The sequence below is a fragment of the Gossypium raimondii genome, chromosome 10, assembly GCF_025698545.1.
Source record: "Gossypium raimondii isolate GPD5lz chromosome 10, ASM2569854v1, whole genome shotgun sequence".
Taxonomy (NCBI): domain Eukaryota; kingdom Viridiplantae; phylum Streptophyta; class Magnoliopsida; order Malvales; family Malvaceae; genus Gossypium; species Gossypium raimondii.
In genome coordinates this window covers 50,050,019-50,122,107 of record NC_068574.1, presented here as the reverse complement: position 1 = coordinate 50,122,107, position 72,089 = coordinate 50,050,019, and the positions used below count along the sequence as shown (strand labels likewise).

Below are 72,089 nucleotides of genomic sequence, written 5' to 3'. Positions count from 1 at the left end.
TTCTCATGTCCGAAACATAGAACCATTATTTCATATAACGAGCATATATAAAACATCATTCATTTTCATATATTTCATATATATCATCACTTTAATCATACTCACATTTCATATCAAAATTTCATATACAAATCATTTGTACCTAAATCATATATGGCAAAAAAAAAAAACACAATTACAATTCTACATTTCTTATATGATTAATTTGTTCATAGTTCACTTGCTAATATTCACATCTCATTTTCACATAAATTATATAACGAATAATCATAATCATACTTACTTTCATTGCTCAAATTCATATTCATCACAAACATACCTGATTCGGATGTACATTCATATACTCATTTATTTCTCAGAATGCCCGTTGAACCGTTCGAAATCAAATAGGATACTTGGATAGCTAAAAAAAACTCGTACAATGCCAATGTCCCAGACGTGGTCTTACATGTAATCAATATCGATGCCACTGTCCTAGACAGGGTCTTACACGAAATCAAATATGATGTCGATGTCCCAGACATGGTTTTATACATAAATCTCAAATCGATGCCAACGTCCCAGACGTGGTCTTACACGATAACACATATCGGAATCCTATGTCATGACATATGTATCCTAACTATTCCTATGGTTCGTACGGGGCTTTTTGGACGTTGTAATTCTATCGATTCAAGCTCGTAACTAGTTCTCCAACTCTAAATTCAATTCGGCATATACACATATATTTATTAAAGATAAATTCAGCACATATAACATATATACATTCAAATTTAACAACATTTATTTACTTATGAACTTACCTCGTACGGACGCAAACGGACCGGAACGACTAATTGATAACTTCCGATTTTCCCGATCCAAATCCGATTTCCACTTTTTCCAATCTAATTAATATCAAAATTAACTTAATTATTCAACATTTCATTCAATTTTCATTCAAGAACATATAAATTGCAATTTGTATTTTAGCCCCTAACATTTCGCATTTTTCTCAATTTAGTCCTTATTTCAAAATAACATAAAATACACAAAATTTCACTAAATCCTTGTTCGGCCGAATTCTACCCATACTACTAGCAGCCCATATTTTTAGTTTAGTCACACATTTAACCTTGAATTTTACACTTTTCTCAATTTAATCCTTAATACACATTTTTATCAAAAATCACTTAATTAAACATAATAATCTATCAACAAAAGTTTATATTTCATCATCAAACCACAAAAACATCAAGCTAACATCAATGGCAAATTTCAAAATCATCACCAATTCACAAAATTGAAGCATGGGCTTTAAAGAACACAAAGCAACGATCTCAAAAACGTAAAAATTATCAAAAATCGAACAAAGAACTAACCTTAATCAAAATTCAAAATGGCCGAACCCTTAGCTTGTTCTTTCCTTTTTCTTTTCTTTTACATTCGGTTAGTAGAAACAAGAAAAATGATAATGAATTTTTAACTTATGTTTGTTTGTTTTTATTATAATAACTTTATAATATATTATTTATTATTATAACCTTTATAATTATTATAAAAACTATATAATATATACATAATGCCGTCCATTCATTAATTCAATGGAAAAATTGCAACATGAAACCTTCATATTAAAAGAACAACCACTATTTGGCCCTTTTAAAAATAACCACTAAATTTTTATTTTATGCGATTAAGCCCTATTCTCAAATTAAGCACTCAAATAATAAAATTAATTCACGAAACTTTCACACATATAAATTCACACATAATAAACACAGAAAAAAATATTAAAATATTTTTCAGACTCGGATGTGTGGTCCCGAAACCACTGTTCCGATTTGGGTCAAAATCGAGCTGTTACAACCAACTTGTGATGTCTTTCAATTTAATCCTCTAATTATTTCAAATTTTTGGGTTTATTAGAATTTCGGGTGTTACAAAGGACATGTTTAGGTTCATATACTAATATAAGTTGTATTTTCGTATTAAAATCTAACCATGTAATACCTCTTAGTATTAGTTAATCATTAGATAACTAGTGAGACAATATTTGCTTCCATTTTGCTTTGCATGCAAAAACCATTGAAGATAACATACAAAGGGTATTCATGTAATTGATGAATATTTTTATTAAATCATTTTTTCAAAAAAAATACAAGTGTACATAGTTGAAAATACTAAACTTAAGGCATCGGATCCAAGACCAAGGAGATAAGGTTAACATGAAAAAAGACGATGAAGATTGAATATCGATTAGATGATCAGAAAGCTTAGGTTATTCTAAAAGAGTGGCTCTTTTAGAGATAGAATAAATCTATATTTATACCTATTACAATTTATAATTAATTTACTTGTCAATTTTGATTTTATTAGTTTTTTTTTGTTCAAAGGTTAGGCAATAAAGTGGTTCGAAGGCTAGCTCAATAATTTTATTAGGTCTTCAACTTAAAAATAACTGTTGGTTTGATTTTGATCATTCAAATGTTATTCATAAGAATGTAATTGTGAATTATTTGAATGTGCCTTAATAAAATCGAGGTATTATAAAAAAATTTGTATCCTATATGATGGTAACTGTGTCTGCTTGTTGCATTTCATGTTTGGGCAGTAATAGAACAAGCTAGTTTGAAGTATTCAAGTTTGTGTGCTGGCATATTTGACATATTTAATTAACATGGCCTATCTCTAAAATATTATTAAGCAACAAATTAAAGGGAACTTTGTGCTACACTATCAAATGGTTAGGGAATTCAAAATCTTTAAATGCAATTTTCATTGGAGTTAACTTGGAATAACTTAAAGTTATCTCTGTGTGTGAAATTTGTTAAGGAAGCATGGACAATTTTGCTAAATCATAATGAAGGAAATAATGTCGTGTGCATGTCAAAACTTTAGATTTTGACAACCAGGTTCAAAAATTTAGAAATGCAAGAAAATGATTTTATTTATGAATTTTATGTAAGATTATGTGAGGTTTCTAATGAGGCTTTTTATCTTGGTGAACGTTTTTCTAAGTGAAATTGGTACGCAAAGTGCTGGGGTTTTTTCCAGAATGATTTGCTATAAAAGCCATGGCAATAGAAGAGGAAAAAGATATTACCACCCTCAAGCTGGATAAGTTAATAGGTTCACTTCAAATCTTTAAGTTGAATTTTGAGGAAGAAAAACATGACAAAATGAAACCTAAAAAAAACATTGTGTTCAATGTTCAAAATTTGATCTGAACAAAGAAATAGACAGTGGAGGCTATTGATGAAATCAAATAGCAAATAGCTTTGTTCATGAAGGCCATGAAGAAAAGTTTCAAAAGGGAATTAAATCAGATGTTGGAAGCCATAGAAAGAAAGCTAGCATGAAGGAGGAGAATTCACAACCAAATAAGAAGGTTGTTCAATGCTATGAATGCAAGAGATTCGGTCCCATTCAATTAGAATATGCAAATACTAAGAAGAAGGAGAAGCCACTCTCAATCACTTGGAATGATGAAGAAAGTTCAGATGTAGATGAATATCTAAATGTTAGATTTGATGCCCTAAGTGTAGTTTATTCGTTTTATGTATTTGTATTTTTCAAAAAAATTAGTTTAATAAAAATATTCATTAAATACATTAATCCTCTTTGTATATTGTCTTCAATGTTTTTTCATGCAAAACAAAATCAAAGAAAATATTGGCTCACTAGTTATGTAACATATAACTAATACTAACGGTATTACGTGGTCGGATCTTAATACGGAAAGACAACTTGTATTAGTAGATGAACCTAAACATATCATTAGTTTAATCTAAAATGAGAAAACCAATTGAAAGACAAATGTGCCATCTATCAAGTCCAATTGGGAAAATTTTTTGTCTTGAGCATTAGAGCGGATGACTTCTAGAAGATAGAGACATAGATGTGGCTGACTAGACTGACAGTACATCGGATAGGACCCAAGTAGAATAGATCTTAAATGCATGTATGGATTTATTCACTTGTGATGTTTATAGTGTGACATACCTTAATCTTGAGTGGATGAAAAACTATGTATGCGTGACTCGTATATTTTGATGTAAGTAAAAGCCTGAGTTCAAATAGATAATGAATAGAAAGCTAATGTGTTAGGTATACGACTTCTGCAATATGTAGCATCATTCATAATAGTGGTATTCATATCCAAATTAATGGGTAAATTAAATCCTCTCATCAACATTACATAATAGATGAAAAGTAAACATGGTCACGAGTCATTTGTCTTTGTGATAAATGACTTGATTACTATTTGATAGTAATTAACTTTTCATGAATAAAGATGTAACGGTTACCATGAGATAAAATATTATCTTATTGAGAGAATGAATTTATTCCAAAGAGATTAAGGATATCTTATAAGAGTAAAACTGTAACACCCCTTACCTGTATTCGACACCGGAATAGGGTATGAGGCATTACCAGAACACATACACTTATAAACATGTTAAACCGAGTTATAAAATTTCATTCAAAATTAAACTCTTCAAATTTTTAATATGCTTTTATAAATCTTCAAGTTATAACCACAAAACACTATATTTGTAACAAAAAGGGCTTCTGAGACCCAATACATACTCATAAAATTCAATACTTCATTTCCATTTCATTTAATTCACGATTCTCATGTTCACGATTCAATTCAATTTCTCAATCCAATATACATTTCAATACAACAACAATTCATTTAATTCAAATCATATCATTTGCAATTTCCATTGAATTTACGTACAGTTCAATTTAATTAAGTACAATACTAATACATATTTATCGTTTAACTTAACGCCCCATTTTTGTGTCATTTTACACTTCAAGCATGAACTTAGTATTTCATTTCCTTTCCACTCACGTTTTCTATGCATATCACACACGATATAAACATTACACTTAACCATAGTCGCAAGCTAGTCTTTTTTTTTTGAAGACTAACCACATGATAAACCATTTTAATAAAGATTACAAACTTTAAATCTTACCAACCTTTTATGATCACAAGAATATTTCCATCTAGGCATTTACCATTTCAATGCATAATTTTATCAATTTAATGTGGCGTTATCCAGCCACAACTTGGTCAAAGCGTAAGCATACACACCAAATATGCTAGCCAAATAAACATATAGTATAAGCATTATAAGCATGGATAAGCACCACATTTATTTATGTATCAAACTTACCAACATGAGCTAATTCATAAACCATTTCCGACATTGCTACATACCAAATCATATACCAAATATACCACATACACATACTATGAAACTTTATTTTCTCACATGAACTTTAACCATAACTAATAATGCACAATTATAAACAACATTTCTTTTCAATCGTTTATCAATTATAATCGAGCATATGACTAATTATACACAAATCATTCATATGTTCTTCCAATTTTCCTCCTCCTCCTATCTATTCCACATCCTTAATGTACATAACACTTTTAGAAACAACATTTTCTATAGTTTCACTATTCACTTACATGTATACTTAAAATTTTCTCTCCAAGTCAGAGTCACTAAATTATTTTTACCCAAAGCTACAGAGCTCCAAATTAAGAACCGTTAATTTTCCCCGAAAGTAGATTCACATATCTTCTTACCATAAAACTTTCAGAATTTTTGGTATATCCAAATAGTACATTTTATTCTTTAAAGTTTCACTTGTTTCACTGCTCGATAGTTCTGCCTCTCTTCACTAAAAATTAAATATCTCATTGTACAAAATTCAGATATTGTTTCCATTTGTTTCTATTGAAAATAGATTTACTGAGGATTCTAAACATATAAACTTTATCCCATACTTATTTTTTTACAATTTTTGAAAAATTTCCAAATTCAAAACAGGGGATTCCGAACTCATTCTGATTCTGTCTAACTAAACTTCAAATATCTCAAAATATATAACTATTTTGCTTACTCTGTTTCTTTTATGTGAAAATAGACTCATTTAGCTTAAATTTAATATATTATTCAGCCTTTAATTCAATTTTCACCATTTTGATGATTTTTCTAAGTCACACAACTGTTGTTGTCTAAATTGTTTTGTTGCTAAATGTACTCTTTCATAATTTCACTTTTTTACTTTCAATCACAATTCAAATCAAAATTCACTTTTCCATTTCTAAGTTGATATTCAATTCAATTCCACACCTATATTCATTATTCAATTACACTTAGTCATTTTCCCGATAAACACTTTGGAATAATAACAGATACTCGGTGGATTCAGCACATAGCAACCACCTTATTAATCAATGATGTCCGGTGGAATCAGCACATAGCAACCACCTTACTAATCAATGATGTTCGGTTCACATAGTAGCCTGCACATAGTAGCCTGCACATAGTAACCTGCACATAGTACTACACATGTAACCATTACCATCCGATACACGTAGTAGCGTGCACATAGTACTACACACGTGATCGAAACTATCCGGTACGCATAGTAGCTTGCTCATAGTACTACACATGCGACCTATCATTCCTGTACACGTAGTAGAATACACATAGTACTACACATGTGAACATCACTTTCACTTTTACATAGTTGCCTACACACAGTTCGTGCCACACATGTGATCATTTCTGTCACTTCATTCGTATCCCTTTTTATTCCAAAGGTTCATTCAGGATTTTTTTACTTTTTCTCACTTTTCTTTTTATCGATCAATTTCAATTTCTCGTCTTTCCTTATTTATAACAATACATTTAACTTATATAACATTCACACTATTCATTCCAGTCTAAAAATCATACTTTGGTAAAATTATGTTTTTCCCTTAAAGTTTCACAAAATTACAATTTTTGCCCTTAAGCTCGTAAAATAATTTTTATTCAATTTCCTTGCATTTTAGGCCTAGCTGAACCATTTTCATAGCTATAGAAGTTCAAAATACTCACTTATCCACACACTTGTGACATATTTTACAACTTTTACAAATTAATCCTTTTAGGCATTTTCATCGAAAATCACTTAGTAAAAAACGTTCATCACACCCCAAACATTCATGGGTAAATTTTTAAACATAAACCCTAGTTCATAATAATGGTAGAAATAGTTAGATCTTGTTACGAGGATTTCAAAAACGTAAAAGTCATTAAAAATGGGACTAGAACGGAATTACAATCAAGATTGGAAGCTTGAAAACCATAACCATGGCTTCCCCCTTGCTAAATTTAGCCTTATGTAGAAGATGGACAAAAATTGACTTTTAATTTTTTTAATTCATTTTATAACTAAATTACCAAAATACCCTTAATGAAAAACGTTGGAAACATGCCTAACCATGCCCATTTTTGTCCACTAACTTAACCAATGATCTAATTACCATATAAAGACCTCCAATTTAAAATTTCATTACAACTGGACACCTCTAACATATAGAACTCAACTTTTACGCTTTTTACAATTTAGTCTTTTTGACTAAATTGAGTGCCCAAACATCAAAATTTTCAAACGAAATTTTCACGAAATCATTTTGTGAAATTGTAGACCATAAATATATAATGAAAATAAAATTTTTTTCTCGTCAAATTTGTGGTCCCGAAACCACTATTCTGACTAGCCCCAAATTCGAGCTTTTATAACTCTCCCCCTTTAGGGATTTTCGTCCTCGAAAATCTTACCAGATAGTAGATTAATGATTTGCTTCCACACAGTACATTTCAAATTCACACATGATTTTGGATTTTCATATGTTTAATAGATAATTACATAGATTCATAAGAAAATCAGGATAGCGATATTTCAACATCTGAAGCTACACAAAGTATCGGAAAATTAGAATCCATATAGAATGATATTCATTCTGATGATAAAAAAATGTCTAGAAAGATCAATTTCACTCATAATTAATGGAATCCAAAAGTAACAGAAGCAATATAATATTCACGTTTATTCAATAGAACAATAACCAGTAGAAACAAAATATTAACCTCACTCAGACTTTACCGTTGATTTTCATATTAACACAATGGAATAAATACCAGAAAAAGACATGACAATGTCAAACATAACCCAAACAAACCAATAATTCTTTCATCTATTAATATGTTTAGCTAATGTTTTCATACGATAAGAATTCTTTTTGAAACTGAACAGTCACATATACTTCTGAGGATAAGAATTCTTTTTGAAACTAAACTCAATTGTCTAATTCTGTCATCAGAATTTTCACATTATCTCTTTACTAACAGAAATCGACCAGAAAAACTTCTGGTTAATTCTTTCTTTAAATAACATACCTGAATAAATCATTTAATCGGATTTAACTTCTTTTGTGACAGTAACTATCCAATATTTCTCTTTTTATATTGCCTTCATTTGCTAATTCATTCACTTTTCCAACCACATTATTAATCTTCCGTACACTAACTTCTGTAACACTACACTCGTAAGCTTATTCAACTAAAATCTTACAAATTTCATTGTAACATTTGACTGATATGGGGGTGAATGTAGTAAAGCCTCAAATTTATCTTACACATAAATGCGCATAATACATACTATCACAAATAGCCAATTCATTACTAATTTCACATTCTCAAAGCATTTAATAAACATTTGCTTTTAATCACTTTTGTTCCTAACACATAATTCATATGCCAACTCAAATCACTAATTCACAATCGAAATTTCTATATAGCATCATATTCCAAATATCATAACTCATGTGCTCATATAATTATAACATTTATCAATAACAAAATGTTATACTCTTTGATCCATACCTTTACGAGTTTCAACTCATGATCAATACATTTTCACTCAAACATTTAAGTGTTTACTTCTATACTATCGAATTAACTCGGTTGAAAAACATATATGTTTCATCAAGATAATTTTCGTCATAAAACAATACCGATAAGAGAGTGATGGTGAGGTCATAAAATCTCTAACTTACTCTCATAAATACATATATATATATATGACTTTGCATTCATCATCAATGTAATACCATCATAACCATGTAGTTAATTCCAAGCAAATTAACAGATCTATTTATTATGAATATTTTCTGTCACCCATAATTTCACACAATGAATTTACTTACTCGAGCTCAATATTAATATCTAATTAAATTCCAATACTTAGCTTCCATTTTACTTACCGACATTTATTCAATTAGAGAACGTCTTACAGAATTGAGTACTTCGTTTTCTCTATGCCATAGTATAACCATGCTCTTGCACATATTTACATATTGATGCCATAACCCAGCTATGGTCTTACACAGTAGCACATATCACACCGATGCCATATCCCGGATATGGTCTTATATGGAAATCACATATCACATATTGTCATGGTCCAACCACGGTCTTTTTCGTCAATTCATCATATATCACTGAACGAAAGTACTCATTCCTACGTTCTACTCAATTTAATCTTCTAATTCAGTTTTCATACTATTATAATATTCATGATTCAATAATAAAGACATAAAAAAAACATCATATTACCTCTAATTTAACAATTAAACATAAGATTCTATCATATGAACGTACCGATTTCACTTATTCAAGTAAATGTACATAAACACACATTCCATCTATTTAAGTAAATTCGCTTACCATATTCACTTAATCAAATATGTTGAGCACATAGCATCATATGATCACCAACATACTTGGATTAGCTTATCACAACATAAACTTTCATTTCGTTTTTTTTTTCAACTTATGATCATCTCTTTTCATACATGAAAACAGACATATCACGAATTTCTATTCTTACCTCTCCAAATTCCAACATAACATGAGCATATTTTATTTATCTAAATATCATTTTCAGCATTATTGAAAATAGCTCTGTTGAAAATCATCTCTGTCTTAACAAAACAATTTCCTTAGAGCTCGGAGATATCACACCATCACAAGTCATAACATGGCATGTATAGCTGGACTTACATAAGCTACATTCGGAGCGAGAACCGACTAAACCGTAGCTCTGATACCACTAAATGTAACACCCCTTACCAGTATTCGACACCAGAATAGGGTACTAGGCATTACCAGAACACATACACTTATAAACATGTTAAACCGAGTTATAAAATTTCATTCAAATTTAAACTCTTGAAATTTTTAATATGCCTTTATAAATCTTCACGTTATAACTTCAAAACACTATATTTGTAACAAAAAGGGCTTCTCAGACCCAATACATACTCATACAATTCATTACTTCATTTTCATTTCATTTAATTCACGATTCTCATGTTCACGATTCAATTCAATTTCTCAATCCAATATACGTTTCAATACCACAATAATTCATTTAATTCAAATCATATCATTTGCAATTTCCATTTAATTCACGTACAGTTCAATTTCATTAAGTTCAATACTAAAACATAGTTATCGTTTAACTTAACGTCCCCTTTTTTGCGTCATTTTACACTTTAAGCATGAACTTAGCATTTCATTTCCTTTCCACTCACGTTTCCTATGCATATCTCACAAGATATAAACATTACACTCAACCATAGCCGCAAGCTAGTCTTTTTTTTGAAGACTAACCACATGATAAACCATTTTAATAAAGATTACAAACTTTAAACCTTACCACCCTTTTATGATCACAAGAATATTTCCATCTAGGCATTTACCATCTCAATGCATAATTTTATCAATTTAATATGGCGTAATCCAGCCACAACTTGGTCAAAGCCTAAGCATACACACCAAATATGCTAGCCAAATAAACATATAGTATAAGCATTATAAGCATGGATAAGCACCACATTTATTTATGTATCAAACTTACCAACATGAGCTAATTCATAAACCATTTCTGACATTGCTACATACCAAATCATATACCAAATATACCACATACACATACTATGAAACTTTATTTTCTCACATGAACTTTAACCATAACTAATAATACATAATTATAAACATCATTTCTTTTCAATCGTTTATCTATTATAATCGAGCATATGACCAATTATACACAAATCATTCATATGTTTCTCTAATTTTCCTCCTCCTCCTCTCCATTCCACATCCTTAATGTACATAACACTCTTAGAAATAACATTTTCTATAGTTTTACTATTCACTTACATGTATACTTAAAATTGTCTCTCCAAGTCAGAGTCACTAAATTATTTTTACCTGGAGCTATAGAGCTCCAAATTAAGAACCGTTAATTTTCCCCGAAAGTAGATTCACATATCTTCTTACCATAAAATTTTTAGAATTTTTAGTTTATCCAAATAGTACATTTTATTCTTTAAAATTTCCCTTGTTTCACTGCTCGATAGTTCTAACCTCTCTTCACTAAAAATTAATTATCTCATTGTACAGATTTCGGATATTGTTTCCGTTTGTTTCTATTGAAATAGATTCATTGAGGATTCTAAACATATAAATTTTATCCCATACTTATTTTTTTTTACAATTTTTGACAAATTTCCAAATTCAGAGCAGGGGATTCCGAACTCATTCTGACTCTATCTAACTAAACTTCAAATATCTCAAAATATATAACTCTTTTGCTTGCTCTGTTTCTTTTATGTGAAAATAGACTCATTCAGCTTTAATTTAATATATTATTCAGCCTTTAATTCAATTTCCACCATTTTTGGTGATTTTTCTAAGTCACACAACTGTTGTTGTCTAAACTGTTTTGTTGATAAATGTACTCTTTCATAATTTCACTTTTTCACTTTCAATCACAATTCAATTCAAAATTCACTTTTTCATTTCTAATTCGATATTCAATTCAATTACACACCTATATTCATTATTCAATTACACTTAGTCAATTTCTCGATAAACACTTTAGAATAATAACAGATACTCGGTTGATTCAGCACATAGCAACCACCTTATTAATCAATGATGTCCGGTGGAATTAGCATATAGCAACCACCTTACTAATCAATGATGTTCGGTTCACGTAGTAGCCTGCACATAGTAACCTGCACATAGTACTACACATGTGACCATTACCATCCGATACACGTAGTAGCGTGCGCATAGTACTACACACGTGATCGAAACTATCCGGTACGCATAGTAGCTTGCACATAGTACTACACATGCGACCTATCATTCTGGTACACGTAGTAACCTGCACATAGTACTACACACATGACCATCACTTTCACATTTACATAATTGCCTACACACAGCCCGTGCCACATGTGATCATTTCTGTCACTTCATTCGTATCCCTTTTTATTCCAAAGGTTCATTCGGGAATTTTTCACTTTTTCTCACTTTTCTTTTTATCGATCAATTTCAATTTCTTGTCTTTCTTGATTTATAACAATACATTTAACTTATATAACATTCACACTATTCATTCCAATCCAAGAATCATACTTTGGTAAAATTATGTTTTTGCCCCTAAAGTTTCACAAAATTACAATTTTTCCCTTAGGCTCGTAAAATAATTTTTATTCAATTTCCTTGCATTTTAGGCCTAGCTAAACCATTTTCATAACTATAGCAGTTCACAATACTCACTTATTCACACACTTGTGAAATATTTTATAACTTTTACAAATTAATCCTTTTAGGCATTTTCATCGAAAATCACTTAATAAAAGACGTTCATCACACCTCAAACATTCATATTCTTCCATAAAACATCAAAATACATGCATATAATTCATGGGTAAATTTTTTAACACAAACCCTAGTTCATAATAATCGTAGAAATAGTCAGATCTTGTTACGAGGATTTCAAAAACGTAAAAATCATTAAAAATGGGAGTAGAACGGACTTACAATTGAGCTTGGAAGCTTGAAAACCATAACCATGGCTTCCCCCTTGCTAAATTCGGCCTTATGGAGAAGATGGACAAAAATTGACTTTTAATTTTTTTTAAATTCATTTAATAACTAAATTACCGAAATGCTCTTAATGAAAAACTTTGGAAACATGCCTAACCATGCCCATTTTTATCCACTAACTTAACCAATGGTCTAATTACGATATAAAGACCTCCAATTTAAAATTTCATAACAACTGGACACCTCTAACATATAGAACTCAACTTTTGCACTTTTTACAATTTAGTTCTTTTGGCTAAATTGAGTGCCCAAACGTCAAAATTTTCGAACGAAATTTTCACGAAATCATTTTGTGAAATCGTAGACCATAAAAATATAATGAAAATAAAAATTTTTCTCGTCAAATTTGTGGTCCCAAAACTACTATTCCGACTAGCCCCAAATTCGGGCAGTTACAAAAATACTTATGACAAGGTCATTAGATGAAAACTTATTAAGTAGCTTTCTTAATGGTATGTAATTAGGGAGTGCTTAGTCACGATACTATAGTGGAATGACTTCGTGACTAAATATATTTATAAATGATAGGCGAAAAGCTGGAACTTGATTATTAAGTATTTGAGCCCTAATTATATATGTCCAATCGGTCGCTTCGCAAGCTCGTTGAAACCAAAAATCAATTTCATGTAAAATCAAATGAACAAAAATGAATGGAAATGATGAAGTTAGGGAAATGGGTTGCATTCACAAGTGAATACATTTTCTCACTAATTAAAAAAATGAATTGAGAATTAATTTAAGAATTTTGAATTATTATTTAATTAATTATAAATAAATAATTGAAGTTCGGAAATGGAATTAAATTAATTAGTCATTATGAATTCGTTGAATATGAAAATTAAATATATTTCCTCAGATTCTTTTACGGTAAAGTTTTCATGACTTTAACATAATTAGAATTGGGTTGAGAAAATTATTTAATTGAAAAATTAATTTAGTTAATTTGATTAATTAAATTAAATAATATTTATTTTGGAAATAAAAATAATTATTGGGTTGGATTAAATTATAAAGTGTTGGGTCAAAAGTCTAGGACGCACATATAATTGGACCCAATACAAGAGAAGCCCAAAACACTTCATATTACATGTGAGGGGTGGGAACCCTAGTGTTATTATCTAGGGTGTGCACCCCTATCTCCTAGTTAGGCTAAGAAAGTGTTTTCTATTAAATAAACATTATTTTTCTATTCTTATTCAACCAGGATTTTCTTATTTCTTCCTATACATAGAGCCCATTGGTAAAGCGATTAACACACACAAAAATTTTATATATTTTTATTCTACTAGAATATAGTTGGAAATTTTTTTCTAAGAAAAAGTTCTATTTTCAGAGAATTACAATTTCTATTGGTGTCTATATTAAGAGAATTACTTTTCTGCTGAAAGTATTTAAATTGATTCTTGTTCTATGTTTGGTTCCTGTTGCTCGAGCCCACACTCGACACAAGTACGAGGATAGAAGAGAAGATCATTTGGTTGAAATCCAGGAACAATACAATTCCATCTCGGACAAAGCACAATTATTTTTTGGGAAAAGGTTAATTGCTATAAATTCCCAAGCTTGGTTTCTCTCGAACTGTTGAACCATTTCCTACATTGCATGGATCTAATCAGCATCCTTTAAGGCTTCTTCAACCTTAGGCTCAATTTAAGATGTATAATAGGCCAAATTAATCATATACCTATTGTTAGGCCTTGACTTCCCTCTAGTTCAAACATCGCTTTGAAGGACACCTACAACATACTCCACAGTATGATTCTTTCTAACTCTTGCTTAAGATTGAACAACTTTATTGGAATTAAAAGAATCATTAGCATCATCAACATCTATGACTTCACGGATTTCTAAATCAGGTTTCTTAATCACCTTTTTCGTGCAAGAAACAGTGGGCACAATTTCAGACACTGTTTGTGTCACACATTCCTCCTTATCATCAACAACCTTTTGAATTGTTTCATATTGCACCACAATGTTAATTTACTCTATGATCTTTTTTAGACGTTTCTTTTGGACCCTATAAGCATTGTTTTTGCATGAGTACCCAATGAGGACTCTTTCTCACTCTTTGTATTGAAATTTCCTCAGTATTCCCTGTCTCTGAGAATATAGCACACATTGCCAAATATATGAAAATATTTAACATTAGGTTTTTTACCACTGTATAATTCATATGGAGTTGTGTTGGAAAAAATCTGGTTCGAAAATGAGTTTCTTACATAGCGAAAAATAAAAATTTTGAAAATTTATCCGGTTTTTTATGTTTATAACAATAAACCTCTACCGAAATCATATATGTGTTTTCAACTAGATGAATATTTGTCATTTATGACTTTCAACCAAATGACATTCTCTACTATTCTTGTACACGAATTGCTTTGAGTGTGGGATCGAATGATTTGAATCAAATACATAATTAGAAATAGTTTTATTTACTTTCAGTGTGAAAGCAAAATCTCTCTCAATAGAAACCGGTGGAATTGTTATTTCGGAAAATAGAATTTATACATAGAGAATAAACTCTCACTATTTTTTTGGAAGAATAAGAATATCTCAAAGTTGTGTTTTCAGCCCTACCAATGACATCTATTTATAGGGAGAAGAGGTGAAACCCTTGTTAAATTGTAAAAGTCTATTTCAATAGAAAAATGAACTCCTAGTCTAACTAGGAGTAGGTGGGGCAATAGCCCTAGTTAAACAAACTAGGGTTTGCCATCTCTCTTTTTAAACATGAGGGGATCTTCGGCCTCTCCCATATCGGGTCCAATTGTAAGTAATTCTTGGATTTTTAACCCAACACTTTATAATTAGATCCAACCCAATATTTGTTTTTCTATTTCTCAAAATAAATATCATAAATTAATTTAAATAAATTAATTTTCCCAATTAACTAATTTTCTCAACCCAATTCTAATTCTATTAAAATCGGGACGATTTTACCGTAAAAGAATTTATGAGAAAATATATTTAATATTTCTATATTCAATGGATTCACTGTGACCAAATAATTCATTTCCATTTTCAAGTTTCATTTAATTCAAAAACCATAAATTAATTTTCAAGTTATTTTCATTTACAGAAAACCACATTCATTTCCAAATGTTTCTCATTTCTCTAACTTTACAATTTCCATCCATTTTTGTTCATTTGATTGAACATGCAATTCATTTATGGTTTCAACAAGCTAGCGGAGGAATCGATTGGACATATGCGAGTAGGGCTAAAATGATTTACAATTAAGTTCCAACTTTTCTCCTATTAATTATAAATTCATTTAGCCACGAATTCATTCCACTATAGTATCATGACCGAGCTCTCTCCAACGACATACCATTACGAAAGCAAATCGATCAATGTTCGTCCAATGAACTTGTCATAAATGTGTTAACCTCATAGGATATCCTTAATCTATTTGAGATAAATTCATTCTCCTAATATGATCCTATTTTATCTCATGGTAACTATTACATCTTTCTTTATGAAAAGTTAGTTACTATCAAATAGTAATCAAGTCATTCATCACAAAGATGAACAACATGTGGCCATGTTGACTTTTCATCATCCATGTAATGCCAATGAGAGGATATCATTTCCCCATATCTTATGCTATGAATTCCAATGTTGTGAATGACGCTACATATTGTAGAAGTCGTATACCTAACGCACCAACTTTCGATTCCTTATTTATTTGAACTTACCTTTTACTTACATCAAAGTATACGAGTAACACATACATAGTATGTCATCCACTTAAGATTAAGGTATGCCACACTTTGAATATCACAAGTGAATAAATTAATAAAAAAATTTACGATCTATTCTTCTTGGGTCCAGTTCGATGTACTGTCAGTCCAGTCAATCACATCTACGTCTCTATCTTTGGGAAGTCATCCGCTTAGATGCCTAAGACAAAGTATCTCCCCAATTGGACTCGATAAATGATATATTAGTCATTCAATCAGTTTGCTCATTTTCAATTAGACTAAGGATATGTTTAGGTTCGTATACTAACACAAGTTATCTTTTCGTATTACGAATTGACCATGTAATACCGCTTAGTATTAATTTAAACATTAGATAATCAATGAGCCAATATTTTCTTATATTTTGCTTTGCATGCAAAAACCATATGAGGAAATTATATAAAGTATATTAATGTAATCCATGAATTATTTTATTAACCAATTTGTTCAAAAAAATTTAGAAGTGTACATAGATGAAAATACTACACTTAGGGCACCAGATCTAACAAGTTGTGCAAGTCTTTGGTCTTAAGTGAACCCTATTAATGACTTAAGTAGTAGTGAACTGCTTTAACCCAAAAATATATGACCTTGTTGTTTAACATTACTTGAGCCATCTCTTGAATGATCATGTTATTCCTTTCAATCACTCTATTCTGCTAAGGAATCTTGGCAATAGAGAATTCATGGGAAATGCCCTTCTCATCAAAAAACTCAATAAGCTCTTGGTTTTCAAATTCCTTTCAATGATCACTTCTAATCCTAACAACGACTTCAATGGTTCTTTCTTTCTCGATCACGAGCCCTTGGAAGAGTTTCTTAAATTCTCTGAGAGTTTCTGATTTCTCCTTCAAGAATCTTACCTGGGTGTAACTAAAGAAGTCATCCATACATACCAGCACATACATGTTACCTCCAATATTCTCATTTTGCATTGGTCTAATAAAACATATGTGAAATAGTTGAAGTAGAGCTGTGGTTTGAATCTATACTAATAGTTTATGGAACTCCCTATGTTGCTTCTCTTTGAGACAATCTCCACAGACTATAGGTATAATTCCTCCTAGTTTTGACAAGCCTTGAATTGCACCATATTGAACCAGTCTTTGCAATCAATGATAGTGAATGTGTCTTAACTTCTCATGCCATAGTTCTAGATCAGACAGTCTTGCCTTGTTGCACCTCGATGGAAGGACTTTATAACAATTGTCAAAAGTATTGGAACCCTTCAAGATTTATTCATTCTGCCTTGAAGTTACCACACGCTTATCTTTTGTGAAGTTCACAAGCATTCCCTGATCACAAAGCTGAATAATTTTGACTAGGTTAGGTTTTAGGCTATCAATATATATTACATTATTTAGATTAATCATCCTATCAACTGCAAGTGTCCATTTGCCATAGGTCTTCCCCTTTTTCCCATTGCAAAAAATAACATTGCCCTCATAGCCTTGATGAGAGGTTACCGGTCATATGGTGCGAACAACCACTGTTAAAGTACCATATATCATCAATTGAAGCTTTGAGTGAGTGATGTGCAACAAACAAACACTGTTGATCTTTTCTTCTCCACACAAGCCTATGCTTCGTTCAAAAAGTGCCCGAAGTAGTTGGCACAACTTGTGGCACTGTTTTATTCCATTGAAGATCTTTGAGCATATTGAAGCAACGAATCCTGATATGGTCTGAAACACAACAGTAATGACAAATGATTCTTTTTCTAGTAGATGGAGCTGATTTCTTCTAGATTTTAGGGCTTTCTTAAGCTTTTACCTGTTTAGAGCATTCTTGAATATAGTGGTTTACCTTTGTCTATGTAGCCCAGTTCTCTTCTCTTTTGATCCCTTTTTCCAATTTCTATAATCACATTCAACTTGCTAGTGTTGCAATTGAATTTCTCAAGAGTTTGCCTTACATTTTTTAGTTCTTCTTCAAGGTTTTCAACCCTTTTTTATTGCTCATCAAGCTCCATTATCATTACATTTACTTGTCCTTTAAGCATGGAAACTTATTTTTTCAGAAAATTATTCTTAGTTGAAAGCTTTGAGTTAACTTCGCTAAGAAGATTCCATTTTTCCAACATGAGATTGTATCCTTTCAGTAATTGATAACTCTTGAAAAGAGTTATATTTCATACCTTTAGACCTAGTTAAATGTTTGTACTTAGGTACACTTAGTGGCATTTTAGGAAATTTTATTAGTATTTTTATCATTTGCATTAGGAGCTTGGACTATTTTTATATGCAAAATACTTTTAATTGTATGTGGAAGACTTGTGTTTTGGTGGTTTGTCAGGTGTAGGATATAGAGAAAGAAATAAATGAGTGAAGGTTTGCTGGGGTAAAAGGTTGGACAGTTTGCCATCTTGTATGCCATGGCAATTTAGGAAGATGACCGAGTCAACATTCAGCGCATACTAGTTTTAGTCCAAATATACTTGCACAAAAAAATAGCCTAAAAAAAAGAGAACATATAGTGAACTATTAGAGCTATTCTAGGAAGAAAAAGCTTATAAAAAAAGCCAAAGGAGGAAGCCCTAAGTGTGAAGATCTGGAGGCAACAATTGAGGGTAGCGGCTGAGTAGAGACGAAAAGGGGAGACCGAAGGCAGTCCCTTTCAGCCATCACAGGACATTGTGCTACTGTATTGCAGATTGATTTGGCGATAGTCATCTTCTTAAGTTCTTCCATTATTTCTTATTTTGTTCTCCATGAATTAATTTGATCAAAACAATATTGGGTGTTATTTCAAACTTGAATTTTAATCGCCGACCCATGAGCTAAATCTCATAGGGTTGGGATTACATGATGAAAACTTTTATTTTCTTTAATAGTTGAAGCATATATTTGACTTAATTTACTATTTCATTCAATTGTTTTATTTCCCAAGTGTGTGCGTATATTCTTTAGATATAGATGAATGTGTAGTATACCCATAAAACAAAATCTGAATTTGGAAAGGTTGGATTAGTTGGACCGTAATTGAATGATATGAGTAAGTACTTGAAAAATACTTGTAGTAGACTCTAGAAATAGAGCACGTTCATATGGAATGAAGACAAAACAATGCAGGGTACAGTGCTAAGGCCCATAGACATAGGCCAGGTAACTTGATACCTTGCTTTCAAAAAAAGCAGGTCACTTTATGTCTCTTCTGAGTAGTAGATTAAGTATGATTTTGCTGAGGCATTACTGAAAGTAAGGGCAAATTCTTAGTAATCCCAACCTTTCAAATCAACATCTTAGACCTTCAAACCGTTGTCGCAGCATCTTTGCCATAGCAGTCTTAGTTATTTATTTATTCTATCGCATTTTATTCACGTAATTTATTCTCGTAATTGCCATTGCATTCTTACTCTTACTTTGCCTTAGCATTTTCCAATATTAAATCAGCATACATTTCGCACTCATCTTTATTATTTTAATTTATCACTACGTACTTAACTCGGTTTTGCCATAACATTAATCATTATCATAACTTCACTATTTCTATACCTAACTCGATCACTGTGGAGACGATCTCACTTATCACTTTATTACTTGATTCGACGTGTATACTTGCACAATTTGCTTAGCATATCCACACGTGACAGTAATTTCTTATGTGCCTCTTCTTTATTGCACTCCATCGATTCACAATCAGAAACATCTAATTCATTTACCTTCGTTGTGAAAGCAACAAAATTGCTCACCTGTTCATCATCAGACTCAACTAGTTTCCTCATCACTCCAAGACACACAGAAAGGCATTTCCTTTTTTTAGGGTATTAGCACATTTCGTTTGGATATACCCAAACCCATGTCACCATGACATTAAATTTCCTATTTCTTCTCCTTAACAAGTTTCCTTGACTCAAATTTGTCTTTGAATTTTCCCTTCTAGATAGCCTTGAATGACTTAGATCATTTACTCCTTCCAAACTGCTTATTTTCTATCTTGTTAAACCCTTGAGTAACAAAGCCAACTATTCTTGCATCTCCTTGATAATAGTGTTTTGTTCAATGACCGCAATTTCTACTACTGAAGAGGCAATGTTCTTATCATATTTCAACTTGCCCTTCTTAGCCTCTTCTAAGTTAATTTCAAAGATTTGAAGAGATCCAATTAACTCATCTATCCTATAACATTGATATCCCTGGCCTTCTTAATTACAGTTACTTTTATGTTGAACCTCTCATGTAGTGATCTAAGCACTTTTCTCACTAGTTTAGAATTTTAGTACTCATTCCCTAATACGAAATTCTCATTGGCCAAGTCACAGAGTTTTGCATAAAACTCTCCAATGGTATATGTTTCTTACATCCTCAGAGTCTCAAATTTTGTTATCAACATTTGAAGCTTGGATTGTTTCACTGTATTAGTCACTTTATGAATTTTCTCTAGCATTTCCCAAGCTCATTGGCTTCAGTACACTTAGAAATTCTCCTAAACTCTTATGCATCTACCCCACAAAAAATAACATAAAGTGCTTGAAAGTTGGCATTAGTAGTCCTTTCTTCTTCAGTGGTCCAAGTTAACACTAGATTTTTTTACTTATTCAACTCTAGTGAAGGGATGGGTCCATCCAATTCAAACAACTCTCCATGCTTATTCATAAGTTGACTTAATGAAAGCTTTCATCTTAGTTTTCCAATAAGCATAATTTGCTCCATCGAGCATAGGGGGACTTGAGACTGAAGATCCTTCCATTACAAAGTAAGAAAATCAACCAGGATAATCACTATTTGTGTTAAATGAGAGACTCTGATACTAATTGTAGAAATGATGGGGGTTACTTGTTTAGCAAACTAAAACTGTGGCTAAAATGGTGCTTGGAACTATGATCATAGTTTCAACCACAAAATCAAAAGTGTAAAAAAAGTAAAGATGAACACTGAGATTATTTATGCAGTTTAGCCTTAGTCTACATCTACGGGGCTTTGCCTAGTGCAATGATGCACTATCTTTCTTATAGTACAATGAACGGTTTAAATCCTAACACTGATCTAACTCTCACTAATTTAGCGACTGCACCATTGTACAAAGACTAAATCACTCTCACACAAAGCTTCCCCCTGAAAAGCTTAGCTTTGCAACTCAAGAGACTATTTTAACACCCTAAAATAGAGCTTAAGAGTTTTAGGGGTTTTTATGAATTTTGGCCTAAATGAGCTCAGAATTTCGTAAGGTTGATACTTGATAGTGTTTTCGACTATGACATCTTAACTGTCAAATCAATTTTTGAAAAAGTGTTTTAGAAGCCCTTAATTTTGAAAAAGGATTGTTTTGTAACAAAGTCAAAATAGTAGGCATTCATATTACAGTTTTACCATTTTGTAAAATTGAACCTATTTTTCCCCATCAACATGTTTTTCAAGTCTGTTTCTTTTCCCTTTCAAACTTGTGTCGCCCCTTATTATATCCTTAGCTATTTCATTGATTCTTGATTCCTAAACCATAATACATTGATTTTCTATCATTCCTAAGTCATATATCACCATAAATCTCCAAGAAAAACACCCAAAACTCTATAGATTTCATCATATTCTTTAAACGTGAGGTTTTTGGATTTACGTTGAAACTCATTCATTCTTTCAACAAAGGTAATTATTCATGTATTCATGGGTTGTTAATGTTATTTATACTCTAGAATTGAATTATTAGCCCTCAAATCGTATGTTTAAATAAAAGTTGAAAATCGAGCCATTAATGGTAGATTTTGGGATTTTGCATAAAAACTTGGTTTCAAAGTGTTTTTCAACTCGTTTTAGCATGATTAGAAGGTTTTTAAACTTATCTTAAAGTTTTGTTAATTATTTCTCATGTTTTAATGAATTTTGTGAAAATTACCTAAAAGATGTCGAAAAATGTCGATACCATGAATTGCATAGATTTGTCTAGTTTGAAGGTTGCGGATTAGGCGTAGATGACTAAGTAAATGAACGAAACTGATTTTAAACAAAAAGGTTGCGTATAGATTAAGATATTAGTATATAAAGTTTGTTGTGTTAATAGCTTAAGTCACATGAGAACTTAGCTCAAAGCTTGTGTTTAGTTGGTTTGAGTGGATTCTTAGTTGATATTTGACTATGGTTATTGCATGATTTATGTGTGTAAAGTTTTGGATTCGTTAGAGCTTGTTACGAGCTAGGGAAGCATTAGTTGAGCTTTCGGTTTTCAACTAAAGTATAAAGTGGTGAGTGTATGGAATTGCTACTTGTAAACATGAGTCATGTGTTGTTGGGAATTTAGATGTAGCCTAAACCCCCTGCTCTAAATTCTGAGTGTAAGTTTTCTTGGACCATACTTTTCTTGTGGTATATAGTTATATAATATGAATGATATGTGATATGTGGATATGGTGCTTATTTTGTAAAGTGCAATTATATACATGTAATAAATGTGTAATATACATGTTATATGACAATGCCAATTTTTGCAGAAGATGCTAATATGCAGTTTTAGTGCATGGTTAGTCGATAAGTAATATGTGATGCTTTTCAGATATTTTGGCCTTTTGATCTTGGAACCATTGGATATAGTTGGCATGCCATAGGATTGCGAGTATTCACTTATATGTATAGAGGTTTTGGGCGTTGAGGCCTTGGGACATGTTTGGAGGGATAAAGGAATGTGAGCTAAACTCCATTCAACGGGACATGTGACGGGAAATAAGAAGAGTGCTATCTATACGCTTCACTTTTGGGACATGTTTGACTCTACGAGTCTATGTGGTGTAGGGAGATCTGTGTATCCAATGTGTGATGATAGAGCTCACTACATGTTTCATAATCCAAGTGTCATCTTATCGTATTTTATATAATTGTGTGGTATATGTTCTATGCTTGAATGAATATGTATATGTGTTATGAGAATGACCTTTTTAGACTATGCATGACTTAATACTATTTGATGGTAGACTTAAGGATGTGGTACTTATGAGTAAATGATTGGTTGTGTTGCATAATGACATGTTTACGTTGTAGAAATTCTTACATTCACTGAGCTTGTTAAAGCTCACCCCCTCATTTCAACCTATGTAGATTAGTGACATCATGGTGTGGGCAGTGTGGTTTCCAAGGGAGTGATTGAAGGAAGTCTAGTTATTCTTCGTAAGTGCTTCATTATTTTTATTTGTTTTTGCGAAAACGTGCAATGTGGTAGGATAGTTATAGTTACGTTGATTTCTAAACAATTGAGTTGGTTTCTAAGGATATTATGTTATTACTACTGCTTAGGATTGTAGACGTTGAAGCTGGCATGTTGATAGTTGTTCGGACTCATTTTTGGTATTTTGTACTATTGCTTATGTTGTACGATTGGTTATTAAACTTAGTAGTTGATGCATGTTGATTAGGAACTATTGGAGATGAATTTTTTGCTCCACTATACTACATTTTTAGCTCCAGTAGCAGAGGTATTGATATTGGGCTTGAAAAATTGATACCTATGTGAATTAAAACGTACAGGAAACAAAATAGAGATTTGGTTTCGATACGTTTGCTCGAGTATCGATACTCGGAGAAGAAATATTGATACTTGATTCGGTGGTACCGCTAATTTCCGGCAGTGGGGTTTTCATCGTGAAACAGTATGCTCATTTGGTATATTTTTCCAAGTGGTATTGATCTCACTCAAGGGAAATATCGATACCTGGATATCAGTATCGATACCTACGGACACTTTTATGGAATTTTGCTAATTAGCCCCTAAGCGTAGTTTTGACTGAAAGTATGATTGTTTAAAGAATGATTTGCATGCAATAATGATATTTAATTATTTGGACGACTTAAAACTTATTCGGTTAATAAAAGATGATGGTGTTGATTGCATCTAGTTTCCTATTCACTGTACATAAGACGAGACGGTGGTGTGGCATCCCGTACTCGGGCTTGGCGACCAGGCCCAGTATAGGGTGTTACAAGTCTCTTGATTGCTTAAAAAAATAATGCTCACAATCATGTTCCTAACTCAAACAAATTTGTGCTCTATCAAACGCTAAATCACTCGGTTAGTTACTTAACCTAGGCAAAACTTAAGTTTATATACTACTTAAAATTTCTTTGCATAATAGCTTTAATCTAATCACTTTTCTATAGAGTAAGCCTAAAAGTTAGCATAAGATAAAACTCTCATAAGAGTCCCGGTGTAATTCGAAGTCTTCAATTGTAGAAAGTGACTTCACTAAAATAAATAGTCCAATGCTTTTCTTTTTCTAAAATCTACCAACTCTTTAAAAGGGCAAGTATGACAATGAAACAATGTCTGAACACTATTTCAACCTCAGAAACAACCACAGAGTGAACCTTGCCTTCAAATGTGTCAACAAAAAGTCTTCTATGACTTTATTTAATATTAGGTTTAGTTAAGGTAATATGTTTTTTGAGTGGTGTTCTTAAGATGCAATTGTTTGTTGTTTTGAAATTTCGGTCACTTGTGGCAAGAAAGTAGATTTCTAATATATTTTTAGCAATGATTTGTAGTCAGTTTTACTAAGGTATTGATGATTTCTTTTAGGCTATTGATTGGAGTTGTTAATTAGGGGCTTTGATTTTGTCTTTATGGTATGTGGTTTGGTGTTTAAATTTTGAGATTTCTAATTTTCGATGTTAGTACCGGACTGAGTTTTTGCTGATGACCTTTGAATTTCAGGATTTAGTTTGGGTCATTAGAATTTGACAATGTAGCCTTGAAGGAGAAGATTAATGGCTGGCAGATAAAACTAGAAAAGAATGTAGTTTTGATGGGTGTTAGTAATGCCTCTCTTGAAGGTAATAAGTGATGCAAATTTTGATGCCAGTAATTATTGATAACTATATATTGTATTTGTTTCACTTAATTCACTATACTGCATTCCTGTTTTTTCAATGTGAGTATATCTCTACCAATTATTGAGCATGGTTCTACCCTTTCGCTTCATCTTAATTTACATTTTTGCTATTAACAATTCAAGGTTAAGGTCTTAAAATAGATGGTGACAGAATTGATGAATATGAGTTGACAATTTGTTTTTCTTTTTGGAAAGTGCAATTTTAATCATCCATGGATAGACAATAAAAGGAGCAGGGACCACAGCATGCATGAAAATGTTGTAAAAAAGTTTTTGCATTTATTATCTATATATATCTTAAGTTGGATTCCCCTGTTTACAAACTTAGTTAACTCACTGGAAAAAATTAATCCATCAAGACGAGGCCACAATCATGATCCCATAAATGGGCAATTAATGGGATAAGGAAATTAATAGTATAAATTAACCCATAAAGGAGCATATGCTCTTGTTCAATGTGTTAGTATTGTGTTTCTTGTTCGATGTCGGCCTTGATCTTGGTAATCATTGATTTGCTCTTATCTCTTGCTTAGCTTATCAAAGATTTTTAAGGCTTCATCAATAAGTTCAGGGAAGCCAATAGACTAGCAAACACACTTGCAAAAGTTGTCGTACAAAGCTCCGGAAATTTTCAAATATATGAACGGAACTCGAACAGAAAATGAAGAAATAGGGCAACGCTTCAAAGCGTATATTAAGCTACTATATTTAAGGTTATATTCGCCCCCACTTATATTCTGTGTGCAAAAAAGTTTCAAGCAAATTAACCTCGAGGATACAATGAACCCGATGACTATTTGTTTTTTGCATTGACGAGAATAGTCCACTAAGCATTGAGCAATTTATAACAAGAAACTCAATTTCTACAAAGAATTTATGCAATAATTCTTTATAAAACAGTCTAATAATTTTAGAAAATGAGGAATGATAGAAAGAACTTTAGAACTTCTTGGTAAGATTTTCAAATGAAATCTCATTACTATTTATAGGAATTTTCATATTTCTTCGTAGAGACATACTTCAATAGGTGTCTTTTCCGAATAATATCTTTAAAAGACATATAATTATTCATTTAATATAATAACTATTCAAATAATATTGTTTGAATAGTTATAATTTTGTTAAAGATTAAATGATATGAGTCTTAATTAATAATTAAAAGAATTAATTTTAATTAATTACACTCATTTATTTATAATTATTGAATCACTATAAATATTTGAAAATATTCCATGGTAATTATTATCTTTGGAATTTGCTTGTTCTTTTAGGGTATGACTTAAAGTAACGGGAATTAATGTTTTTAATTGGCTTATTGTCCATCTTTTTCGTGGTACTAACGTTGTAAATTTTAATAGTATAAATTAGTGTATGCCTTTTTGTTTGGTGTACTTTTGTTACGTTTGGTATAGTTCATTTTTATATAGGCTCTGGTGTGTAATGCCAAGTCATGCCAAGTACCAGTACTAAAAGTGATCATGGATCGAGTAGGGTCGTAGTAAAATTTTAGGTCTATTTATAGGTCCGGGTTCGGTCTAAAAATGAGTTTAAATTTTTGTCCAAGTCCAGTTCGAATAAAAAATTAAAACTCGAGCTTAATTTAGCCCGGCCAAGCTCGTCCGTATTAAAATTTTTTATATTTTTATATAAAAATAAATTTTAAAAAAATATAATACATATAATAAACTAAAAATTTTAAAATAAATGTTTCTCAACAAATTGAAAATAAATAAATAAAAAGACTTTATACTTAAATAATACTAAGATAAGTGCAACTTAACAAGCACATGCCTCTAACAATAGTAGCAAAATTAAAAATAAAATAATAGTTATATAATACCCAAACAATAATAACAAAATAGTAGCAATAAAATAGTGAAATGACAGCAAAATAGTGACAAAACAGCAGTAGTATTTTTCTTCTTTTGCAAATTCAGGTCGAGCGGAGCCCGGGCAAAAAAATCTTACATGAGGCCCGAATCATTTTCTAAACAAGATTTTTTTTTTCAAACCCATTTTTCGAGCTTATATTTTTGCTCAAACACTCCAACTTTTTAGACAGAACTTCGAGCCAAAACCCTTCTACTTTTCAAGAGGAACTTCGAGCCGAGTCGGGTGAAATGTATCATGATCAGGTCGAACCAGTGCATGTCAACTGTTAAGGCCTTGTGATCCTTCGAAATTATGTGGTTATTCTCACAACAATTAACTGTTAAATATTTATTAAAACTAATACATGTTATACTATGTATGAGTTCTATTAAAAACTAATACTTGCTATGTATGAGTTCTATTAGAAAAGATTATGGAAAAGAGCATTTTTGAATTAATGTTAGTTTTCTAGATTAAAATATGAATTTTTTAAATTTAATATTGTGTTTGTTTTAGTGAAACTAATTTTCAAAAATGATTTCGGAAAATTTATCGAACAACGAAAATATTTTACAAGAATTATCTAAACACCGAAAAATAATAATTTTTTTCTAAAAATCGATTTATTTTTCAAAAATCATTTTTTGTTGTTTTCAGTGAAACAGCTGGTGACCCAACTATTTGAATTTTTAATCATTAGCTGTAAATGGTTAATTGAAAAATGACATGTTAATTTTTAAAATTGGCATAATGATAACTTTAATCTTCAAACATTTAACCCACTATTGAAAGGAAAATGAAAGTACCTTTGAAATCATCAAATTTCAGAGTTAAAGCTACAATAAGTTTAATCAGGTTCAGGGAGTGGATAAGTTGATTGACTAGGGGACCCGAAAATTCAAACAGTGCCATGAAAATGGACTTGCATTATCGATCACTAGATCTGACATCAAACAACGAGTTTTGTTGGTAAATAGGAGCTATAATAGTGCTGCCACCTCATCTCTTTACAATGTTGTCCGTGCATTTGGCTTAAAAAAATGAAAAATAACAAGAAAATAATAAAATGACCCAAAAGTTATAAGATAGCCAATTCAATTCCTAACCTAATTTTAATTCTAACAACTTTAAAAAAGTTTTAAGTTTACCCAAGCTAACAAAAAAATGAGTTAATTGGCATTGAAAGATATTAAGTTCTCAACTATTTGAAGTATAAGAAAAGCAATGTATTTGAAAGTTATCTAGTTTAATAAAATATATTTTTTATAAAATATTTTGTTTTATTTCTAATTTACACATTGTGTTTTGAATTATATTTTCATATAAAATATAGGATAGAATTAGATAATATGTAAACATTAAGAGCTAAATTTTTAAAATTAAGACTAAATTGAGACAATATGTAAATATTTATGCCAATTTTAATAGTTGTCATGCTATCTTTCTATAAATCATTTAATGGTTGGTGACAAAAAAAACACAGTCAAATAGTTGAGTGACCATTTTGTAATTTTTTATAGTTGGGCGACCAAAATAGAAACTTAATAATAGTTGGGTGACTAAAAATGGAATTTTCCCTCAAAAAATGAGTAATTTGGCTATTTGCCACGTCAAATTACAGTAAAGGTTCCTCCATTGCCAATTCAGTAGGGTTTAAGGTTTTGGCCTCCCTTGGAGAGATTACCAACACAAGAGAAGATCGTCTGGTAAGCATTTCTACATCTACCAAACCCTAGCATTTTCCTCCTAGTTATTTCAATGCTTCATACCTTGAATCGTAAACTTTTCCCTAGAAATCTCTGCTTCATTCTCAAACTAAACCCTAACTCTTTCACTGGTTCTTCAACGGACCTGAATTCTAGCAGAAATGCACTCACTAAGTGCTCCAATAGCTTTAGTTTCTTTAACTCTTCAATGGGTATCAATCAAATTTCCCCCTTCCATACTCTTTATAAAAACCCCAATTTTATTGGAAACCCTAGAATTGTAAGAAGTTACTGTTCTGGTGAGTGGACTGAGGATATAGAGTACTTAGATGAGTCGGGGAGTGTTATATACTCTGGTAAAGGTATCCGGTCAGTCGAGCCGGGGCTTGACGATCATGTTATGGTGGGTGGGTTAAAGAAACCATTTTTGAATGCCTCTGCAGTTGCTAAGATTGTTGAGGTTGTTAAGAGGTGGAAATGGGGACCAGAATTAGAGACCCAATTGGATAAACTACAGTTTATGCCTAATATGACTCATATAATTCAGGCCTTGAAGGTTATCAAAGATAGCGATGCATCATTGAGTTTGTTTAGATGGGCTAAGCGACAATCTTGGTATGCCCCGAGTGATGAGTGTTATGACATGTTGTTTGATGGGTTAAATCAAAGTAGAGACTTTGATGCGATTCAATCATTGTTTGAGGAGTTGGTCCAAGAGTCGAGTGGTAACGTGGTTTCATTATTTAGTGCATACAATCGGGTGATTCAGTTTTTGGCTAAAGCTGAGAAATTGGAGGTATCGTTTTGTTGTTTCAAGAAGGCTCAGGATTATGGTTTTAAAATTGACACTCAAACGTACAATGACCTTATGATGTTGTTTTTGAATAAAAGTTTGCCTTACAAGGCATTTGAGATATATGAGAGCATGCAAGCGGCAGGATGTTTGTTGGATGGGTCTACATATGAGTTGATGATACCTAGCTTGGCAAAATCAGGCCGGCTTGATGCAGCTTCTAAGCTCTTTCAAGAGATGAAAGAAAGGAAGTTTCAGCCAGGCTTTAGTATCTTTGCATCACTTGTTGATTCAATGGGGAAAGCTGGGAGACTGGATACATCAATGAAAATCTACATGGAAATGCTGGGCTCTGGGCTTCGGCCATCTGCTACTATGTTTGTTTCATTGATCGACTCCTACGCAAAGGCTGGGAAGCTAGATACTGCACTTCGGCTTTGGGAGGAAATGAAGGCAGCTGGTTTTAGGCCGAATTTTGGCTTATACACGATGATCATTGAGTCCCATGCAAAATCAGGAAAGCTTGATCTTGCAACATCAATATTTAAAGAAATGGAGAAAGCTGGGTTTCTGCCCACTCCGTCGACGTACTCATGTCTCTTAGAAATGCATGCAGCCTCTGGACAGGTAGATTCTGCGATGAAGCTCTATAACTCAATGATAAATGCAGGTTTAAGGCCCGGATTGAGCACGTATACAGCTCTTTTGACCCTCTTGGCTAATAAGAAACTTGTGGATGTCGCAGCAAAAATCTTACTTGAAATGAAGTCCATGGGATATTCTATTGATGTTAGTGCTAGTGATGTTCTAATGGTTTATGTTAAAGATGGTTCCATTGAGCTCGCCTTGAGGTGGTTAAGTTTCATGGGTTCATCGGGGATTAGAACAAATAATTTCATAGTTAGGCAGTTATTTGAATCATGCATGAAGAATGGTTTATATGAGTCAGCAAAGCCTCTCCTTGAAAACTATGTGAACTCTGCTGCGAAGGTGGATCTGATTCTTTACACATCAATTCTTGCCTATTTGGTACGATGCCAGGAGGAACACAATGAGAGACATTTGATGGCAATTCTTGGTGCAACAAAACACAAAGCTCATGCCTTTATGTGTGGACTACTTACTGGCCCAGAACAGAGAAAACAGCCAGTTTTATCGTTTGTGAGGGAGTTTTTTCAAGGTATTGATTACGAGTTGGAAGAAGGGGCTGCGAGGTACTTTGTCAATGTTCTCCTAAACTATCTTGTTCTGATGGGGCAGATAAACAGAGCTCGCTGTGTTTGGAAGGTTGCCTACGAGAATAAGCTTTTCCCGAAGGCAATAGTTTTCGATCAGCATATTGCTTGGTCACTTGACGTTAGAAATTTGTCGGTGGGAGCTGCTCTTATAGCTGTTGTGCACACCCTCCATAGATTTAGGAAAAGAATGTTGTATTATGGAGTGGTACCGAGGCGTATCAAATTGGTTACAGGACCCACTCTGAAGATCGTGGTTGCACAGATGCTGAGCTCTGTAGAATCCCCATTTGAAGTTAGTAAGGTGGTTTTAAGGGCCACCGGAGACTCTGTTATGGAGTGGTTCAAAAAACCGATTGTTCAGCAGTTTCTTTTGAATGAGATTCCATCAAGAGCTGACATCCTCATGCACAAGCTGAATATACTGTTTCCCAGTTCTGCACCTGAAATTAGGTCATTGACCCCACCTAAGCCACTCATTGCAGGGAAGGGAATTTAACCTTGTATGTAATGATAGTTGGGATTGAATAGAGGCTACCTAACCGTGAAGCATGATTGTATCTTAATCTTAGTGGTTTTCTTTCATCCACAAAACTTCCCCCGCCCCCCTCCCCCCCTAAAATTTTCAAATTATGTTTCACAGTGGACATATTGTGTAAAGAGGAATAAGAGATGTTTATGGTCTCTGTTTATTGCTTGACATCCTCAATCACACAAGTGGTTTTCTTTTATGTCCCCACCTTATAATTTTCTTATAGACCCCAATTCTTGTTCTTGAACTTTCTATCAAAAGCTGCAGTCTCAAAATATGATCAGATCAGAAAGTTTGAAAAAAATAATCTTTTATTCAAGACTGTTGACATGAAGTGTTACACAAGGAACGCTAAAAATGGTCGTACTTATGTCGAACTTTCGTTCTACAACTACTTTGTTGTACCTCTTTTTGGAGTCCGGGAAGTCAAATACTGATCCATTCACCATCCGATGTCCGATAGCTGAAGGTGAATCAGGTTGCCTGTTTTCCAACTCTTGATATGGGTTTCTATCACCCTGCTTGCAGCGATGATGAGACCTGTTAGGAACAGTATGTAGGCTCCATTAAGGGGGGGTTATATTCGTCCTCCAGATTCCTACACCAGTTCCTGATGATACTGTGTGAATTTCGCATCCAAAATTTCCAGAATCTATTTGTATGGGTGAATTTCCACCAACTTCGGCTGAGATATTAACCTAAACCAAAATCAACCAGGGAGAATTTGAAACTAAACCTTTTTGGTTTGACGTGCTGGTAATAAAAACTCCTGGATGATATGTTGCACGTTTGAGACAGTAACTTCCCGGGAGACCTCACCTTCATTCTCCACATAGAGTAACAATTGCTTTGAATCTACATACAGGGAAATGCCAAATTTTCTTTTGATGTTTTCCACTATGAAATTTGCATATACAGAAAAAGAAATGTTCCTCACGACTTCATTGAGCGAAGCAGAAGAAATTTCAATCCCATTGGCAAATTCATCAGTTATGATTGATTTCATATCAAGCTTTGCTTTGGGTTAATTATTTGCTTTGGTCAAATTATAGAGTAAAGAATTTAAAATTAAATTATACTCCAAGTCTTTATATATTTCGTACATTTGGAATTTAATTCTACTTTTATTTTTAGGATTTTGGTCACTCTACTTTTTTAATTTAAAAATTCAAATCTAGTTGTTACCACGGTTAAAATTCTTTTGTTAATTTCACTAATATAACAATTAAAATACTGATGCGGATTTTTATTATTATTAAAACGACCGCTCGAACTTATCATGAATGATTTTTAAAACTTAAAATAGTGTTTTTAAGATGAATTGACATTAACATTTTAATCAAAAGTACTAATAATATTAACTATTTAGACTAAATAATGACATTTAAAAGTAAAAGACCATATTATATCAAAAATTAAAATATATGACTTAAATATCAAATTTCAATATTATATAGAGGTCAAAACTAAAATTTGTAATAGAGAAAAAGAAAAGCAAGGCAAACTTAAAACAAATAAAAAGTTAAGTGCGTTGGGACATTCAAATTATATAGGGCATTGTGGATGTGATTGACATGTGTCAATTTTAAAAATTTTATAATGTGTTTGGATGAAGAATATGAAGAAAGATTTTCATTTCTATATTACTTGAGTAAACACAAAAGAGAATTTTAAAATTTTAAGAATTTTGAAAAGAAATCTTGAGTAACTCAAATTCCACACAAAGACGTGGTTTTATGACTTTTATTTAATTTGAATACATATTTTATGTTATTAAAATATTTTATATTTTTATAAATCTAATATATCTATATTTCATATTTTTATATTATTTATTTTAATATCATTATTTAACCAAACAAAATAATTAGAAATACTAACATTATAAAACCTCTAGAAATTTAAAAATCTCGTATCCAAACTTGCATTCAAATTATATATATTAGATTTTATCATATTCACGATGTGGGTGAATAAAAATATTTTATATTAAAAAATAGATTTATAAAAATATATTAACAAATGACTATTAGTGGAGTGGCAAGGGTTCTTTATATGAATTTGGTTGTATTGACCCGTGACACCAATTTAGTCAGCCAGTTTATATCTATACTATTAATAAAATCCTTGACCAAGTAGGTATCACGAGTTAATCGACATCAACTGGATTAGGAAATTATAAAATAACTCTCCATATTTAAATGTGTTATATTATTTGAGGGTACTTAATCTTTTTAATTTAAAATAAAATAAAATAAAATAAAAACCTATGGTGGGATTTCAACCATGTCAAATTACATTAGTAAAAATTTTAAATTTACGACTCAACAAAAGTTTTACTTTAATTTATTTATGAACACTTTATTACCTCCATGAATTGTATATCTATATTCATAATATTGTTAATCGAGTTAGAGTCACAAGTTAACTCGACACTAACTCACATCATGATAAAGAATTGTAGTGTATTTAGTATTGTTAATTTGATGTATTTATATGTTTAAATTTCGTTTTACTTATAATTTAATCTAATTTTTATTTTAATATCATACATATTTAATAATTTTAAACTATACGTTTCATTATTTGTTGAAGGTTACCTTTAAATACATATATTTTAAAATATATAATTTTCAGGTGTGATAAATTGTATAATATTTATAGGGTGAAAAACTCAATAATGGTAAAATTCATTGCTTCCAGTTCATTGGTCCTAAATGCATGGTAACTTGGAGAATTATCTTTGGGAATATAGTTTCTTTAAATGTAGATAAAAACAGTACTATAATTTTGAGATAAAATCAGTTTTTTTTGGGTCTAAGTTTTGAATAAACCGGTTGAAGAAAGATCGACGCATGCCGTTAAGCTCTGATTATGACAAATTAATAATTGAAGCCAACATCCGCCCTTACTAGGTCCAGGCGCAGATGACAGAGACAGAGACAGAGACAGAGAAGTCTAAAGAGTAACAAAATATTATTCACAAAAAAATAGAAATTAAAGGAATTAAAAGAAATTATTATACCAGCGGCTTCATGAAAGATTGTAAGAAAATAAAAGAAGAAATAAATGATGGAAACAATTATCTTTGAATCCATTTTCCTTTTCTTCTTCGATCTTCTATGTCCTAAACTATTGGTGTAACACCCTAAACCTAGCCTAGACGTTAAGGTCAGATTATAGAGATTACAACGCTCGTAAAAACATAGTCAATTAACTTACTCAAAGAAAAAAAACTTAATTTTAATTCCATAGTAAAGTTATTTAATTATCGAAAACACAAGTTCTCAAGATTGCGTTTAAGGACTGAAACGAAAATCTTGTTTTATTAATTTTATAAAAATAATCCCCAAGGTTTAACCAATTGAATTGTAAAAAGTCGTAATTAATTTCAAAACCTTGTAGCAGAAAAATACTTTTAAAATTCTTACCTCTTAAAATCATAAGATGCATTAGTTATGTTGTCTTGGGTGCGTTTACAAGTTTTAAATAAAACGTCCACGAAAACAAATACCAAAACTAAGAATTTAACGTTCCAAAACAAATTAAAATCCGAAAGACCATAATGTCCGAAATTTAAAAAAAAAAACAAAAACAAATCAACTTATACCAAATTGTGTGAACCGGGCTTTGAAGTTGTCGCCAAGTCCTAAGTAGGAAGTACACCTAAAACGAATTAAACAAACAAGTGAGCTAGAAGCCCCTGCGTGTGACCCGACCCACAATCAGATATACATAAATAATGGACACGTTTTCAGTTATAGATTTGACATATACTCACATACAGAATCGGATATGTACAAACCCAAATATGCCCGGGCCCAAACCAATAAACGGGCCCAAAGCATTAAACAAGCCCAATACAGCAAAAAAAACAAAAAGCAAAAAAACCTAGCCCTAAGCAGCAAGCCACCAGCAACAGCCCCCAACGCCTTCAGCAAGCGTCCAAGCGCCGCACGTCTCGGGCTGATCTCTCCTCCACGCACGCGTTTCTCTCCACGAACACCTGCAAAAACACGGACTCAAAGAGTCCCGGAGAGAAGAAACAGCAAAACAATAGCATTTAGATTTGATTATTTTTCGATTTCGGGCTATAAAAGGCCATTTATATTGTGTAAATAGGGGGTTTTTTGGAGTGTAAAAACAGACGAAAATAAAGAGAAATACTGAGATTTCAAAGATTTTTTTTCGAAGGTGAATCGTGTTTTTATTTTTTATTTTTCTTATTTATTTTTCATTTAAAATATAAAGAAAAGAAGGAAAGACTTACCCATACGCCGAACCCGCCGAGTCATGGCCATCTCCGTCGCAATCGGAGCCTTGGCGCAAAGGGGAGCGGCGGTGCTCAAAGGGTTGAGGGAACCCTAAAAAAATCCTACAGAAAAAGAAAGAGTCTGAAACTTTCTTTTAGTTTTAATTTTGTTTCTTTTAAAATTTAAAAGCAAAGACGAAATGGTGCTGTTTGGGGAAGGGGAGCCCGCGCGTCAGACCTTAAATGGTCTATTTTCGCATTCGGTCCCCCTAGTCTTGCGGTGTGTTTAAATTAAGCTTCTGATTTCTTTTAAATTTTTCCGCAAGTTTTATTTCTGTTTCAATTTGGCCCATGTTGCTGGGCAGCGTTTTGAGAGACGGGAATAATTTCCCTTTTGGTCCTCCATTGTCGCTTGCGCATTCGAGTTGGTTTTATTTTTATTTATTTCGAATTTGCCTCCATTTTTCTGTCTTTTGTTCAATCTGGATCATTTCTTTTTAAGCTATTTTATTTTTAAATGTTATTATCGTGATTATGCTCTACCATTATTATTATTTTTTGTATATATATATTTTTGTTATTATTATTAACATTATTATTGCCGTAATTATTATTATTATTTCTATATTTAGATACGCATCTTTTATATAGTATACATATACATATTTTTTATATTATATATTTAAACTTTATAAACGCATGCATATATTTTTGTTGTACGTTGTTATATTGTTTTTCATTTTATATACTTTATATTTTATGGATATACATATATATTTCTTTTATTCTGTAAATATATACATATGCATTTTTTTCTTTTATTTTATTTTGAATACATGTTTTCTGTTTGATTTATTGGATATATTTCATTCCTTCTATTTGCATGTATACTTGTATATATGTTAGATATATGTGTACATATGTTTGCAGCTTTCTTGTTATATTGCATTTGTATATATATTTGCAAATATTTATTCGTGTATGTGGTAAATTAAAGTATCAGATCATATTGTATATTAACTTTAACATACCCTTTTGAAAATATATTTTGGTTTTAATTATTCATCAAAGTTATTTTCTAGATTTAAAGGTTTTTTTTTTGAATAAAAGCATTATTTGAGGTTTGGGATTTTCGAGGGAAATTAAGCCCTAACGTATTGAGTTCTGATTTTCTTTGTCAATCTTAAATGATCGAGAATATTCTTTATTCAAAATGCATGAGCATAAAAATCATTTTTGAGAATTTAACTTGTTGTGCCCTAACGTATTGGGTGTGGCCTGTTACTTTCTCAAAATGAAGATTTTCACATAAAATAAAATTGATATTCAAAGTTCGGGGATTATGAGGAATTGTACCCTAACGTATTGAGACTCGATTTCTTTACATGACTTGAACAATTGATTATCCTTTTTTAAATTTCATCATTTGAGTTGATTTAAAAATCTTTTTAACCTTCGACACTAAGGCATTAAATGATCAATTTGGTACCGATTTTGGGCGTTACGAGGGTGCTAACTCTTCCTCGTGCGTAACTGACTCCCGGACTCGTTTTCTCAAAATTCGTAGACCAAAATAATTTTTAAGGTGGGCTGGTCACACCTTAATAAAGGATCGGTGGCGACTCCAGTTTTATTTTTAAAAGTCGACAACCAAATTTTTTGTTTTCAAAAAACGGTTTCGACAGGATATATATATTTATAATCATATACAAGTGCGACACCGGTATCGAAGTAGATTCTTACTCATAATATACACATATGCGAATAACATATCAAAATGTCATAACAAATCCACAAGCATATATCGTTTCGGACGATCATAAATTTCAAAAATTATATATATATCGGATCATAATGTCATATCAAAACAGAACAAATTCTACCCCTATCCGCTACACATCAACTCCGTCCAACCAATCACACCAAATAGGACTACAAGAATTCATCCATCCAATCACATCGGGTCATGGTGGCATGTCACTCATAATGACGCAATTAAGCTGCCGAATAAATATTGCGGTTTAATCGCCAAAATTGCAGTAATATTGCCAAAAAACACTTCCTCCATCATATCAAAACTCACCCCAATGCAAATACAAATTCATATTAACTTACGTACATAGCACATAGGTGGTATGTCATGCATACCAAAACACATATTTTACAGAACACAACACAAAACTTATACAGATCGTATCATATCTTAGTTCTTATATTAACACTTATTCCATATAAAGATGTCATGCGTAATCAAACACATAATTACGTTTTCAGAGTTACTAGAACACAGATCGTACTTACATTTTTCACGTACCTTAACCACATCACGTACTGCCACATATTGACAACTGTCACATTTTGGGTCTTATTTAAGCCAAACAGACCCCATGAAAGATATAATTACACATTTCTAGGTCAAATGGGCCTAAGTGAAAATTTTTCAAAAAATGGCACCCATACGGCCTACCTAACCACCCCGTGTGGTCACATACGTCTGTGTGCCTCACACGGCCTACCCAAGTTTCTCATGTAATCGCACACACCCGTGTGCTCCACACGGCCGACCACTCGGTCGTGTGACAAATGACAGTCTCAAAACAACCTCAGTTTTCTCGAGTTTTTCAAGTTCTAAATGATGTTTCGGGTTAAAATCACACACCTGATGATAATTTTGATAAACCACGCAAATATCGCACTCTGAATCCTACAATCATTCATCAAACCTCACTAATTAATCATCAAAACTCATCCAAAAAATAACTTCCATAAATCAAACGTCCAGCCCCTAATACGAAATTCAAACACTTACTTCTCTGAAACAACATTGAAATCGTATCTACTCCGCTGAAAGGTTACGTTGAAATCGTATCTGCTCTGCTGAAGGGTTCTAGCTTTTGTACCCTTCGCCTTATCAAAATCACAAACACACTTAACACAACGTGAAATGAAAACTAAACACCAACACCTCAAATCTTATTCAAGAACAAATTAAAGCTAAAATAACAGAAAAATAGCTTGATAAACTTACACCACGCTTTGAATTACGATCGAAGAGAGAATCTTACACATGTACAAAGAAGAAAATTGAAATGACAGCAAGCAAAGCCAATGGAAATGAAGAAAAGAAATAAAATAAAAGAAAGAAGAAAAATAGAGAAGAGGGGAAAAAAGAACATGAGAGTGGGAGAGACAATTTGGTATAATTTCTTAACCACCCACATCCTAGTAAGTCCCTACAAATAATCACTCACGATTTCCTTATAGTTCAAAACAAAAACAATTTCCGCTTGCCCACACAAGGACTCGAACACAAGGCCAAAAAAAAAAAAAAGAACTAACAATTAGGTTACCATCAAACCAATAAATTCATTCTTATTAATAAATGCACTCAAATATTTCTTGAACCAAATACCAAAAACTAGGGATTTAGACAAATTTGGCAAAAATACAAACAAAAGGATTCAAACCCAAAACCTTCCTCACACAAGCACAACCCCTAACCACTTAATCAGAACAAATTACTTAGCATAAATGCAAAATCTTAACTCAAGAATCATAATGTGACCCCTCTAGATTTCACTACCAATTTCTTCCAACCCAATTTTCGGAATATGACAACTGGGCTTTGGTATATATAAAAATGATAACTAATAATAAGTCTCCAATTACAAGAATATTCATTTTTTTTGTTTGGAGGGATGTTCAAAGCTTTTCTAAGTTTGTGAGTTCGTCCTTGTCGTTGAAATCTCCACCGACTAGATGTCGTCATTGACTTTTGTCTTTTTCCATAACTCAAAGTCAAATTTATTAGTATACGTGGCAGAATATTAGAATTTTTTTTTATTTTAGGTAAACTACACCATTAATCACTAAATTATGAGTACGTTTTTGTTTTGGTCACTTAATTAAAAAAATTACAAATTTACTACTAAACTATTCAAAAAATTTCATTGAAGTCAAGTGTAGGGTTGCACCTGTATAGGAGGCATAGGAGGTACTCAAGTGTAGGGTACAACAAAATTAAATTAAATCTATAATATATAATAGGAAAATATGAATTTAGTAAAACTTTTGAATTGATAAAAATATCTTTATTTCTCAAAGGAGACACTTTTGAATATTGTCCTCATAATCAAAACTGATTAGTCAATTAAATCTATTGAATTGAAAATCGATAGCCCAATTGATAACATATAATCGAAAATAACCATTTTGAATCGGTAAAAATTGAGAACTATGGAAAACCTAATTTTTTAAAACTATTCAACGAAAAAAATTGAATGATTTCATTATGTTTTAATTCATTTTATCTTTAAATTTTGGTAACTATATATTTCTTAATTTTTCTAATTTTAATATTTTTTGAAATTTTTATGCATTTTTAAATTATCATTTTTTTAATTCTTTAAAATGTTTGAACAAAAAAGAGAGAGAGAGAGAATAGAGGAAAAAAGAAAGAGAATTGAAATAGTTAAGGTTCAAAACTTTAGTTTTCTAACAAGAAAAGCTAGTATCAAGAATACTGATAAAACTCTATCATTTAACCTTTATACATCACTTAGTCCAGGTTGTCCAACTAGATTAATAGTACAAAATTCTCTTTGATTATCTTTCTTTGGTTCACCGTGATACCACCAATCGTCCTCATGTTGGTTATCGGGTTCATACTTGTTATGCTTGTAGGCTTGGTAGAGTTTACTGTCAAAGGTAGTGCTTTATCGCAGAAGCAGGTTGATGACAAAAATAGGGTAACCCTTTTTAATCTTATTGATACACCTTAAGAGTATACGTAATATTTATACAACAGTAATAACATAGGAATATGAAAAATATATAATAATTCTTTAATATATGCGTAAAAGATATACAATAATATACAATATATTCCTAAAAGATAACATCACATAATAATATCCTAACACTCCCCTCAAGTTGGAACATGCAGATCATAAATGTCCAACTTGCTAAGAAGGTATTCAAATTACGATTTACCAAGTGCTTTTGTAAAAATGTCAACCAACTAAACGGGGGTCGAAACACAAGAAGGTGCAATCAACCCATCTTGGATTGCATCCCTAATTCACCAAGTACGCTTGTGAAATACATGATTTTGTGCAATATACAATGCAGATTGACTATTACAAAATAAAGGAATAGTTTTAGGATGATAAACACCTAAGGTTAATAGCAAGGCCTTCAGCTACTTGAGCTCACAAGTGACGGAAGTCATAGACCTATACTTAGCCTCAACAAAAGAGCAAGAAACAATATGTTATTTCTTAGTTTTCCAAGAAATAAGAGATTGTCCCAGAAAGATAGGTCAACCAATAAGCGATCGTCGAGTTAACAAACAAGCGGCCCAATTCAAATCACACCACTCTTTTAAGGACAAATCACTATCATATCTCAATAGAATCCCTGGGCCAGGAGAGCCTTCGAAGTACTAGACAATATGCAAAGCCGCGTTCCAATGCTCCTGTCTTGACTCATGCATAAACAAAGATAAAACATGAGTTGAGTATGCTAAATTAAGTCTGGTCACAGGCAAATAAACCAAACAGCTTATTAACCATTTGTACGACTTAGGATCAGTCAAAATCACCCTTATAGCATTCACAAATATATGATTTTGCTTTATTGGTGATCCTGCGGACTTTGCTCCCAAAAGACTCGTCTCTGAAATAATATCAAGTGTGTATTTCCTTTGACAAAGAAATATACCCAAAGAAATACGAGCTACCTCTATCCCCAAAAAATATTTCAAAGCACCAAGATCATGGAAGCAAGAACTAAGATACTCCTTAAAAGTTTTCAAAGCAGCGAAATCGTTCCTAGAAATAAGCAAATTATCAACATAAGTTAGCACATTAATGTGTACGCTAAGGTTACACATGTGGAAATCGATCTCCACGCTAGGGTTTCGCAAGTTAATTTTGTTCCACAGCAAATCAAGTGGTTAATGTTCCTACAAAGTCGGTCACTACAAAGCAATTTGTTTCCTTTCGCAATGCTTGAATGCTCTTCAAGTGCTACCATTAGCTGATGTGTCTAATAATCGACAAAGAGTAAAAAAGCCAAGAGAATATTAGAGTATTAAGCAGCTCAACTCAGTTGTTAACTAACAGATCAATTACGTCTGATAGGGTTGTTTTAAGTCTGTTAAGGTTATCTTCTGTTATACTGTTATCAACCACCACTACTGTGTATATAAGCCGTGCAAGTTTCTGATCAATATAAGTTTTTCAAATCATTATTCTTCTTGTATACTTGTTACCTTTCTAGCTGTTAATCAATTTTGATAGCTTGCAGCTATAGTTTCACACTACGCACCTAGATACAACCGTTGCCCCGGCATGTACAATGAAGAGGTTTTCTATACACGGGAGGTAGATTCAATCTGAAGGAGACGCACCTTCGAGTGATAAGTCTGAGTGCCCAAAAAGGATAATACCTTTAACATAAGCGCCAACAAAGACACAACCATATCCCAATCCATAGGACGACACAAGGTAGACATCTTGGAACCCGATCTTTACAGAAACCTTCTAGCTTCACAAGTTTGCCGTTTATAAAGTTGCAGACGGTAAAATTTTACAACAAAAGAAAAGAGAACAGAGAACACAGCTGAGTTTCTGAACATTTAAAATTGCCAATCCTAGGAATGCTTCACTCATAAACTTCTAATTCATGCTGAATACATTTGAAAAAGAAAAAGAAAAAAACAATTTGAAATCAATCCCAAAACTGCAAAAATGCATTAAAATATACAAAGCAGATGAGATTTAAAATGTTTGCAAATTTCTATCATTCCTGACTTTATGAATAAAATTTCAAGCGCTTAATCTACAAGTCGGCAGAGATTATTAGATCCTTACTTCAATGCCTTCCTTCAACAAGTGTCCTTTTACAGACTGAATGGGAACCTAAAACCCAAAGAATCAAAGCATTGTAATCACAGTTCAAATTAATGGAACCTTACATGGTGCTGTATAAGAAGGAAATAAATATTTTTCTTTGTACCGTAAAGCTGGGAAAACTGAAATTCTATATTGAATACTCACCTCCTTCCGATGAAAAATGCCAGCAGCTAGAGCTGCTGACGCATTTGTTTTAGTGAATACCTCCGAGAAGTGCTTGACAGCACCAGCACCACTGCTTGCAATCACAGGGATGCTAACAGCATCTGATATCAAATTTATTAAATCTATATCAAATCCTTTTCCTTGACCTGCAAGAATCAGCAAGTAGGGATTAAACACAAAAAAAGAGGAGCAGGATTTAGGAATAAACCAAATATTCTTGTAGGTTAAACAATATAATCACAATTATATAATATCCATCTTCAGTCATTTTGATGACCGTGTGCTTGATAACATTCAACAGCCATATAACTTTGATGACCATCTGTGTAGCAGAAAAAAACTGGCTTACTCTGGATAGGTATTCTCAGTAACACTTAACCATCACTATATATTTAAAAACAAAAAAAAAACAAAAACCAAAAAAACTCTTTATGTAATTTTCAAAGCAATCATCTGAAATGGGAAAGCCATGCTTAAACAAATACTTATAAGGGTGAATTGTTTGACAGGAAAGTTATTTATACCATCACAATCAATGCAGTTCAATAGTATTTCTCCTGCTCTCAGTTCTTCAACTGCTTTTGCAAGCTCGTAAGCTCCAATTGGTCGACCTTCCCGTCCGCCATTAACCTTAAGAACAGAAAGCCATTAAAGATATGCACAAGAAAAAGACTTAAGGATATAAGTGGCAAACAATGATCATTTAACCCTGTATATGTAATATTTATGAATGCATTAAGCTGCTAAACAGGCCCTAAGAATATGACAGAATTCATATTGCTATTGTTAAAATGCAAAACATATCTTTTTTTCTTATGAGAGTGATCTTCCCATGCTAGTTCCTAAACAGTTGTCATTTATTTGCATGTTTCCAATTAGGTACATTTAGTTAATTGCAATCCATTCTCGCTTAATCATCCCAATGCTCTCTTGATTGCTTGTTGAGGATCCGTGTTAGCATGTCGAAGTCCTTAGGGTTAGCATAGTGAGATAATGAAGATTTCATTTTTGTAATTTGGATTTTATGTCGGTGACCATGAACATGCACTTGAATTATAGACTAGTGTCATTTTAGTAACATCTATCTTGATATTGATCAACTATGCTCCGTTCTTCAATTTACAAATACATTTTTCTAGTATTTTGTCCTGCTTAAGATTTTATTTTACTCCCATTCCAACAGCTGAAGGTTCCAATGGGGTTTTACAGGACTGGTGCCAGCTGTGATTTCAAAGTTCTGCAAAGCACCTCCCATTTGAGACTGTTAGTTTACCATTGTCTACATCTATCTCCTCACATGTTTTCCTTCTATATCAATGGGTTCGAATGTTACTTACATGCTACTGTTCCTTATAACATTTCAATATTTAGTTTGCACCTTCAAGCTAATTTTCTTTCTGATTTCTCAGTTTTTCTTTAGTTATGTTTGCACATTTAATTTTTATTTAATTTTCAAGAGTTCATATGATCATCACAAAATTATGGTCAAGTGCCTCCCTTGTTTCTCTTATTCTTCTTTTCTCCTGACTATTTGCTCTTCATACTCATGGTCAAGTGCCGAACCAGATGCCTATCTCATGCATTTTCTTTCTTCCTTTTTTCCCCTCTAAAACTAGGTTTTGTTGACTCTCTTTCCCTCCTCTTTATACCAACAGACTTGTTTTAGATATTCTTTAAAAAAAACTTAAGTGATGATAGCCCATTGATGTGCATGAATGGGTATTGACTGCATTTAGGTCCTAGGCCTTAAGTGTGCATTTTGAGCTGTTGTGATTAATATTTGTAGCATGGAATTAAGTGTTTGATGGGTTTTAGTTCTATATAAGATATTTGCTTGCATTGTATAAGATCTAATTCCATGATGCGCTTAAGGCAGATCACTAGTTTTAAAAGGTTTATCTGGATAAATGCTTTATGAATGATCATGCAAAAGGCAGAGAGCAATGAAGCTTACCGTACACTGATACCAAGCATACACTTCTCCATTCGGACCTGACACCAGATAGGCATATCCATTAAAAGTCCTTGTAAAATCTAAAAACTATAGATTTCTCAAAACAGTCGTTAGAAATTTTTATCTTCCATTCACAGAGTAGAATTTTCCAAGGACTCATTGTAAATTTCATATGAATGGTAATACAAACGAGTAAAATCTTCTTTACCTGGTTTTGTGACCCGTATAGTCTTCAATTTAACATCATTAGGACTTTTAACGTACACTCAACGAGGATCAATGCTTACAACTACTGCCTGTCAAATAAGCATTCAATCAATTCACTATAAATTCATTTACTGCAAAATAAAGGTACACACTATGAGGATCAATGCTTACAATGAAAGAAAAGCCATCAACTTCCATCGGTATCTCCTAACTTGCATGTTACTAAACTAAAATACAAAGCAACAGAAGAACAATTTTATTATACAGGCCCAACCAAATTAAATCTTTCATATATCCATCCTCCATTTGTATGCTGCTTTTTTTCTTTAACATTTATTTTTCCTAGAAAAAAATCTATTTCTGTATACAGGGTAAAATTAAATATCAGGCAAGCAGCAGTAAAAGCTACACAATCAGCTAGAGCCTGAAGTAAGCATACAGTATAGTGAAGTGTTAGCGGTTGACACAGATAGCAAATAAGACTGACTTTCAGAGGTTAAGCTAGGAGTTTAAGGTCGTTCCTTAGTTGAAGCAGCTGACATTGGCAGATCATTGAGATGGTAGTTAGTCTGAAGTTGTTATCAGAAGGTTGTTAAGAAGTTGATAAGTTCGGTTTTCAATTCAGCATTATAAATAACCTCTAGCATTTTAAAGAAGATATGATTCTCTTGATTTTCTGATTCAATAGGTTTAGAAGAGAATTGAGTTATTTCAAACTCTTTCATTCTTTGATTTCTTTTCAGCTTCATTGTTTTCTTTTACTTTCTTGGGAAAATAGAACGCTCACAATAAGACCAACAAATATACACGGATGCATATTAGTACAGGTCAACACATCAAAAACAAGAATAAGGATCACCTGATTCCCATAAACTCTAGAAATTTGTTCTAAGCTGCTCTTTCCTGTCTTTACCTAAAAGAAACATTTACAGGACTATTAGTGGTAGAGATACATATGCATGTGTAACATCTTAACTCCGATAAGCTACAAGTCCTAAAGAGGTGAAGCTGCGAGCCTTGGTTTTTAAATATTCTTCTGCTGCATAAACTGCATCGGTTCCAATGGAAATTTTATCAGCCCCAGACCTAAAATACTCTGAAGCAACTTCCAAACTAGAATAATACCTGAAAGATATACAAATAGTAAATTCCTAGACAAAATTGTGTTGGTTAATTACACATAGATCACTTAAAACTGCAGTATCAGAGAATGTCTAATAAATCACTTGAATAGAAATCAAGTCTTAATCTTAAGATGTGTGAAAACTAGATCACAGTATAAAATAGATGCACACCTGCCATTTGCATCTGTAAAATCTCGTATACCACCACCAACTGTTAGTGGGACAAAAACATTTTGTGAAGCGTGTCTTAATACCTGCAAAGCACAAAAACTAATATAAATATAGATATACAAACACAGAAACCATTAAAGAATGAATTAAAAAAAAATACTATGTCAAATCACAGTTAATCTATCAAAAAGAAATGCCAAGAACCTGCAACATTGGTAAATCGCCTAATGGGAAGTCTCGGAAGCCAGTAATGTTCAAAAAACTAACCTGAAATTTAAAGTAAGAAAGAAATAAAAAAATTCAAGGTATAAAAAGAAACTCTGGAGAAGCTAAATGATTGCCAATATTGCAGTATAAACATAAAACACCTCAAAGGTATAAGCATACCTCATCAGCCCCATCTTTGTAATACTGTCCAGAAAGCTCTACTGGCTTGCCAAGGTTTCTCACCTATAAAAGTTACTGATGAGTTAAAACAGCATCTAGATCTAAGGGCACATCCCACTTTTTTCATGTTTGATAAGTAACATGCATTGATATGCAAAACAAAATTTTGATTGAGGCATCTAAAACTAAAAATCAAATAGATCAGGAAATTATAGCAATGAATGACCTCCTCGGGCTTACCTCATTCTCTTTTGTTTGCTCTCTTACATCATATTGGTCGCCTTTGGTTACAACAAGATCCCCTTTATCATTTGTCCTAAAATCAAGACAAGCAATAACCTGAGTGGAAGAAATACCAGTCGGCATAGAGCCAAATGATACACAAAATCAAGCAGAAAACTTCAATAGTAATTAAGAGATATTTAATTAAAATTGGAAGAACAGTTGGTGCATAGAAAATAAAATCAAGAATAATATAAAATGTAATTCTAGCTTTAGAAACTCTTACCCTCTTAGCAAGTTTTGAAGCCTTCCCTTGAGTAGGTCTCTGTAATTAAGTGAATCAATCAGACCGCTAGATGGATGAACATAAGAGTTGATAAAAGTTGCCAGATGAATTAAAACCAAGGGTACAAAGACTACCTTTGTCCCCCGCGAGTTTGGATGTAAGAACCTTCTCAATACAGAAAGACCAACATCTGAAACAATTTTATTAATTTATTAATTGTTAATAAACTGGTTATTTATTATGCCAGACATTTGTTCTGAAAATAAAAAAACAATTTGTAAAGAAAATTGTCCAATAATCAAATTGACCAAGTAAGTACATTGTAAAGGATATGAACTAATTACATAAGGAAGGAAAAACATGTCAGAAATCCCCCTCTGGCTTACCTCATTCTCTTTTAATGATAACACAGTAAACCAGAAGATGAATGTAAAACATTGTTCAACTGACATTTACAAGTGAAATTATTTCAATACCACAAGGAAGAAACTTGTATATTTTGAATTTTGGAATATGCAAAGAACAAAAGATAACAACTGAAGGCACAAAATATCTTGCCTCCACTCTTCTCTGGATGGAACTGCACTCCATGCACATTTCCCCTTCTGATAGATGCGATAAAATCATAACCATAATTGCATGTAGATGAAACCCATTCCTTGTTATCATCTGACTAACAAACATCTGATCATATAGGTTACCAAACTGCACAAAACATGCTTATTGAAAGCTTTTTCAACATGCACATTCAAGGGTGAGAAACAAATTAAGAGGTTGACAAGGAAGAGCATACTGGAATGGCTCGATAAGAGTGAACAAAGTAGTCATGACGATCTCCAATTTCATCCAAAATTTCAGAGTCTTTTGCAATTTGCAAAGCATTCCAGCCTATATGGTGCACTCTAAAACCATTAGAAGAGTTAAACCGCCCAACCACACCAGGTATCAAACCAAGACCCTTGACTGAAACAAATAGAAACCGTGAAGTCAAGTTGAAAAGTTAAGAGCTAGAAAAGAAAAGAAAACATCAAAATTTTTATCTATTTGCAAAATGAAGATTAATTGGTATCTCCTTTTTCTATTCTTGATTCCTTCTTCCCATGCTTCACCTCTTGTTTAAGCTATCGATAAATATTTAGTTATAAAATAACATAAAATAAAATTTAAAATGCCAAAGAAAGATGTTTATTAAACCACATAATATGACATAAGATACAGTGAGGAAGATAGTCATTAGTCATGAACAACTCTACTCATATCACAGTTTACAAGCATAGAAACTTTATCAAGTCATGATCATAATATATAATATGTCTATCAAAGATTTACAATAATAAAAAAAGGACAGGTTTTTAGAAATTGACCTGGTCCATTCTCTTCACTGTACTCAAAAAGTAGTTGAAGTCCAAGACAAATGCCTAGAAATGGGCGGTCATTTCTTATATAGGTACATAGTGCTTCATCCATCCTGAAGAATATGATAAATGAAAGACAAATTTAACTAAGTTAGAATTCTAAGCCAAAGAGAAGAGATATTTAGTTATTATTAAAAGTCTGTAGGGAGAAAAAATTCAAGCCAATTACAAAGTTGCATACTGTTCGAACTTCTATTTAAATTTTATTTAGTGTTGCTAAATAAACTAATTGAAGATTTTTCAAGCCATTTGGCCAATCAAGATAAAGATGCGTGGTTTGGCCAATCAAATCAAAAGCTCAAGGATCATCCAATCAGATTTCATCCACGAGTCATTTATTTATCTCCAATTACATTAAAATAATTTAGAAATAGAATTAAAAAAATCAAACCTAAGGTCCTAAGCTTCAATACATTGCACAATCATATGAACAAGAAGAAAGTTATGCAAGAAACTCTCTAATAATAATTCTTCCAAGTCCAAAATCCATCTAGGCGCATTGAAGAACATTTAATACTTCTAAGTTCAAATGGAAAAAGAAAGGTGCTCTAAATAATTATTTTCATAAAAAAGTCAGTAGAAATCATACCCTGTCTTGACCAATACATCCATGGCTGAAGCGAAGGCCCCAACACCAGGAAAGATAAGGCGACCTGCATTCAAAATGTCTTTTGGAGTTCGCACCTACATTATAATTACAAAGGAAGAATACATTTATAACTTTCCATGCATCCTTTTATGAAAAGCAACTAAAAAAAGAATGATATAAACTATCATCATCTTCTTAGAGCTAAAATGGCTTACATCCTCTATCTTGAACCCAAGGTAGCGAATCGCATTCCTTAAGCTCCGAACATTTCCAGCTCCATAATCAAGCAACGTCACAACTGAACCTAAAAAAGACAACAAAATGATTTGAAAAACATAATAAAAAATTAACAAATATTTGTTATATTCTTTTATCTTCCACCAAGTGAACCAGATTTATTAAAAGTACCAGAACTAGAAGCAGATGAAGCACGGGTAACAAGGTTTTGGCGAGATATTTTTCCGACTCTTTTGGCTACGGGTTATGATAGAAGATGGTGACAGAGAAGAAAAGAGCAAAGATTTTGTTGCGAAGCTTGTAAAGGAAGCGAATGCCACCCCCTCCATTGCAGAACAGTTCCGTTTACCCAAGCAAGTGAAAAAGAAGAATCCTTAATGAAACAATTTCAACTCAGTTTAACAACAAAAGCTCAGCAAAGTTTCTTCATGCTATTTATGGAAGAATTAAAGTAAGTTCAAGTAAGATAAGAAAGACCAAGTAAAACAAACTTCTATACCCACTTAAAAAAGTATATCTTTCCCCCATTTAAGATAAGTGACATCAATTACTTACATTTCGTAGAAAATGAGTGAATAGGAAGAGAAACAGTCAAATTAAGCTCATCTAAATCTAACTTCGTTCCCCACTATAATCAAACTAAAATGCAATGAAATTAAGTAATTAGATCCTGAACAATCACCCTTTAGAAGGATAATTCATCAAAGAACATAGAAGCATTGAAATGAAGTTTAAACCGTCGAATCATGATTCATGTGAATCCCGCATTAGCTATGAGCCTGAAGAAAAGTGTAAAATGCATTCATAATCCTAAAGAATATATAAGAGACCCCGACCGAACCTTCAAGAGCAAGTTACGATGGCCGAAGCCGCCGGCAGTGGTGGTGGCGGTGGCGGTGGCGGCGGCTCTGATGGAGACTACCTCAAAAATAGCGGGTAGTACGAAAAATTATGCGTTCGAGTATTTCAGTTGTTTCTTAGATCCGAAAGCGACATCGTTTAATGGGTTATGCGGATGAAAAATCAGAGTTTATCTAAACGTCTTCGTTTCGTGGAATAGTAAGGGGTAGAGTGTGGAATTATGATTGTGTATGTGAGGTTTTGGGTTTTGTTAATTTTTGGTTTTATTCCTATCCCTGATTATTTGACTTAAATCTTATTTCAGTGCAAGTTATGATAGAATGAATCTATTGGTTCAGTGATAAGACTTTAACTTACCTATTGGTTTTGTGTTTGAATCTCGTGTTACGTGAGTATGGAATATTTTTGCTCCATATTTTTGTTGGTTGTTAAGTTTAATTGGATGTTCGGGTTGAAAGCCAATTGCATTGTGTAGGCTGATGAAAAAAAATGACCCTAACGTCGGTGTCACAAATTTCACCGTTGCAATAAACAACAACATTAACTCGCCTAGTCATTTTCAACCCAAAAAAATCTATTTCACAAGTTTGAAACCAAAACATTATGCAAAAAACTAAAGTACTGATTATCCATTAACAATAACAATGAAACTTACTTGATATAATGTGTTTTTGGGTTGATTTGTGAAATTCAATTCTTTCATGTAAATATGGTTATCCTTATGCAAATCTCCTTCTACGAACAAACTTATCGTATTTCAAGTTCGAACGTCTCTAGCAGAATGGTCACTTACTTTATACCAAATACTACCCCGAATATCGGACATAACTGGACATCAATACAACACATTTAAAAATAAAAAATGCGTGTTCATAGAAGCATTTTCAAAATAAAAACAACAAACATGCTTCTCGATGTTTGAAAATATCTCGGGAATCTCGGGATATCTAAAAAAAGGACCAAGATTCTTAAGGTTCAGTGAAATTTTTCAGGTGAATTTAAAATGGGAAAGTGAAAGCGCTTTGCTTAAGGCGCACTTTCAGTGTTGTGGCAGAAAGATGCACTAAATGCATGCTCAGTTGGACGCATTTTCGGCTGACTCTCCCATTTTTAACTCACTTGAAAAGTTTTACTAAACCCTGAGAATCTGTCTTTTTTTAGATATCTCGGGATTCTTGAGATATTTTGAGACATCCATAAGCATGATTTAAATTTCCCTCATTTACTCGTTGCCATCTACTTCCCTTTATAAAGGAGGGTTTTGCTCCTCCTAGTGCATCAACTCTCTCAGCCACCTACCCTCAGTCCTAAAAACTTCTCTACACCATTGTTTATATTTTACTTTCAATTTTTTTAACTTTTTCAACTGAAAGATTTATTTTTGCTTAGGGGAGCTAGTGTGCTAGTTTTAAGGTGTGTTTGAATTCACAATGATGCGGTGGTGCTCTGAGTTTGCAGTGCTTATATAGTCATTGGTTATAGCCTAACTACGGGTCTTACTTGACGGATGTTAATGTGTGGTCACGGATTGGAGTATGACTCAGGATACCACATGACGGTTGTACAAGCCCAATTTAATCCGGGCCCACTACCCAAAATTTCAGGCCCAATTACAAACTCAACTAACCCAATTACCCAAACCCATTTCCAGCAGACCCAAAACCCAATACAACACAACCCAAACAAACCCAAAACCTAAACGGCCCAGAATGGCCCAACACAAAAAAAATCAGAAAACCCTAACCCTAGGTGCGTGGCACCTAGGGCCTTCTGACCCTTCTGTCTACCTGCTCTGCCACCGCGCCGCATGCCACCAACTGCTCTGCCAGTACCTGCAACAAACATCAACAAGCAACAGCAAATAGGGATAGCAAAAAGAGATTTTTATTTGTATTATTATTTCGGCTATATAAGGCCGATTGAAAAATCAAAATTGGTTTTTTTTTTTAGTTTTTGGTTTTTCTTCTTTTTTTTTTTTGAATACAAAAAGAAAACTTAACAAGATTACTAGCAATAAATAAAACAAGCAGTGAATCAAGCATATTTCTAAGGTGATTGTTGCCATTTATTACTATTTTTTTTCTTCTCCTTTTTTTCTTTTTATTTCGAAACTAAAGTAAATAAAAAAGAGAAGCATTTTTACCTTTTTGATGACGTCGGAGTGCTCGGGGTGGTCGAGAGACGATTCGGAAAAAAGGGACACCGCTAACAATAGCCGGATGGCCGTGGCCAAGACGATGGCTATTGACCTGGACCTCTTCTGCGCTCGGAGGGAAAATGGGGGAGTTGAGAGAGTTTTGAGGGTTTTTTTTTTTTGGGAAAAAGGAAGAAATAAAATTTTGTAAAAATTTTTGGAATTTATAGGGGTATGAAACGGCGCCGTTTTGGCTTGGCATCAAAACACCCAAAACGACGTCGTTTTGACGTGGATCGGACCGACCCGACCCGACACAATGAAGGTCCGCGTGTTGTCGTGATTTTGTCTATTTTCTCTTTTAGTCCTTCTTTTTTTTAGTGATTATTCAATTAAGTGTATTTATTGCTTTCAATCATACCCTACAAGTTGTTTTGTTTTCAATTTGACCCTTATCTAAACGGCGTCGCTTTGGGGAAAGGAAAAATTACTGCTTCGATCCCTCCACGCTACGCGTGCTTTCAAAATGGTCTTTCTCTTCTATTTTATTTGGATTTTGCCCCGAATATTTGTCATTTGTTTCAAATTAGTCCTTTTTGCTATGTTTTCGTTATTAAACTAATTAACTTTAATAATGTTATCCTTATCTTTACTATTTTTATATACATAAGTACATTTCTAATAGTATATATGTACATATATGTTTTTTTTAATTTTTATATATATATACATACGTATTTATATAAATTTCTTACATTTTGTAAGTTACATACATGCCCATATATATCTATATATATTTTCTATTCTTTATGAACATATACTTCTTCTTTATTTTTATTTCTTTGAAACTTTATAATTGGTATATACGTATACATATATTTTTAATATATTCATAAACATATATATATATATTATCATTATTTACTTATTTATTTATATATATTTTACTATTTTCAAATTTTGTTATATATACATTAGATTTTTATTTTTATGTTGATAATTTTATTTATTTTCATTATTGTTGTTATTGTCTTATTTGTTGTTTATTTATTACGTGTTCATTATTACTCAAATGCATCGTAATCCTATTTGTTTATTACTTATCATTTCCTGCATGCTACTGATTTGTCATTTTTACTTATCTTTGTTGCTATTGCTCGTATTATTTTTATTTACATTATCATATTTATTATTTCATTATGCATATTAACACCATATTTCAAAAAGAAAAATTTTCAAAGTAAGGCAATGTTTTGCGTTTGGAAATTCGGGAAAACGTGCCCTAATGTGCTGGGTTTTGATTTTTCTCATTCGACCAAATAGCCAAATATCCTTTTAATAATTTCAAAGTAAGGCAATGTTTTGCGTTTGGAAATTCGGGAAAACGTGCCCTAATGTGCTGGGTTTCGGTTTTTCTCATTCGACCAAATAGCCAAATATCCTTTTAATAAATTCAAAGTAAGGCAATGTTTTACGTTTGGAAATTAGAGAAAACGTGTCCTAATGTGCAGGGTTTCGATTTTTCTTGTTCGACCAAATAGCTAAATATCCTTTTAAAATTTTCAAAATAAGGCAATGTTTTGCGTTTGGAAATTCAAGAAAACGTGCCCTAATGTGCTGGGTTTCGATTTTTCTCGTTGGATCAAATAGCCAAATATCCTCTTATATCTTAATCCATGTCATTTGAGTTTTTTAAAGATCGTACTTTAAATCTCTTTAAAGTTTTCAATATTCGACATTAAGACATTAACTAATCAAGTAGGTACCAATTTTTGGGCGTTGCGAGGGTGCTAATCCTTCATCGTACGTAACCGAATCCCGAACCCATTTTTTTGAATTTCGTGGACCAAAATTGTTGTTTTAATAAAATTAAATTGTTTATTAAAAACAACCACTTTTCATGGTGATTCGATCGCACCTTATCAAAAAGGATTGGTGGCGACTCCCGTTATTTTCGTTTTCGTCTTAAAATCCAAGTCGACCCCGTTTTAACAAAAAATAGTGTCAACAGCTTGGCGACTCCACTGAGGACTAAAATAAGTGAGTCAAGCCACGTGTTGATTACTTTTTGTCTTTTTGTCGAAAATTGAAAACTTGGTTTAAATGTACGATCCTTTCATTGCATTTCATCGGTCTTCATTACAATTTTCACCATTGTAGGTTATGATTGCTTTGTTAGTTTAAGTTTTGGTATCTTTTTGCATTGCATTGCATGACCGATGGGTCACACCCTTTTAAGTGGGAGTGAGAAGTTACTCCTTCGTGAGGTTTTCACCTCCGTGCAGGACAGTGGATCACTTTCAGGATACATCCGTACCTATGTCTTCGTGAGATTTTCATCTTCGTGCAGCCATAGGGAAATGTATTCCCCTGAACCGAACTCGGTCCGTATGAGCCTATAATGGGTGAGGATCGAGGAATCTGCTGGTTTGGGTACCTTTGCTTTAGAACCAAACCATATATAGTGAACCTTAGGAACCCACCCTAGGTAGAATTACTTCAAACTCATAGTAGATGCCCAAATAGGTGCTTTATTATTTCTTGCTTGTATTGGATTTTATTTCGATACAAACTTGTTGTTTGTTTTGACTGCATGACATTTCGACTACATGGTATTTTATTATAAAAGGCGTTGATTCATATTCGGTTACTAGATAGAAAAGCCAATCATGAAAAGTGAATTTCTTGATAAAGTGGAAGATAATACGGTTATCCGAATATGGTCAGAAAAAATACAACTCGAGAAAGGCGATAGTCTGACGATGGGGTACACATCAGAATTATGGGATTACACTAGTATCAACGTAACTCAAAATAATCTTCAGGAGTTGAAAGAAATTTGGGCTCAATGGGATGATGAAGTCAAACAGTTGTTTTACTGTAATTATGGCGATTTACCCTACTTGCTCGACATCAAGGTGGATGAACATTTATTTCGAGCTCTGGCTCAATTTTGGAATTCTGCTTATAGATGCTTCACTTTTGGGGAGGTAGACATGGTGCCTACTGTAGAGGAGTATACAGCTTTACTTCGTTGTCCGAGAATCCAAGTGGATAAAGTTTATTCTAGAGCTGCCAATGCTATGACTTTTACAAAGAAGTTAACAAAAATCACCAGAATGAGTGAGCAATGGGTCACGACACGAATCAAACAAAAGGGAGAAAATAGATGTATCCCTTGGAAAAGTTTGCGAGATCAGATTTTGGCACACCCTGATACGAAGAAGAAGGTCGATGTTTTTGCTTTGAGTATCTACGGGCTGGTTGTTTTTCCTAAAGCGTTAGGGCATATAGATGAAGCAGTTACGGATTTGTTCGATCAACTTGAAAGGAGGGTCACACCCGTTCCGACAATTTTGGCTGAAATGTTCAGATCTTTAAGTGCATGTCGAAGAACGGGAGAGGGAAGATTTATTGGTTGTGCACAGCTCCTGTTAGCTTGGTTCCACAGCCGCTTTTGAAAGGTGGATAAGATTTCTTATCAAGTTTTCTCAGAAAATTATTCTCCTTTGAAGGAATTAGCTGCAACGCCGAGACGCAATGACATTACAGAAGAAAGATGGATGACGATCCTTCAAAATCTCCAAGATGAAAATGTTGAATGAAGAGCTCCTTGGATGGTGCACGACGAGATTTTGTATCGATGTGGGGACTTTGACTGGGTCCCCTTACTTGGAATTTTGGGAGCTGTCGGATATACCCCTTTGCTCGTGTTAAGATAATATAGGTCAAGACAGTTCATACTGGCAACGCAAGGGCTGGCCGAGTGTGAGTTTTCTTATAAGGGTAATAATTACAGGGGAAAGGTTCGAGAGATGTCTAACGCTTGGAAGCAAATTCACCAGGTGAAAAGAATTACTGTAGGAGCAACGACAACTCCCGAATATCATGGGTGGCAGAGTAAGAGGATTAATGATAACATCCCTAGGCCAAGAGAATAATGTGTTCGATCTATAGAGGAGCATTTACGAGTAGTTCCATCAGAATTAGAGATCATCAAACAAGACTTCGAAAAAAAGAAGTTTGGAGTTGGGAAAGAAGATAGAGCAGCTAGAAGAGGAAAAGATGCGTTTGGGACTAGATGTTGATATCCACAAGTTGGAAGCTGAAAAGTTAAAGAAAGGGAAGAACAAGGCTGAAGAGGATTTAGATAGTCTAAAAATGGATTATAAAAAGCTGCGTTTGTCATTGAGGACAGTGGGTTTGGGAAAAATATTGGAGCAATGGCGACAGGAGATCAAGGAAGAAAAAACCAAAGCTGATCAGTGGGAAAAAAAATTTCAAGACGCCCGAGCTCGAGAGATCACTTTGGAGAAAAGTTTGTTAGAATGCCAAAATGAAGAAGCAAGATTAAAAGCGCATGTAGCGGAGTTAGAAAGGTCACTTCACTTGTGCCATAGTCGTAACTCTATGATCAAGCTAAGAGCAAGTTTGAGTAAAATCAAAGAGTTGAAGGAAAAGATATGAGAGCTTGAAGATGGATTGCAAAATTCTGAATTACGAGTAGAGCTTCTTGAAAGACGTAATGAACAGTTCAAAGAGCAGCTCCATCATTTTCAAAGTCAAATTAGAGATAGAGATTACATTATGGGTGAAGCTGTGACTCAAGTGCGGGAAGTGGCTGATCATTTGCAAACCTTAGCGGTTCAGGCCGATGTATTGAGTTTGAAATATGAATCGGAATCAAATCGGGGTCAAGAGTTAGCTTGGCTCCTTAGGAGAGTTAAGGCTTTGAGCATAAAGGCAAAGTCGTATATGTAATCCACTTTATGTAAAATAAATTTGTTTTCTAGTCGAGTTTTTCTAATGAAATTGAAGTAGAATCAATGCCTCTTTTTACATCCATTCATTTGCATTGCATTTTATCATATGCATTAAAAAAGAGAGCCCTAATTAATTAAAAATTATGACAGTTACCTTAGAAACCAACAAAGATCTGCCAATTAGATATCACTATGGTACCTGTCGCAAAATAAAAATAATGGATCAGAGATTAGAGAGATTGGAACAGTTGCAAAAGGAGATGCAAGATCAAATGCAAGAAAAACTAGCAAAAATGCAGCAAGACATGGAAGAATCCCAAAGAGATTTATTGAGTCATTTAAAGCAGTTAATGGCTGGGGGGCATGATAAGGGGAAGAACCCTATGGTAAATTCTGGAGATGATCACGAAGACTCTGTCTATCCTCCGGGTTTCGCCCCAACTAATATGCAGACGCAACAAGGGGTACATCCACAAAGGGCACCTATCACCATTAGATCCCAATACCAAGTCGGTGCCCCGGCATTAATGAACTTTCAAACAGGCTCGGGTTCTAATCCCAGGGACAATCCTACCAATCTCGTGGTTCTTGATCTCGATGACATAGCAGAAATGAAGAAAGCAAGAGTGGATCTGTCAAAACAACTAGAAGACCGGTGTAAATGGCTAGAGGAAAAGTTTCAAGCCATGGAAAATTTTGATTACCATCGAGGAATGGACACTAAAGATTTGAGCTTGGTACCCGATTTGGTCCTCCCTCCCAAATTTAAAATGTCGGAGTTTGAGAAGTATAACAGGACAAGTTGTCCCGAAGCTCATATCACTATGTTCTGCCGAAGAATGATGGGATACATCAACAATGATCAATTGTTGATTCACTACTTCTAAGACAGTTTGATCGAGTTAACGGCTAGATGGTACAACCAATTGAGTCGGGCCAACATCCACTCATGGAAGGATTTGGCACAGGTCTTTATGAAGCAGTACAGACACGTGATGGATACAACACCCGATCAAATTGTGTTGCAAAACATGGAAAAGAAGCCTAGTGAGAGCTTCAGACAGTACGCCTAGAGATGGAGAGAAGTGGCAACACAAGTTCAACCACCACTTCTGGAGAAAGAGACAACCATGCTTTTTATCAATACTTTGAAGGCTCTATTTCTCAATCACATGTTGGATAGTGCCACTAAAAGATTTTCAGACATAGTGATGTCTGGAGAAATGATAGAGAATGCCATAAGATGCGGCAAGATAGAAGCGGGAGAAAGTACTAAAAGGTCAGCGCCAAGAAAGAAAGAGCACGAGATAAACAATGCAAGTATGTTTAACAAAGGCTATTCTAAACTGATCACGGTGGGACAAGCAAGAGCAGTAACCGCTAATCATCAAGGTTCTTCAAAGCAGGAAACCAATCCAAGGCCAAATATAGAGAGACCTCAATTCACACCCATCCCAATGACGTATAGAGAGCTGTACCAGAACTTATTTGATACATATATGGTATCTTCATACTACTTGAAACCTATGCAACCTCCATACCCTAAATGGTACGATGCGAATGCCCAATGCGAGTATCACTCAGGGACTAAGGGGCACTCGATTGAAAACTGCACTGCATTCAAGAAGTTAGTTGAAAAATTTATCAATATGGGGATCGTAAAATTTGACGACCCATCAGGACCAAATGTAGCAGGAAATCTGTTACCCAATCATAATGATAAAGGGGTAAACGCGATAATTGAGAATGGAGGAAGGAGAGTCAAAGCTAACGTAGCAGAGATAAAGACCCCCCTTGGATGGGTTTGGAAATGAATGATAGAAAGAGGTCTCATCAAGAAAGATTCAATGAAAAGACCTGAAGGAACAAGGAAGTTTTGTGAGTTCCACGCGGAAGAAGGCCACGACATCCAAAAATGCATCGAGTTCAGAACCTTGGTGCAAAACTTAATGGATAACAAAGAGTTGGAGTTTTATGAAGAGATCAAGGGACTAGAAGAGGGAGAAGTTTATGCCTCAGAGGAAGGATTTGTGGGGAAAGCCCAAAGGGTTAATCACCCAATAGTGATTATTTCAAAGCTAATGAGCACAGAATCTGGAATACAAATAGCTCCAAGGGTCATAATCCAAAAACTTGTATCCTTTCCCTACAAGGATAGCAAAAAGGTTCCTTAGAATTACGACTGCAACGTGACGATCCCAGGAGAAGAGAGCTTGGTAAATGCTTCAGAAGAAGATGTAGGATTCTATACACGAAGTGGAAGACGCTATGATCCGGCAAATGTAAGAGTGGAATCTAAAAAAGGAAAAGCCTTAACAGTTGAGCGGGGAAAAGTAAAAACGGACAGAATTAAATCGCATGTTAATCAGCCGGTAACTAAAAATGAGGCTAGAGAATTTTTAAAATTCTTAAAGCATAGTGAGTACAGCGTGGTGGAACAACTACATAAGTAACGGGCTCGTATCTCGGTGCTTGAGTTGCTTCTAAGTTCAGAGATACATCGTAATGCATTGATAAAGGTACTAAATGAAACTTATTTCGCTAATGATATCTCAGTGAACAAGTTAGACCGCTTGGTTAACAATTTAAGTGCCGACAATTTCATTTTCATTAATGATGATGAAATACCGTCGGGTGGAAGAGGAGCCACCAAAGCCCTACATATTACCACTTGCTGAGGGGAATATACGTTGCTAGGTATGCTAATTGATAATGGATCGGCCTTGAATGTATTACCCTTATCCACCTTAAACAGATTGCCAATGGATAGCTCTCACATGAATTCATGTCAGACTATAGTGAGAGCTTTTGATTGTACCGAAAGGAGGGTGATGGGGAGAATAGAAATACCCCTCTTGGTTGGCTCAAATACATACGAGGTGGATTTCCTAGTAATGGATATCAAGCCTTCGTATAATTACTTGTTGGGAAGACCTTGGATTCATTCAGCAGGAGCGGTGCCCTCATCATTGCACCAGAAGTTGAAATTGGTAACAGAAGGCCGATTAGTTACGGTAACCACTGAAGAAGACATCATTGCATCGGTAACCAGTGACACACCATATTTGGGAACGGATGATGAGGCGATTGAATGTTCCTTTCGATCCTTAGAATTCGTAAATGCGACCTTTGTTGTCTAGGGAAAGAAGATCCCGGTGGCCAGCATATTTAGAGCCACGAGGATGGGACTACAAATGATTGTTGGGAAAGAAGCTGTGCCTGGAAGAGGACTTGGAAGATGCCTTCAAGGAAGGATAGAGGCACCAATGGTGAAAGATAAATAAGACTACTTTGGTTTAGGATTGAAGCCAAATGCTAGACAAAAAAAGAAAGAGTTAGAGAAAAGACAAGAGAGGAGGAAGACGCGTTTGAGTGGAGAAGAAGTTGATTGGGAACCTATGACTTCCCGATGGCCAGCATATCTAGAGCCACGAGGATGAGACTACAAATGATTGTTGGGAAATGAGCTGTGCCTGGAAGAGGACTTGGAAGATACCTTCAAGGAATGATAGAGGCACCAATGGTGAAAGATAAATAAGACCGCTTTGGTTTAGGATTGAAACCAAATGCTAGACAAAGAAGGGAAGAGTTAGAGAAAAGACAAGAGAGAAGGAAGGCGCGTTTGAGTGGAGAAGAAGTTGATTGGGAACCTATGACTTTCCCCCACATATCCAGGATCTTCGTACCATGGGGAACCATGTATTCTGGACTGAGGACACCAAGAAAAGAGACCACGATGGAAATGTTAGGAAACCTGAACATCAATGCCATATTCGAAGAAGAATCCGAAGAAGAATGTATATCAGGCATCCGTCCCTATGAACCTGGGAGTGTTCTAAATAATTGGACTGCAGAAGAAATACTTGAAGTTTTTAGAGCTTTTCCAGAGTAATATTCAAAACATACTAATTGTTTTAAGCCTAGAGACAATGAAAACTTTTTGTGAAATGGGCATATGTTTGAACATTGTGACTTCAATGAAATATATCTTTGCAATTTCTTTTTGAGCATATATTCTTTTAAGATTCTTTCATTCTTTCGTACGAATAGTCATTTTGGATTCTTTTATTCCAAACCATTCTTTCATTAATTCATGACCATACTATAAATAAGTATTCTTAGATTCATACATTCCTTGTATATTCTTTGGTACTTATAACAGGTCCCAAGATATGAATGACACGAGCGACTCTACTATGGACTAGAAAAATCCTTTTGAACGGGATATGTGTTTAATGGAATCTCATGATTTTGAAGATAACATAGATTGCAACCTATCTCTGGACTTGTTGAGGATGGTAGAGCAGGAGGAGTAACAAATCCTACCTCATAAGGAGACGGTGGAGACTGTGATCTTGGAAGAGGGAAAGGTGGTGAAGATTGGAACATGCATAGTTGAAGAAACAAAACAAGACTTTATTGAGTTACTTCGAGAGTTCAAAGATATCTTCGCATGGTCATACCAGGATATGCCTGGCTTAAATACCGATATTGTAGTTCACCTTCTTCCTATAAAAGAGGATTGCAAGCCAGTTCAGCAAAAACTCCGAAGAATGAGGCCTGATGTTGTACTAAAAATAAAAGAGGAGGTTCAAAAGCAATTCGATGCTGGATTCTTACAAGTGGTCAAATACTCCGAATGGGTAGCTAACATTGTACCCGTCCCTAAAAAAGATGGGAAAGTACGAATGTTTTAGATTACAGAGATTTGAATAAGGTCAGCCCGAAAGATAATTTTCCTTTACCTCACATCGACACTCTGGTAGATAACACGGCAGGGCACTCACTGTTTTCTTTTATGGATGGTTTCTTGGATATAACCAAATTAAGATGCATCCTGAAGATATGAAGAAAACTACATTTATAACCCTATGGAGGACTTTTTGTTATAAAGTGATGCCATTTGGGTTGAAAAATTTGGGATCCATATACCAGAGAGCCATGGTGACCCTTTTCCATGATATGATGCATGAGGAGATTGAAGTATATGCTAACGACATGATCGCAAAATTCCAGACAGAAAGAGAATATGTGCAAGTCTTAAGAAAGTTTTTCTTAAGATTAAAGAAGTTCCAACTCAAACTTAATCCAGCCAAATGTATCTTTGGAGCTAGGTCAGGAAAACTTTTGGGGTTTGTAGTCAGTGAAAAAGGGATTGAAATTGACTCAGACAAAGTCAAGGCAATTCGAGATTTGCCTCTACCACGTACTCAGAAAGAAGTTCGAGGTTTCTTAGGAAGACTGAATTACATTGCTCGGTTCATTTCGTAATTGACCGAGAAATGTGACCCCATATCCCGTCTTCTGAAGAAACACAATCTAGATGTGTGGAATGAATAATGCCAAGAGGCTTTTGACAAGATAAAACAGTACTTGTCTAATACTCCAGTGTTGTCGCCACCTAGACTAGATAAACCACTGATCCTGTATTTAACAATGTTCGACAATTCCATGGGATGTGTGCTAGGTCAATATGATGAGACAGGAAAGAAGGAGAAGGCGATCTATTATCTTAGTAAGAAATTTGCTGACTGTGAAATGAGGCGTCTATTGAAAAATTATGTTGCGCTCTGACCTGGACGACACGAAGATTGAGGCAATACATGCTCTATCATACGACTTGGCCAATTTCAAAGTTAGACCCTCTAAAGTATATAATGGAGTCAACGGCACTGAACGAAAGGATGGCTAGGTGGCAGATCATACTCTCCGAATTTGATATAATCTACGTAAATCAGAAGGCTATCAAAGGGAGCGCAATAGCAGAATTTTTGGCCAGCAGAGCTTTAGAAGACTACGAACCTTTGAATTTTGATTTCCCGAATGAAGATTTGATGTATGTGGCAACCGCTAAAGAGGATTCCCACGAAAATCGTCCTTGGAAGTTAAATTTTGATGGAGCTTCGAATGCTGTGGGCAATGGAATTGGGGCAGTCATGGTGTCCTCTGATGGAGATCATTATCCTTGTACCAGTAAATTGGATTTCGATTGCACCAATAACATGGCTAAATATGAAGCTTGCATCATGGGTATCCAAGTAGCCATAGAGAGAAAAATTAAGATACTAGAGGTATACAGAGACTCTGCATTAGTAATATACCAGCTCAAAGGGGAATGGGAAATGAGAGTCCTAAAGTTAGTCCGCTATCAAAAATTGGTTTTGGAATTGATTGAGGAGTTTGACAGTGTCACCTTTTGTTATCTCCCACGAGATAAAAACCAGATGGCTGATGCTTTGGCTACCCTAACCTCTATGATCAAAGTGAACAAACTAGAATATATAAAGCCTATTCAGATCAGCATTCATGAGACCCCAGCTTCTTGTTACAGTATTGAAGAAGAGGAAAATGATAACCATCCATGGTACCAAAACATACTACGATATGTAAAGAACCGTGAATACCCCGACCATGTGATAGAAAATGACAAAAGGACATTGAGGAGACTGGCTATTGATTATATCCTAGATGGGGAGATTTTGTACAAAAGGGGAAATGATCAAGTATTGTTAAGATGCGTGGATGCTGTGGAGGCTAAGAAAATTTTGGAAGAAGTCTATGAAGGTATTTGTGGAACGCATGCCAATGGCTTCACAATGGCCAAACAGATTATGAGATTCGGGTACTATTGGTCCACCATGGAAGGAGATTGCATTAATTATGCCAAGAAGTGCCATAAATGTCAAATTTATGGTGACAAAATGCATCCACCTCCTTCACCGCTTGACATTATGACTTCTCCATGGCCTTTCTCTATGTGGGGAATGGATGTCATCGGACCAATATCTCCAAAGGCTTCTAATGGGCATCGTTTTATCTTTGTGGTTATTAATTATTTTACTAAATGGGTGGAGGCTGCTTCATATGCTAATGTCACAAAGTCAGCAGTTAGCAAGTTTCTAAAAAAAAAAATCATATGTCGATATAGGATGCCTGAAAGGATCATATCTGACAATACGCTGAACTTGAACAACAATATAATAGCGGAAGTTTGTAGTAAGTTCAAGATCATACACCATAATTCGTCACTATACCGCCCAAAAATGAATGGTGTCGTGGAATCAGCTAACAAAAATATAAAGAAAATTGTAGGGAAAATGACTGAAACCTACAAGGACTGGCACGAGAAATTACCTTTTGCTCTCCTGGCATATCGAACATCCGTTAGGACTTCTACTAGAGCAACACCTTTTTCTTTGGTTTACGAGATGGAGGCAATGTTACCCATTGAAGTTGAGATCCCTTCTCTTCAGGTGTTGGCTAAGCTAAGGTTAGAAGAGGCTGAATGGATTCAATCTCGATATGAACAGCTAAACTTGATAGAGGAAAAGAGGCTAAAGGCTATTCGGCATGGTCAGATGTATCAGAAACGAATGATGCGAACCTATAACAAAAAGGTCCGTCCCAGAGAATTTCACGAGGGGCCTAGTGTTGTAAAAGATTTTTCCTCTACAAAAAGATTTTAAAGGGAAATGGTTGCCAAATTGGGAATGTCCTTATGTTGTAAAGAAGACCTTTTCTGGAGGAGCGTTGATCTTAAGCGAGATGGATGGTAAAAGCCTGCCAAATCCTGTAAACTCAGATTCAGTCAAGAAATACTTCACTTGAAGGAAGAGGACCAAAGTGAAAACCCGTAAAGGGCACTTTAAGTCTAAAAAAAAGGGTGAGGCCAAGATGAAAACCCGTAAAGGGCGCTTTGAAGACCAAAGGGGATTTGAGTTGCAAACCTGAAAAAGGCGGCTCAAATTTTGATAGGACATGAGGTGATCGTAGCAGCTCAAATTTCAATCAAGAAAGGGTAGGCGACATCTTAGGGCATCGACAAAGTACTGTAGATTTCCTAAACACATATCAAATTTAGAATGGTCTTTAGAAAGCTTACGCAGGGAAGCTCGTGCTGCGATACCTGGAGCACCTGTCGTCATCTTATTTATTTTGAATCTTGGCAAAATTTGCTGTATTGATTAATGTATTCAATTTCAAGCTTTGCTCTCAATAAAATTCCATCTTGTCCATTGTCTTTTTTCATCTTATCTTAGCCAAATTTGCTATCTTGATTAACTTATTCATTTCGAGATTTGCTCTCAATAACATTTTGTTTGTCTATTGTGATAATCTTTTTCAAACATTGAAATAACGATTAATGGACTGAATGTTCAAGCAAAAGGAGTTTTGCATATTACTCTAGAAATTTCTAAATAATATAGGAACCTGAAACAGAACTGTTGTTTAAAGCACACCAAGTTTAAATGTTGAAATGTCTAAAGAGGAAAAGTCTAAGTCAGGACTATCCTTTCAGATTTTGTTGTCCAAACATGGATTGAACAAAATGACAAAATGTCGTGTTGGTAACAAAGCTTCAATGAACAAGCAAGCAATGATCACCGACTGATAAGAAGAGGTTTCTCGGAAGAGAAAATTTTGCAATTGTGCATAAACTTTTGGTGTGACACCCTGGGAATGGTGTAGGTGACCAAGGATCAGATCTTGTATCCCTGAATTGCAATGGGAGAGGATTTGGAAAGAGCCAGATCTTATACTCCTAAATTACAGTAGGAGGAAGATGGTTTTGAATTTTATGTCCCAAAATTACAACGGGCTCAACCTTGAAAATCACAACGGATTGAACTTTGAAGATTACAGTAGGGGAAATCCGATCAAGTAAGAGATGAGCATCACCAACCAGACAAGATAGCATTTTTGACATGTTGGCAATAAAGCCTTATTGAACAATGGGCAATAACAACTCAAACATTGAGGGATCATTTTCATTTTGTATTCATGCATACACATTTAGCTAAGATATTTTGATTCATTTCAATCATAATCACTAGGTAAAAATAGGTTCATAAAATAGATTATACAGGTCATGTTCCCCAAAGAACAGATCAATGAAGATAACAGATCTTGCCTTCCTGAACTGACAATAAAGCAGATCGAAAAAACCATAGTTTGCAATTAAAAAGATTGAAGCCACAACGGTGAATCTTACTTCCCAGGCGGTGCAGCGGAACAGATTGAAGCTACGACGGCGAATCTTGCTTCCCCAACATTGCAATTAAAAAGATTGAAGCCACCACGGCGAATTTTACTTCCAAGTGGTGTAGCGGAACAAATTGAAGCTACGACGGTGAATCTTGCTTCCCCAAAATTACAATTAAAAAGATTGAAGCCACAATGGTGAATTTTACTTCCCAGGCAGTACAGTGGAACAGATTGAAGCTACAACGATGAATCTTGCTTCCCTGACATTACAATTAAAATATTGAGGCCACAACGGCAAATCTTACTTCCCAGGCAGTGCAGCGGAATAGATTGAAGCTACGACGGTGAATCTTGTTTCCCCGACATTGCAATTAAAAGATTGAGGCCACAACGACGAATCTTACTTCCCAGGCAGTGCAGCGGAATAGATTGAAGCTACGACGACGAATCTTACTTCCCCGACATTGCAATTAAAAGATTGAGGCCACAACGGGAAATCTTACTTCCTAGGCAGTGTAGTGGAATATATTGAAGCTACGATGGCGAATCTTACTTCCCCAACATTGAAGTTAAATAGACAGAAGAAGCCGATCCTATCTCCCTAAGTAATAGTGGAGTAGGTTGAAGATTGCAGAATCTGTCTCCCTAAGCAGTAGTAGAGCATATCGAAGATGGTGAATCTTATCTTCCCAAGATAGGGGAGAAGCAGATTTAAGCCATTAGTCTATCTCCCTAAGCAGTAGTGGAGTAGGTTGAAAATTGCAGATTCTGTCTCCCTAAGCAGTAGTGAAGCAGATCGAAGATGGTGAATCTTATCTTCTCAAGATAGTGGAGAAGCAGATTTAAGCCATTAGTCCTATCTCCCTAAGCAGTAGTGGAGTAGGTTGAAGATTGTAGATCCTTTCTCTCTAAGCAGTAGTGGAGTAGATCAACAACAGCAAATCTTACTTCCCTGGCACAGATGGAACAGACTAAAACCACGAATCTCATCCCCCTGAAGTTGCTGTGAAGAAGATTGAAGCTACAAGTCAGGTCTCTCTGAAGTGCAGTAGAGTGGATCGAAGCAACAAGACACAGTGGACTGGAATAAAGCTACTTGAAGAGGAGAATGATCAAAAGAAGTCAAGACTCGGCGAGACCAGGCAAAATTGGTCTTTCTTAGTCTTTGCTCTATTCTTGTTACACGACAACAAGCAAAGAGTAGTAGCTGTACAAGCTCAATTTAGCCCAGGCCCACTACCCAAAATTTCAGGCCCAATTACGAACCCAACTAACCCAATTACCCAAACCCATTTCAAGCAGACCCAAAACCCAATACAACACAACCCAAACAAACCCAAAACCTAAACGGCCCAGAATGGCCCAACACAAAAAAAATTAGAAAACCCTAACCCTAGGTGCGCCGCACCTAGGGCCTTTTGACCCTTCTGTCTACCTGCTCTGCCACCGCGCCGCACGCCACCAACTACTCCACCAGTACCTGCAACAAACACCAACAAGCAACAACAAATAGGGATAGCAAAAAGAGATTTTTATTTGTATTATTATTTCCGCTATATAAGGTCGATTGAAAAATCAAAAAGGGATTTTTTTTTTTAGTTTTTGGTTTTTCTTCTTTCTTTTTTTTTTGAATACAAAAAGAAAACTTACAAGATTACTAGCAATAAATAAAACAAGAAGTGAATCAAGCATATTTCTAAGGTGATTGTTGCCATTTATTACTATTTTTTTCTTTTCTTTTCTTTTATTTTATTTCGAAACTAAAGTAAATAAAAAAGAGAAGCATTTTTACCTTTTTGACGATGTCGGAGTGCTCGGGGCGGTTGAGAGACGATTTGGAAAAAAAAGGGGAACTTTTCAGCTTCCCGTCACCACGTCTTGTGGCCTTGAAAGACCGGCGCCGATGATGGCGATGACGCCAGGTGGCCATTAACTGACCTCTTCTGCCTTCGGAGGAAAAGGGGAGTTGAGAGAGTTTTGAGGGTTTTTTTTGGGAAAAATGAAGAAATAAATTTTTGTAAAATTTTTTGGAATTTATAGGGGTATGAAACGGCGCCGTTTTGGCTTGGCATCAAAACACCCAAAACGATGTCGTTTTGATGTGGATCGGACCGACCCGACCTAACCCAATGAAGGTCCGCGTGTTTTTGAGATTTAGGCTATTTGCTCTTTTAGTCCTTCATATTTTTAGTGATTATTCAATTAAGTGTATTTATTGCTTTCAACCATACCCTACAAGTTGTTTTGTTTTCAATTTGACCCTTACCTGAACGGCGTCGCTTTGGGGAAAGGAAAAATTACTGCTTCGATCCCTCCACGTTACGCGTGTTTTTAGAATGGTCTTTCGCTTTTATTTTATTTGGATTTTTCCCCGAATCTTTGTCATTAGTTTCAAATTAGTCATTTTGCTATGTTTTCGTTATTAAACTAATTAACTTTAATAATGTTATCCTTATCTTTACTATTTTTATATACATAAGTACATTTCTAATAGTATATATGTACATATATGTTTTTATGTAATTTATATATATATACATACGTATTTATATATATTTCTTACATTTTGTAAGTTACATACATGCCCATATATATCTATATATATTTTCTATTCTTTATGAGCATATACTTCTTCTTTATTTTTATTTCTTTGAAACTTTATAATTGGTATATACATATACATATATTTTTAATATATTCATAAACATATATATTATCATTATTTACTTATTTATTTATATATATTTTTACTATTTTCAAATTTTGTTATATATACATAGATTTTTATTTTTATTTTTATGTTGATAATTTTATTTATTTTCATTATTGTTGTTATTGTCTTATTTGTTGTTTATTTATTACGTGTTCATTATTACTCTAAATGCATCATAATCCTATTTGTTTATTACTTATCATTTCTGTATGCTACTGATTTGTCATTTTTACTTATCTTTGTTGCTATTGCTCGTATTATTTTTATTTACATTATCATATTTATTATTTCATTATGCATATTAACACCATACTTCAAAAAGAAAAATTTTCAAAATAAGGCAATGTTTTGCGTTTAGAAATTCAGAAAACGTGCCCTAATGTGCTGGGTTTCGATTTTTCTCATTCGACCAAATAGTCAAATATCCTTTTAATAATTTCAAAGTAAGGCAATGTTTTGCATTTGGAAATTCGGGAAAACGTGCCCTAATGTGTTGGGTTTCTATTTTTCTCATTCGACCAAATAGCCAAATATCCTTTTAATAAATTCAAAGTAAGGCAATGTTTTACGTTTGGAAATTCGAGAAAACGTGTCCTAATGTGCTGGGTTTCGATTTTTCTCGTTCGACCAAATAGCCAAATATCCTTTTAAAATTTTCAAAATAAGGCAGTGTTTTGCGTTTGGAAATTCGAGAAAACGTGCCCCAATGTGCTGGGTTTCGATTTTTCTCGTTGGATCAAATAGCCAAATATCCTCTTATATCTTAATCCATGTCATTTGAGTTTTTTAAGGATCGTACTTTAAATCTCTTTAAAGTTTTCAATATTCGACATTAAGACATTAACTAATCAACTAGGTACCAATTTTTTGGCATTACGAGGGTGCTAATCCTTCCTCGTATGTAACCGACTCCCGAACCTGTTTTTTTGAATTTCATGGACCAAAATCGTTGTTTTAATAAAATTAAATTGTTTATTAAAAACAACCACTTTTCATGGTGATTCGATCACACCTTATCAAAAAGGATTGGTGGCGACTCCCGTTTTTTTCATTTTCGTCTTAAAATCCAAGTCGACCCTGTTTTAACAAAAAATGGTGTCAACAACAGTGGTGATGCGGTCACAGGTTCTAGTTCTGGCTCACCAAAAAAAGATGCTTTGTAAAATCAATACGTAAGTTTGACATGATAATCGTAGGGAAAAACTCAGGGGCTTTCTGGTATAATCCACTTATTCTTTTTCTTCATCACCACCAAATGTCAACATCCCTCTTGTCCCTAATTGGTGACAAAGTTGGGGGCAAGTACATTATCAAGGGGTGAGCGACTATCAGATTGGACAAAAGCTGGAGGTCATTTCGACTTGATAGTGGTTGTTGTGATTAAATCACTGACTAATAACTACAATTGTTGTTGCCCTGGCTGACCTCCAGCTACCACTGCTGTCCCGACTAGACCTCCAACTTCGCTCCAAAACCACCACCGCTCCCCTTGACAATGCTCTTCTATCCAACTTTGTCACAGTTTCGAACAATAGGGAGGTTATCGATCTTAATTTTGGTGGAGATGGAGAAAAAAAATAAGTTGGTTATATTGGAAAGCCCCTAACTTTTTCCTTACAATTATTATCTAAAATTTTAGTATAGGGTTTACAAACCATCCTCTTTCAGTGAGGTGGAACTTGAACCCACGACCGCAAAGAAAACTGTCAAATGAGCTCCCAAGTTATACTCCAAACCGTGATCCCTCATTAACATCTGTCAACTAGGAACCCTACTTATACATGTGCCTGTGATAGTATATGCACCCTAAAAACACCCTAAAATCCAACTACTATCCTAAAAATCCTAAACCCTAAAAAACCCTAACCAAACCAAATAAACCTTAAAACCAAAACCCGACTGAAGAGAGAGAGGAAAACGTGTCCAACTAGACATATTTCAGTTAATATGGTAAAAATCGACCTAATCACTTAATTAAGTTTTAAAATTGGCATTTATGCCTAATTTAGATCAAATCTAATTGTAAATAAGGAGTTTTTCTTGTGAATGCATTTGAACATTATTGACGACACTTCTAATAACAATACCTTTCAAATATTTAAATATGTAATTACAATGATAAATAAAAATACATAATCTTCCTGCAACAAAATATCAACTTATTTTCCTTTCTGTCTGTGGCTAAAAATAAAAGGGGATAACACACAAAAAAGAATGCCGAAAATATTGAAAACATGGGGAAATTTCAGATGTACTAACTAACAAAATTGATAGTTGTTTCATTGTTTAATTTCAGCCACAAATTTTAGAATGCCGAAAATATTGAAAACATGGGGAAATTTCAGATGTACTAACTAACAAAATTGATAGTTGTTTCATTGTTTAATTTCAGCCACAAATTTTTATCTTGCAGGAGATCTTATCACCTTTGAAGCATCATTTTCATTTTCTTTCGCCTGAACTTTATGGTTGAGTTTTGAATTTTAAATCGAAGCATATATTAATTTTTTAATATTCGTGGATTATGAATTTAGATTCGTATATTTGAATCTATTATCTACTTTATTTCTTTACAATTTTATTTTAAATAATTCTTTTAGTTACTAAGGCCGAGTTTGATAAAGTATTGACAAATTAAGTTCATTGAATTATTTTCAATGGTTTAATTTTTACATGTATTTGATAATTCAAAATTAAAACAACTCGATAGAATTTTTTAATAAAAAATGTGTGAAGAATAATAAGCAGATAGGATCTACTTATCAATTAATCAATAATATTTTATTTATTTTAATATTATATTATCCTATAAAAACTTTACGTTTAAATTTTGATTTTTAGATAAGGTGAAATGATTAAAATTAAAGATAAAATATAGAATAATATTTTTTTATAATTTAAAATCTATATTTATGAAACAATCTAAGTATATTCTACAATTAATTTTAAGTAATATATCAAACAAATTTTATAACTTAAGTTTAGTATTTAAGTTTTCAACATTTAAATTTTCATCACTTAATTTTTTAGTTTATATATCAAGCAATACCTAAGTGTGAATTTTTAATGAAATTAGATATTCAACAAATAATTTAATTTATTAATATTCATATTGGAGAAGTAATACTCAGGTTTAATAAGAAATAATAAAAAATTGAATTTTAAAACAAATGTGTGGATTTGCATTCGTATTTTACAAAAAAAT

The 72,089-nt window shown here is 33.6% G+C and overlaps 2 protein-coding genes, 1 long non-coding RNA gene and 1 pseudogene across 3 annotated transcripts; 2 read left to right on the top strand and 2 right to left on the bottom strand.

Annotated features, from left to right (window-relative positions):
• The first annotated feature begins 28,873 nt into the window (after window positions 1-28,873).
• Window positions 28,874-31,701, top strand: LOC105777352 (pentatricopeptide repeat-containing protein At1g79490, mitochondrial). Its single transcript, XM_012600584.2, has one exon. The coding sequence runs from the start codon at window positions 28,995-28,997 to the stop codon at window positions 31,467-31,469; it is 2,475 nt and encodes an 824-aa protein (XP_012456038.1). The 5' UTR covers window positions 28,874-28,994; the 3' UTR covers window positions 31,470-31,701.
• Window positions 31,702-35,178: 3,477 nt separating this feature from the next.
• Window positions 35,179-35,948, bottom strand: LOC105777353 (uncharacterized). Its single transcript, XR_001128263.2, has 2 exons — window positions 35,773-35,948; window positions 35,179-35,508 (listed from the first exon to the last, which is right to left on the bottom strand). It is a non-coding gene; the product is annotated as an uncharacterized LOC105777353 (long non-coding RNA).
• Window positions 35,949-42,383: 6,435 nt separating this feature from the next.
• On the bottom strand, window positions 42,384-50,421 carry LOC105777405 (imidazole glycerol phosphate synthase hisHF, chloroplastic-like; annotated as a pseudogene).
• Window positions 50,422-62,843: 12,422 nt separating this feature from the next.
• On the top strand, window positions 62,844-65,732 carry LOC105775558 (uncharacterized). Its single transcript, XM_012598068.1, has 3 exons — window positions 62,844-63,750; window positions 64,279-64,539; window positions 65,656-65,732. Exons 1-3 carry the CDS (start codon window positions 62,844-62,846, stop codon window positions 65,730-65,732), a joined length of 1,245 nt encoding a protein of 414 aa, XP_012453522.1.
• The last annotated feature ends 6,357 nt before the right edge of the window (window positions 65,733-72,089 follow it).

What these genes read in the sequence shown, in the direction of transcription:
- LOC105777352 (XM_012600584.2), top strand. Translation starts at nt 28,995, where the DNA reads ATGCTTCATACCTTGAATCGTAAACTTTTCCCTAGAAATCTCTGCTTC.
- LOC105775558 (XM_012598068.1), top strand. Translation starts at nt 62,844, where the DNA reads ATGGAGTCAACGGCACTGAACGAAAGGATGGCTAGGTGGCAGATCATA. An exon ending in TTTGGAAGAAGTCTATGAAG is followed by an intron (nt 63,751 to 64,278) that starts GTATTTGTGGAA and finishes AGAAAATTGTAG; the next exon opens with GGAAAATGACTGAAACCTAC. An exon ending in GCTAAAGGCTATTCGGCATG is followed by an intron (nt 64,540 to 65,655) that starts GTCAGATGTATC and finishes GGAATGGTGTAG; the next exon opens with GTGACCAAGGATCAGATCTT.